Raw genomic sequence first — 72089 nt, 5'->3', positions numbered from 1 at the left:
TTTAAGGGGATATGAGTCATATAAAGAAAAAAGGGAGGGCTGGTGCCATACTTTGTTGCAGTGTGATGGGGTGGCAGGGGTCCTTGTCATTGCCTCCATGTTAAGTAATTATTGGTATGTGCGTGCATACTTTATTGTTTTCCTTTTCTTTGCAGATTGCTAAAGTGCAGAAGGCATCATGTGATGGCTTGAAAAGGGATTTGAAAGGTGATGTTTTGATAGGATGGATGTTATTGCCACTGAAATGGGGCACAAGGAGGGTCTGATTAATCACCTTAGTAAGGCATGTTAGAGCTCTGTGTTTAAATAGTGGGAGCTGATTATTGCGTTGGTATAGGGGCAAGTAAGGAAGGGGGAGGTAGGGGGGGCCAAAGGGAAAACTGTTGGGGATGGTTTATGGGGAGTGTGGGGATCCTATGGGATAAGTAGAGTCATGACACTCATAGGAGCACCGGAACTTATTTGGCTACAGCTCTATGGCTCTTGCAAGCCAGTGAAGTTTGATCCTTGCTTTCTTGGAACCTTGGGGTGGTTGTATTCACTCATCCAGTTGTTTGAACTGTATGTGGAGGAAGGGCCAATGAGGTGTTGGACAGGATGCTGGAGTCTGTTCATAACAGGTGGTATCTTTGGAGGTGATAAATTCTGTCCCTTGAGTAGGTAGTGTTAATCTTATATACCAGGTTAAGGTTTTACAGAATAACACAAGGATCATTTCACTTGGGGTTTGGGTGAATTTTGTAGATAGGGTTTTAGGAAGCAGGGCAGGTAGGTGGCTGTGTTGGGGTAGTTTTAGAAACTGGGTGCATTGTTACAGGGGAGTTAGAAGGTTTAAAAGAAGTTTGGTTGCAGGATAAGGCAGCTGTTAGGCAGGTCTTAATTACCTACTAGTGGTATAGGTAACATAAGAAAGAGAGCTTTCAAGGAGAAAGTCCAGGGACAAACAGAGGTTAAGATGGTTTGGTAATGAGTGAATTGGGGGTGTTTATGGCTGGGCAGGTAGAGTACTCATTGCTGAGTATAAGCGAGTTTTCAGGAAGTAGGTCAAGGGGTGCTGGTTTTCCCCTATCTAAAATTAAGTCATTAAAGTTTTGGAATTAGACTATTCCCTATGGTAATTGAGTTGTTGCACATCCAGAACTGGGTAGTTGGTGGGCTAAGGTGATATGCTACAGTTGACAGGGTCCTGGGTGTGAGACTTGATATTAGTTGTTTTGACTGGGTGTCGATTTGAGTTTCAAAGCGTTATAGTTTGTGTTTTGTTGTGGTTATAGGTTGTCAATTCGTTCAGGTTGAGCCATGTTTTCAGCTTTGAAGGAAGCAGGCTAAAAGGGTATGTATTCTTTTGGTGTGGATGTTCCAGTGGTACAGTGGGGTCACTGTATTTCTACTTTATTTAGTTTTATTAGGGTGTGTTTCAGTGATGGTATGGCAAGGTGGGTTTATGACAGGATTTTAAGGTGATCTACAGATGATGTGTACGCCAAATGATTTTTGGCTTGACCCTTCCCTTTATGGGAAGTAGTGGGTTGAACAATTCTTGAGTAGAAGGGAGGGGGAACAGCCTGGTCAGGCTGGTTGATGGAGAAGAGGGATAGGCTTGCCCTCTTCTGTTCTCCCTCTGGTGTCTGGATGTTTATTTCAAGGATTTGGGGAAAGGAAAATGAGTAGTTGGAGGAAGCTTGTTTAATAGATAAGCAAGCTGAGGTAAGGATGCTGCTTATTTGGTGGAAGGTAATTTAATGAATGATGTATGAAGTGAGATGGGACGCTGCTTCATAAGTAAACTAAGCGAGCAGAGGTATGGTCCCTGCTTGTTGTGCAGGATGAGTATGTATGCTGCCCTGATTAACTTACAAGGATGGTGCTTTATATATAAAGTAAGCGAACAGAGATATGGATGCTGTTTACTGGGGCAGGGTGAGTAGGTATGCTGCCCTGATTAACATTACAAGGATGTTATGCTGTATTTAGAATCAATTATATTATGAATAGTTGTAATTAATGAATTTGGTGAACAAAGTTATGTTATGAAATTTAATAAAGGTCACCAAATGTCATTTGGTATGATGTGTTTATTGAAGGGGACCAGGAAAAATATACGTTTTTTTAAAGAAAGTAACTATTAGATTAATTGACTAGACTGAATTTTCGATTATTTATAACTGCTGGGTTAAAATTAGTCCAAAATTTAGAGTAAAAAATGGACTTTTGCATTTGAGAGATGTAATTAATTTATATGTATTAGATATCAGTTTTTTTTCAGGTGAGTGCATTCTATAACATTTTACACAGATTTATGTTATATTAATTTACCTTAGGGTCCTCCAAGAGAGTTGAAATCATTTCATTAATTTGTCTCAATATTATAAAGTAGCTTTTAGAAAGATTCAAAGTAACTCTTAAGTCATTAATTGAAAGTTTTCTATGGGTGTGTGTATATATATATATATATATATATATATATATATATATATATATATATATATATATATATATATATATGTGTGTGTGTGTGTGTGTGTGTGTGTGTGTGTGTGTGTGTGTGTGTGTGCGTGCGTGTGTGGTGTGCGTGCATGTGTGTGTGTGTGTGTGTGTGTGTGTATATATATATATATATATATATATATATATATGTATATATAGAAACATCTCTTTAAGTAAAAGGTAATTGGAATGGTTTATCATTAATTTATTTAGTCTGAAATTTGAATTGAGATGAATTGATTGTTGAATCATAAATGAGTTGTTAGGTCTAGTAAATCTATTACTTTTTGAAGAATTATTATCTTATTTATTAGATATTTGTGTGTTTCAATATTTCTGATAGTCTCATTTTTATGAAAAGTTAAGGCTTTAGGATAATACTTGCATTTAGATATATAGTTGCACCACAGTTTAACCCAGGTAGGACTACAACTACTCTGATTTGGGCCAAATTCTGACATCACTTTGAGTCTACTAGAGTTATATCACAATGGCGTGTAAAATCAAGAAGTCCCAATCCTCCAGGCTTTTAGGATAGGTCAAATTCTGTTAACTATCTCTGATGGATTTAGGAGACCATAAAAATTTGCATAAATTTATATTGATATTTTTCAAAAAATGATTTTGCATTACCAAGTTAGATGCATTAAACTGGAATAATAATCCAGGTAAGACATTCATTTTAATGACAGCAACTTTCAATAATAACGGATGTTTAAGCTTATTCCATGTGAGAATATCAATAGCCGTCCATAATTTAATTCGATTCTCTTGGCAAAATAGGTTGTGATCATGATAGAAAGTTATACTTGGGTATTTTAATGAATTATTTATCTTAATTTCAATCTCTGGGAAGTAATTCATTAAGTTGTAGTTCGGATTTAAGGGAAAGATGAAGGATTTAGTCAGATTTAATTTGTAATTCGAATATTTTTAGAAGATGTCAATAGAGTGTATAATTTTTGGTAAGTCAATGTTAAGTAAGATGAAATAGAGGTGTAAATCATCAGCAAAAGCCATCCGTGTGATCCATGTACTATGTATTTCTGGTACACAATGAAAATTGTATTTGTAATAAAATAAGGAATAAGGGCTCTAGATATAAATTAAATAGATACAGAGATAATGTGCATCCTTGTCTTGTTCCATTGATAAGCTTTATTGAAGGGAAAATAGCATTATTAATATACAAAGGTGTGTGACCATTAGTGTATAGAATTCTAATCTAATTGATAAAAGGTTACAGTAGACCAAAGTGAGACATAACTGTGAAAACAAAATCCAGGCTGAGTCTATCAAAAGCTTTAAAATCATTGATTGCAAGTGTAAAAAATGAATTACTGGATAGTTTAGAAAGTGTAATCAAGGCGTCTACTGTTAATGTATGGTCACATGTTTGTTTCATATTTTGTATAAATCCAGATTGATTAGGAGAAAATTAGCTTGGCACTATAGACTTCAGCCTGTTAGCCAATAATGAAGTGAATATTTTAATATCTACATTAATAAGAGATATTGGTCTGTAGTTTAATGTATGTCTTGCATCAGAGTTTGCTTTAGGAATAAAAATTGTTTTAGAGTTATTATGGTACAAGGCCAACATACCATTGTTTTTTATGTAATTAAACAGGTGCAATAACATTTTTGAAATTTCTTGAGCAAATGTTTTATAAAATTCTGTGATGATACCATCTGGCCCAGGGGATTTGCCAGCTTTGAGACTACTAATTGTTTATAAGATTTCTTGCTGAGTAAACGGTTCTGTAAGAAGGTTCTGCTGACTTTGATTTATTTTTGGAAATTCCAGTTGATTTAAAAATTGGTCCTCACTTCTGTGAGGTAGATGAGAGGTTGTGTTTACCATATGCCCCTGAGAGTATATCTGCATAAAGGCTTGCATAATCTCTTCCCTTGTATTATAAGTTTTATCCAGGTATGATATTTCAGTTATGAAAGGAAATGATTTATTAACATTTATGAGTCTTGATAAGAGTTTTGAAGGGGCTCGTGCCCATTCTGAATATCGAGCTAAAGTTTTCATTGCATCAAATGATTGTTGTTTTGTATATAGTAAGAATAATTATTTTTGAAGATCATTTAATAGTTTTGCAGAATCTGATTTGTATTTTAAGTAAAGTTCTTCCTCTGTTTTATAAATCTTGTATTTTAATGCAGTGTCTTTTAACATGTAAGATTTTTTATAGAAGGATGCTTCATTTATAAAAATGCCCCTAATCTGGGTTTTCATGGCAGCCCATTGTACATCAAATGGAATCTGAGAATTGGAAGAATTGTTCAAAAGAGTATCCAGTATATAATTAATTTCTTGTTTAACATCTTCTTTTTGAAGTAGGTTAGAATTTAAGGTCCAGTTATAACCAGTATTTTTCAATTTAGGAGCATTGGACTAATTAATGCTAACAATAATTTTTGAGTGATCTGAAAGAAACCTAGGTTTATTATAATAAGTAATGTTAGTTCTTAAAATATTTGTGATATCAAAAAGAAATCTAATCAAGCCCAAGTTTTATAGAAGAGAGAATAGTAAATAAATTTTACTGGTAAAGTTCTATTACTTTGAAAGGTAAAGGGATCAAAATGACTAAAGTTTGACTTTAAATCTGAAATTGCAGCAGATGCATACATATTGCATGATGTTTTTCTACTTGTTCTGTCATAGGATTATTAACAATATTCCAGTCTCCTCCTATAACAGAGTAATAGAGAAGAGACTTAATAGTTTTCAAACTCTCATAATAAACTCATGTTGTTTGGTACAGTATATATTCAGAAATAATATAGGTTTGTCAAAAAATGCATTTTTAATTACCATATGGTGCCATCTTCCCTCAACATTTGAGTCTTGTTGTAAGATTTAAGATTTAAAATCTTTATAAGTTATTTTTTGATAATAATTGCAACCCCTGTACTGTTAGATTTAGTACCTGTACCCGATTCAGTAATTGTTTTAATCCACTTTTTCCCCATGACTTGAGACCAGTGCCCCTGACGTCATATGAGTCGCTTGTACAAATATTATTTCTGCTTTTGATTTAAAAGTTCAATGGGAAAACACGCTTCTTTTCTTTTTCATTTGGATTCCTTAACATGCCATGAATCAATTATCCACATTTAGCATTACATATACAGAAATATAGTGGTACTGTAATAATGAATTTTTCATAAAACATGCACCAATAGTTAGAAAATAAATGTACGTAAAAGGCGAATAGCACTTGAGTCTTTCTGCTAAAAACCTGTACCTAACCACACCACTACAACACCAGGAAGAGAATAGTGCAGCATTATAGAGAGGGTTGTAGGCATATATAAGACAGTAGTAATGCTGCACATTATACCCTCTATACATTAACTCAATGATAATGTTATTTAAAATAAAAAAAACCCTCTTAGATAGGATAAGCATAGAATAACTGCCCTACAGTACCTCAAGTCTTATCTCTTAGCTCCCCCAGTGTTCAATATATTCAAAATAAGCAAAAAGGAAAGACATTTTATAAGTATAGTAAATAAAACTTAGCCAATCTGCATACATTTATAAAATTATTAGTACAGCTATATGCTCTCCTTTGTCTATTTACAGGCTCATTAATGGACTGAAGAATTTGGAAAAGTAGTATAACCAAGCTAAAAGTCAACTTGAATCATAATAAAGTTATCATCATTCATTTCATTATGACTGTGGAGATGGTTTGTGAATGCACGGGAACATCCTCAAGAAGGAAACAGGAAGTGCTGCAACCAGTTGTCGCCAAGTGCAAACAGAGCCCAAGCAACAGCCCGAATTGTAAATCACTATCCAAGACAATTAAAGCTCCATCTATAAAGTAAATTATAATTATTATAAGTTAGTTCCATCAGGTTACAGATTACATAGCCAGTCTGCTAACCCTCTCCTTAATAGCGCCCAGTAATATGATGATAGCATTGTCATATCATAACATATCATATTTATACATCCTTCATTCAGAAGAAAATATGAAAACATTAGTGAAAGTTTGCTTTGCTTTCTTTAGTGACCCAATTGAATACTTAGTTCCCTTATGTTGAAATATCAAAATGGAAGGGTATCTCATTTGGAATTTAATTTTTTTGTTGATTAAAAATGTGCAAAATGGTGATAATGTCTGCTAATCTTGATTAATTTGCATAGGAAGTTTTTGAGAAAAAGTGATTTTATTGACATTCCAGTTCAGCACTTTCTTTTTTTTAGCTATTGCAAAAATTCTATAAACACCTTGGTAATTTAACAACTTGGCATAGATTTGTCTCAGTTTATCCTGAACTGGTCCTGATCTGTTTGCTCGGTCTGCTCTCTCAATCATGATCTTGATTAGCTTTCCCCTGATCTTCTTAGATGTAATAAAAGATCTGATGTACAGTTTCTAGCAACTTTGGTTGCTCACAATTTTCCGGTATCCCTCCCCCATTAATATGTTATTTCATGTACTTCTGGCTTCCAGATCCAAAATTTTAAGTTGGAGTTGGTCGATTTTTATTTCTTTTTCAATCACTTTTGCTTCTATTGCTTCCAGTCTAGCAGCAATTTTATTAATTGTATTTCCAAATGATTGAGGCTGGTTGGAAAATTGTTGGATCTCAGAATGTAATAGTTGCAGTACCATTTTTAAGTCTTCAAGAACGGGAAACTGGTGTGTTTTGATTTTATTTGCCATTTTTTGGCCTTCTTGTTGTCTCGTGGTTCACACTCATTTTGAAATAACTTCTTTCTCTGGCATAGTCATTGCCGATAGCTTAGCGTTAGTTGTTTGAGTGTCCATTTGTGTGACATCCGTACAGGTTACTTTGATCTGTTTTTTCCCTTTGCAGCACTGAAGTCCCAGTTCATACTCAGGTAATCTAAATCACCCTCTTCAGGTAACTTTGTGTAAGCTTTTCAAGGTGTTTAGTTGGAGGGTGAGTAAACTTTTAGTTTTTATATATTAAATTTTTAGATAGCTGTACATAATAGAGTGCTAGTTAAGATACTTGTTTCTTTTATTTTGTAGCCATGCTAACATAGTGTTTACAGGTTGACTGCCATCTTAAATCCTAGTCACTACTTCTCTGTTATATCTGCTTAGGTATTGTGTAGCTATGTAGTAAAGTTTTTTCCCCACCTGTACAAATAATGACAACTGTGCCCAGGCCTTTTGTTCATTTTCTAACATGGACTGCCTATGTTTGATGCACAGAGTGGCCACATACAGGTTTACAGTTGGTGTGGCAACCCTTCATATTTTTTTAAAGTTGTTCTTCCCTTGAATGTGAGCATATGGTTGTGTTCATTGCTAATGTGTGTGCAATATGGCTGCACTCCATTTAAATGTTTCTGTATTGTTCTGCTATGTTTTTTTTTACTTCATTAGCATATAACACAGCTCTTTATACAGTCAGTAGTATATATCTTAGCTGTGCCTTGTTTTCCAACTGGCCTCATTGTATAACTGTACTTTCTGAATTGCACATTTCCTATTAGTCCCCACACATTCACTTAGCAGAAGGTGCCAAGCATGTATGAATCCTGGCCTACATCTTCACTCATAAATTATCAACTTTTTCAGCCATCTTTCAAACAATATCCATCAACTATGTTATAACATTCACTGTTTGAATTTGTGGATATAAAATATTTAGCATTAGGCCTTCGCCAACTTGAATGATAAAACTATATTATTTTTTTGTTCTGATGCACTACACAATAACATGCTTTCCATAAATTTTATAAAATTGTAATCATGTAATGAATATGGGAGAAATGCTCATGATAACACATAATAAACTCCCTAAAAATAAGGCATGTAATATTGCAAGAATCATAGTGTCAGGTATTACTAATGATGTATCGTGTATCTGTAGCATGCAGTACAAAGGAGGACTCACTCCAGGATAGAACTGTAGATCACTTGAAACAAATGTACGTAACATTTACTATTTTCTAAGTACATATATTAAAGTGAGCTCATAATACTTATGCACCTCACATATGTAAGAACCTACAAAGGATGCATACTTGTGTTGCTCTGTTCTGTTTGCAAGCATTGGTTCTCAGCAAGCAGAAAGTAATGGAAGTTGCATGCGCAAAAAAAAAAACATTCCCCTATCCTACATGCAAATACATATACACATGGGTTACTCTATCTGGGCTTATGCCGTATTAGTCATCAGGTAACCTTGCTTGCTACCTGAAAGTAAGTTAAGATGATAAATATTCTGGTTTAACTACTGTACTGCAAGAGACTTCCTTCCCATTAATGAGTCAGATGCAATGCAAGACATCCACAAAAACAGCATCTATTTTCCTTCCTCTTATTAGCTAAAACTTTTTTCTAGATTCTTGAAATCCGTAACTGTATGACATATTCAGTCAAGAGGAGAAAAAAAGTAATGGATCTGTCTCAAGTCGGCCATGTACCAAAGTCTCGTCCCTTTTTTTCTAGGTTTTTGAAATCAGTAACTATATGAAATATTCAGCTATAGGGGGAAAATAAGTAATGCATTTCTTTTCAACTGGGCCATATAACAAAGTACCTCTTTCAAAGTATCTCTCCTGTATTTGCATTTCATGCAAAATACACATTGATTTCCTGACAAATAGTCTGAACATTAACCAAAATATACTTAGTGTGCTAAAAGGTACTATTCAGTGTTTACTCCTCTAAAACAGCCATGGATGGAAGGCATACAAGGCATCTCTTTTCTTACCACTTAAAATCAAATAGGTTTCTGTTTACTTATTCTAAGGAAGTCTTCAGAAGTAATTTTTCCTGCCACAACCACCTTGATTTGTGTACCTTTTTCTGCTTATCCCACTTTCACCTACCAATTTTACAAAGCAGCGAGGAGCTGTATTGCTTGCATACATTTCTAATGTTAGAGAACCTAATGAAATGTACTGGCTTGACATCTTACACTGACAGGGTTGAACACGAAAACTGCAGCTATTTATAAGGAATGTTGTGAGTAATGTTGAGGAGTGAAAGACAGTACAAATGTTTGTAGTCTGGCTTAAATTTGCTGATTACATTATTGCTATCTCTTATACACTACAGTAGTATTTTAAAAAGCACAACTCTGTCTTGTTTCATAATAGGTTTTAGACAAAATAAGATGTTTGAATGCTGTTATGCTATGTGTTTTTAACTGAATGTCAAAATTCTTAATAGCTTGTGTTGAGGATTTTTCACTTTGAATGGTTTTGTTGAGAAAAAGTTAATGAACTCTGTTGTGGTATGCATGCTAGTTAGGTAGAGGATATGTATTTTGTTTAGTAGTTTAGTTAGGGAAGGTTATAGTTGTTATATATTAATTGCTGGCTCATTTTATAAGTGCGTGCTGGCAAAGATTTAATTTGAGAGTTTTCTCCCATCTTTATGTTAGTGCAATTGTAGAGTTGGCATATGTATGTCTTAGGAGTGGGACCAGCTTGCTGCCCACAAAGAAAGGTGCAGGAGGGCTTATACCACTACAAAAATACAGTTTGCTCCCTTTTTAGTAAGGTTTGTCACATGTTTTATTTTAGCAACTACGTTTTGAAGTTTTTGTCATTCAGATGTTGTACTTCAAGGTCAGTGAGTTCGAAGGGCTTGCCATTCAATAGAGTGTGTTACAATTTTTATAACAATCTACAAAAATGACTCATAAGGTCTTGGAATCCTCTCATTAGGTAGAGAAGTGACATGTGGGCTTATTGCTTTGTGTCTCTTCATCTTCTGTTAGTCTTTAATGTCTGCATATTTCCTATAATCCTAATAAAAGTCTCATTGAATCTGATGGAAATATCCTTGAGAGACCTCATAAAGACTGTCTAATTAAAGGACTTTCAAGATGCTGCCAACAGTTGTATTTTGTGTCAGCAGATGATCGAGCTGAAGTAGAGATGGAATGTGTTACGCAGTAGACACCAGATGTGGAAAGGAACAGTGTTAAAATGAAAATGCAAGCGACTAGGTCATGCCTCTGTATCAGACATTAGCACTTTGCATTTGATGATCAACTGGAATATTCAAGCACACCTGTAGTATTTTCTTTATTGTGTATTTATAAACAAAATGACAGAGCTCAATCATAAGCAGTTATCTGACAGAATTTACTGCCAAGTCTTGCATTTGCAGGAAAACTAAAAAAAAAAATGAAACTATTGTATTACTCTTATTCATTCAGCCACTGCATGTATACTATAGGTTACATATATACTATGCATTACATGTATACTATGTCCTTGTTCCCTGGGTAACGTACAGATTCACCCTGCAAACACAGAGTTATTGTTGAATTATAATAAGCCAGAAGTATTGCAGGTAATCATCATGCAGCCAAATGTTTACTGTTGAACCTTGGAATGCTTAAGAACTGCTGATTAGAACAGCATTAAAATCTTTCTGTGGTACTGTACTGTCCAAATCCTTCAACCTATCTGCCACCCATGTTTCATTAGGCTCCCCAAAAAGATCTCAGATCAGATATTACTACTAGATGGGCTAGACTTCTCAAGCAATGAACAGCGTTATTTTTTGGAGTCAGTTTTCCCTGTGTACTTCTTTGTTCATACCTGAAACATCTCCAAATTTAATAGTTTCTTTTTTTCAGCAGAATATTTTTGAAGGAACCTGTCTTTGCATAAGGTTAACACTACTGCAGTTTTTTGCTTATCCTTTGAATCAGAGACATAAATCATCAGGGGTCATTTGTTCTATATAATTAGGACTAGTGGCAAGACACAATCAGCACACAACATCAGCAATACGTTGTTCGAGTATATCAACTCTGAATCTTTCAGATAATGTGTCCCCGAAGGTTGTATTAATGTAAAAGACTTTGCTGTTTTCTCATTTTAATAAGTCCTATGTCATGTTTAGTGCATAGAAAAATTCTGTCTTCTTCACTAGCAATCATTATAACTGTAGGATATACTATAAGATTTAAGTAGCCAGCTGAAAAGTATAGCATTTAAACTGAGATATACCTTTCATTAACTTAAATTGTTAAAATTGCCAGCAGTGAAAGTCAAACAATGCCTGCACCAAGATATCTCACTGCATTTATTTTATTTTTATTTTATTTTACATTTGTTGACCGGGAAAGTCCAACTAGGTTCCACAGATCCTGTTTTCAGTGGAGACCCAGGGGGAAATGCTCCAGATGCATGCATGCCCATTTCTTCAGCAAATCACAGGCCTCTTCTATGAAATCAGATGTGGTCTCAGTTTAACAGTTCATCTGAAGGATGACATACTCAGGCATGTAGCACCCACCCCCTATAATGCACTACAGTGTCAGCAATTGATCTACCTGGTGGGTGAATAGATCCCACACAGCCTTCTATACCAAAGGTGAGTGTGCTACCTTCTGCATCACTGACACTAAGTACAGGTACTGATTATTCAGTACTTCCTCCTCGGTATTCACTCACCTTAATACCTTAGGTGATCCACTGCCAAATTTCTCCCCAGAGAGAGGGAATGAATGAGCAGTGTTGTGACAGGGTCTTGATGTGGACAGGCATGGGGATCCAAAAAGTACAAAAATATCCTGTTTGCTGATACAAGAGGCATGATTCTACTTAATGGAGTGTGAAGAAGTTACAACTGGTTTAGCCTGACCTCTAATGATGTAGTGTCGGCCTCTTTGCTGATGCTTTGCAGGGTTTTGATTTAATTAGACAAATTAAATTGGGGCTGGGCTCTCAGACATTTCCTTCAGGTTTCACTGATTTTAGTAACTGGTGGGGAGAGTCTTCTTTTTTCCATTTCCACTTGGCAGGAAGGATCAATTTCAGATTCCTAATCAGCTGTTACCACATAGCGTGAGCTATTTGGCTAAGCTCATTCGTTTATCAGTTATTTCCCATTCTTCCTCCAGAAGTTTAACTTTTCATTTATTTATTTATTTGACATTTTCTTACAAAGACGTTGCAATAAATTATACCAATAAAAGAAAAAAAAAACAGGGACTTCTAAGATGGCTGCACTCTGTGTAACAGCATAGGTTCAGCTCTTTTAAGGGTGAAAACAGGTACTCAGAAAAGAGAGCCAGTGAATATGTCTTTTTTGGTAAATCTCATTTACTGGCTAGTAAATGCACTGCCTAGATGCCAGCAAAGAAGAAATTTAGAGAACTTGAAAGAAAATCAATTACAAAAGGTGAGGAGAAAACACTAACTGGGAAGAATCCTGCAGCTGTTCAACAAAAAGCAGTTGAAGCTTCAGCTTTGATGCAAGACACGACTTCCAGTAATCTACAGGAAAAATAAGTCAGATGTGCTCAGAGCTGATTAAAATAAATAAAACACTGAAAGAGTATATCGACTCAAATAACAAAAGGCTGGAAAAATGGAAGAATCTTTAAACAGATATTCAGATGAGCTGATAAAACTGCAAAAATCAGTGATCAAATTGAAAAAAAAGCTGGCTGAGTAAGAGGCTGCTCAAGAAGAGATGTTTCAAAAAATGGTAAAATTAGAGGACAGAGCATGTAGGGAAAACCTGAGATTTTCTGCTGTGCCAGAGAAACTGGAAGGACACATAGTATTAATTTTATGAATGCACAAATAAGGAACTGGAATGGTATTCCACAGCAGGCATTGTTAATTGAAAGGGCACAAAGTGTATATGCTGCAAACCTAACCATAAGAAAGCATCCAATACCTCTAGTAGTAAAGGTGCAATCCTACCAGCAGAAAGACTTGATTCTGAAAAAACTGTGGCAGAAGGACAAAGTACTACAAGCTGGAGACAATAGAGGGTTTGCAGAAAATGATTACTCACTGTCCACCAGGCAAGAGGAGTAAATTTATTCCAGCAATCAGGAAATATTGAGAAGCAGGTGTGAGATTCAAGCTGCTGTATTCAGCTATCTTCAGAATATTTTTCCTGGAGGTTGCTGCAGAAATATTAAGAAGGAAATACAAAAGTTTGGCCAACAAAAAGTAAACTATCAAACAGAAGGGGATTTTGCTTGTTATTCTTCTGATGATAAAGCTCATAGTGACATAGAGACTCTGCCAGTGAAACCTTTTCCAATGTTCCAAACAAAAATGATTGAGAGACAGAGAAAACCACAGGAGTTGACTTGAAGAACTAGGAGTGCATTGGAAATGAACCATACACTGGATCTGGGAGATGGAGATCAATAGGAATCAGCAAATTAGAAATTAATGAATAAATGTGGGATTACAAAGCATCAAATCACATTTGTGAAATGTGTAGGAATTATTTATTTTTATTTATTTATTGAACATTTGTTGACTGGGAAAATCTGACAAAGACAGAGCCTGTTTTCAGCTGAGGCCTGGGGAGAAATGCTCCAGATGCATTTCTTTGGAATGTGGGGAAAAACTGGAGTGCCCAGAGGAAACCGACATGAATGCAGGGAGGACACGCAGACTCCACACAGAAGGCACCCAAGCCAGGAATGGAACTGGAGAACCTTTTGCTGTGAGATGACAATGTTAACCACAGCACCATTGCGCCACCCAATAATAAGAATAATAATAAGAAAACAAGGAAATATTGGACTTTTTTGACTTTGTTAAACTTGTAAGGGACTCCTAAGCATATGGCCTGCTTCATGTCATTAATGTTTGGAAGAACATTAAGTTGAGGGAAGATAATGGAAGGAGATACGTGGAAGTAAAATGATTTTTGTTCCTAACATTATTTTTATAAATCATGACATATAATGCATGTTATAAAGTAAAGCTTTTTCAGTTCTTTTTGTGTATAATAAGAATACTAAAGTAAACAGGTGCCCTTTACTCCCTTCTTTCTTTCTTCTTGTTCAGTTTTAAGAATTGTAGGCACTTCAATGTAAAAAGAGAAGAAAGCCTGGACAAAGGAGAATGATAAGTAAAATCATTATGCTTTTTCTTACTTTCTCTAGGGAAATGACTGGATTAAGGCCCTTGGTTTGACCTAATAACAAGTTTTAAGGGGAAGCAAGTAAATAAAAGAACACTGAACATAATGAAAAGTTTTCTCCTAGCAAATAAATGTTCACATTGCAACATAAGAAGCTTGTATCTGAAAGCAACTGTGTATCTGGTTGTCATGTTTCTATGGAGGCAAACTGATAAGAGCAATAAAAACAGAATATTCTATTTTTCCAATGGATAAAAAGCTAATGCTTTCAGCAAATAAGTAATTTCTAACTTATGGGAGAGGAATGAAGTTAAAATAAAAACAGACAGCATTTAGTGTGAGTAGAAGCACAGGGCGTACTATGCATCTTAGTGTGGATAACCTTCATTGTAGGTTAATTCAAGCCTGTGAGTGTAGCTGTTAGTCTGGGACAATTGTTCCTATGAGGAGGGTTAAACTTCATTATTTGATGATTTATATAGTTTTGTTTGTTTGTATTAAGCTAATACAATATGGTGGTGTTCTGAGAGTGTGTTTATTGTTTGAGAGTTTTCAGCAAAACAAAAAAAGTTTTGTAAGATGTGACATAGGTTCAAATGGATATGAAAAGAAACAACTGTATAAAATATCAACCCTACAAACATTGGTGTATGTATGTAATGCAAAGCTGAAACTAGACATTTTTTACTAAGTTGTTATACATAACAGCTGGGAATAATAACTTATTATCATAATGAAAACAGTTCCCGCGTTATTTTTAAATGTGAGTGGTCTCACAGATATATTCAACAAAGAGTAGTGAACTATATTAAAAACATAGACTGCAAATAGCTTTGCTACAAGACACATTGGGAATGAACTGAGCATGTGAATTTGATAAAGAAATGATTTCAGGAGGATGACTATTTTGCAGAACATCTGGGACAAAGGAAAAGGGAAGTACATATATTAATTGCTAGAGGATCTCCAATAATGATAGGAGGAAAAAAGATAATGGTAGATTTGTAGTAGTAAGGGGCTACTGGCAAGGGAGGATGATTCTGATTATTGGTAGATTTGTAGTACTAGGCACAAGACAAGATGAACATACACTGCAAAGTCCAACAAGGTTTAATAGCTGAGTAAAACAAGCTTACAGCAATCAGTAGTCTGGTGCACACTCCGGTAACTGCCAAGCAATAAAAAGTTAAAAACGATCTGGCTGCACAGAATCCAAGTCACAAAGTGTAAAGTGCTTTTCATTAGGAAACACTTCTCCAAACTTCTTCAGACAAAGGAAAGTTTTACCGAATTGGGTGGTATTCCTGTGGAAATTTGGAAGCTAGAGAGAAGAGAATAATAAAGACCTGGAAAGTTTTGCTTAACAGTACTTTAAACGGAGGACAAGACCAACATCCTGGAAGAAAGCTGTGGTTGCTTTAATGCCTAAAGGTGGTAAAGAGCCAAGAGATCCAGCTTCATATAGTCTCATCTCTATTCTAAACCATGATTATAAAGTGTTTATGTCTATAATGGCTAAAATAATGCCAAATGTGATGCCAAAACTAATATATATAGATCAATGTGATTTTGTGGAGGGGAGACAAACATTTGACAGCATTAATAGAACAATGATGATCCAGAGAGAAGCAGATTATAAGAAAATATCACTGTTGTTGGTGGGCTTTGATGCAGAGTAAGCATTTGACAGAGTAAGCTTAGATTTTATGAGTAGGATAATGGAAGAATTTGCATTCCCTAATAAAATAATAAGGTTAATTAGGGGAATATATGAGCGATAGGTGGGAAAAATTAAAGTGTGTGTAGGGGAGGTCCTCTTTGATAAGTTCAGCTTGAGCAGAGAAACAAGGCAGGGGTTTGCTGTTTCCCCTTTGTTGTTTATGATACATTTAGAACTATTTGCAAAGAAAATAAGGGACTCAGAGACTCAAGTATATAATTGGTATGGTAATCAAGAAAAGTGGGCTTTATTTGCAGATGATATTGATGCATATGGAGGTGATACAAGCACTGAAAATGTTTTTAGTCCCTTTTGTTTTATACACAGGTCAGCTATATTTTTATCAATAAGAGGAGAATTGTGCATAGCAATTAATAAAGACCTGAAGGATTTTTATCTGGGAGGGGAATAGGGCAAGGGTCAAATGAGATAAGCTGATCCTTTTAACAGAACAAGATGTTTTGGAATTACCTGATTTGAAGGAGTATTTCAAAGCTACACAGTTAAGACTGCTATACATACAGTAGCTGTAATTTAAAGTGAATAGAGATGGTGGTAAAACAGAGGGGTAACTCAAGAAATAAAGAAAGACTGGCATTTTGAATGCAGATCTTTGGTTGACTTCTTTGAAACAGTCATCAAAGCCATGGATGAGGGGAAGACAGTGCACACCATCTACCTTGAGCTAGTCAATGCCTTTGACACTATTCCCCACTCAGGCATAATAGATAAACTCTCCCAGCTAGGCATCAACCCATATATTACCAGATGGGTGGCTAACTGGCTCACTGATAGAACCCACTCAGTCAAAATAGGGGAAGCACCTCTAGTAGTAGACCTATAATGAACGGTGTGCCCCAAGGATTGATCCTAGGGCCTCTACTGTTTGGGACATACTTTTCTGAGGTGCAAGCCAATACCAGTGGTCTGTGGATGACCAAGTTTTCAGATGACTTAAATTTCCTTGGGGATATGAACATTCTCTAAGAGGGCCTTATACAAACTAATGACTAGTGCCAGAAGCATGGCCTCAAACTGAATGCCAAGAAATGCATCATTATTCCCTTTGGGGAAAATGTCATCCCCACTAATTATTACATTAAGAACAATGTACTAAGCATGCAATCAGTTCTGAGGGACTTGGTCACCCAGCTTGATAGCAACCTGACTGTTGACCACCACGTTGCTTTCTTTGTACTGAAGGCTTTCTACATGGCCCACCTGATAAATAAGGATATTTCATCCAGGAACAAGGGGGTCATAACATCCCTGTACTCCTCCCTTATCAGACCCATTGTTGAGTACAGTGCCTCCTTTGGCATTTACCTTGCCAACAACATGCAGCAGTTGTTGAGACCACAGAGGTTCCTGACCAGGAAAATCCAAGATCTCAAACACACATCCTATACAGATAGGCTAAAAGTCCTGTCCCTCTACCCAGTCTCATGCAGACTGCTCAGAGGTGACCCTGTGTTTGGCATACAAGGCCATTTCAGACCCAGCCTTGATGGAGTTGCTGCATATCTGTAAGGCAAACTCCACTCACACAACCAGCTCACAAGGCATTAACCTGATCTGTGACATTAATAGAACTTCTTGGCAGGATAGATCTGTGTCCTAAATACTCACCTATCTGTGGAATAGACTCCCTCTCCATGTCAAGCAGAGTACCTCTCTTGCCCTCTTTAAGAGGAACCTGGATGACTGGATGGAAAACAGAAAATACACCCCTGTGATCCCACCTGGGTCCCTGTTGGACTGGGGAAACAGGTGCTAACTTTGAGGGAATATGGGCAAAATTCTTGGATAGGCTTATAAGGGCCTCTGGGCCAATAGCTTAATATCATCCTATGACCCTATGAGAATAACAATGACCATACACAGTATGTTATTCATAAAGTAGCAGAAAGTATTCTAAGAACTAAGACAACATGGGAATGAAGAAATCAGATTCTGCCAATAGGGATGAGTGCAATTAAGGCTGCAGAGAATAGGTAAGGGGATCTGGAATTTACTGGAGAAAACTGGAAAAGGAACCAAGGTGCTGGCTGGTAATAATTAAAGAAGGAAATGTAATAGAATGGAAAGAGGCCAAGAATTCATTTGGACTGTAGGCTAGAGATTGCCTTCCATATCAAGGACTGATATCAGACTGTAGGCATAGAGAAAGGAAAGGGGTATACTAAGTGAAAGACCAGCGCCAGTAGAGTTTTAGTAGAATTAGAACAGAAGCTGCTGTTAAAAAGGTATAATGTGTACAGCATATAAAATATTGCATGATAACTATAAGCATCAATCAGAGGAGGTTAGAAAGGATTGCAAAGAGAGATTGGTTAAACAATTCAAAAAGAAACAATAGGGGATTCATTTATGGCTCCCAAACATGCCAGAAAATCTAGAAGATTTAAGATCTTTGCAAGAAAGTATTTGCATAGGTATTTTATACCAAGGGAAGACTCCAACGAATTTGTCCTCAAGTAGATTGCAAATGTTGGAGATGTGATGGAAAAGAAAGAGGTAATTGGGAGCATATGTTTTTTGGGAGTGTAATTAGTTGGCATACTTTAAAAAATTCCATGCAGACTACTTTGTCCAAAATATTGGCTAAGCAAATTGATGTAACTAAAGAAATGAGTTTTTGAGCTGTCATAAAAAATTGGAATTGTCTAAACATAGTGAAACCTTGCTGAGTTTAATTATAGTGGCTGACAAAAAAGCAATGACTAGAAAATGGAAATCAAAGCATAAACTAACCATAGTAGAAGTAGTGAATATAGTAACAGAGATAACTAAAACTGGAAATTGGATCTCTAGAAAAGGATAGGGCCAAATTATAAAGAACAAACTGGGAATTGTAGGTACAACACATGCAGAATAATGTTTTGGAGTTGAAATAAGGTTTAAGGGAAGGCAAGAATCGAATGGGATATGGAATGGATGACTGGCAGTGGCTGTACAGAAGATTATAAGTGATATACAATGTTTACAACTGAAAGCATGTCAGTGTGGTTTGTTTTCATATCTACTGTATATAAATATTTAACTGCCTATGTCATAAGTGCTAATTCATTTAAGATGTTTCTTGTTTAAAAAATAGAAGATAAATGCATGATTACATACGATTCAGGCAAACTATATACTTAAGTATGTATAGTTATTTAAGCATATTTGAACATTATGGAAAAAGAAAGATGCAGAAGCACAAATGTGACAGTAAGAAGAATGTTATAGGCTAAGCAAGGACATAAGAAGGTAGACAAGAAGAAGTTACAAGAAGATTTAAAGATGATACTATACAGTAGAAGGAAATAAGAGAGAATAAGTGTATTTGCAGTAAGATAGATTGTGAGTGTGTAGTAGGTTGCAAGGAGGAATGACTATGGTAGAGAAATGGAAAGGATAGAGTGTAAGAGAAAGAATATATGAAGGGGAAAATAAATGGATTAGTCTAGGCTGGAAAAGTATAAGTACATAGACTGGTGTAGAAAAGGCATTCTTTTATGGTATGTTTAAAAATGGGACCTGTAGGTCTTGATCTAAAGTCCATAGGAATCTTGTTCCAGCTTTTGGCTACTGTCCAGGAGTATAAATTATGTCTTATGTTGGTTTATGGATTTCAAGAAGCTGTTTCAAAGAGAAGTTAGAAAGGTACTCTTTGAGAATGTTACTGACGGACGGGCAGTGGAAAGGATTATATATCATTTTGCAGAAGTTGAGTATGTTTGAAGTAATTGAGCAACTCAAACCAATGTAATAATTTCAGAGAAGAGCAGTGATGAATTTTGTATCACAGACTGGTTGCAAATCTATCTACTTTGTTATAACATAGTTCTAGTTTTATGGTGAGTGACATATGAATATTGGTAATAACTGGTGAGGTATACAGTAGAGAAGATATAAAGTATGTGTTTGTTAGGTGATGTTTTTTAATTGGTAAGGATGTTTCTGGATTTGTTACACCTAACAAGCTTTTTATGTGTTGTTTAATACAATTTTGTACATGAAGAGCGACTTTCATTTGATCACTGATTGTGAAACCTAGCAACTTGTCATAAGATATGACTTCTTATATATCTATGTGATCGAGAGAAGTTATTTTTGAAGCTGTTTTTCAGAAATGTTAATGATTTGGGGAAAATAGAAATAGTTTAGTTTTATTGGGATTTAGGAAGAGTTGGTTTTCTCAGAGCCAATGTTTAGTGGAGTTGAAGGCATTTTGCATAACGGAGTGTAAATGGAGAACAGTGTTTGATGACAGAGGAGGATGGAGTCATCGACATACTGGATGTGTGAAGCTGTTGAGAGGATATATCTAAGTCGTTAATCAAGGATAGAGCCTTGAGACACACCAGTATTAACTGGGACAAAAGAGGTCTATGTAGAGAGCCATTTTACAGATTGTTGTAGCTACTAAACCAGCTGAGTGCTGCATAAAACAGATCAAATGCAGACATTTTAGAGAGCAATTTGGCGTGAGAGACTGTCAAAGGCTGTGAAGAGATCTAAAAACAGTGAAAAGTCTAAGATATTATTATCTCTACCTTTGATGATGTTATCTAAGAAGACAACCAAGGCAGTTGTTGTGATGTGGTGAGTCTATTTCATATGATCGCAAGACCATATGATTGAAACTGAGAAGATTTGAAATGGGACTTAAATTTAGTAGCAGTTTATATAGGAGAGCTATCTGGGCAGGGGTGAGAGCAGTAGGAGTTCCAGGGTGCAAGATTTTGTTAACAGATTACCAAAATATCCTTTATTATGGTTTATTTTTGGATCTAAGTAATACTGATTTTATTAGCAGTGATCTGAGTTTTAGAAAGGAGATACTTGCAAGTTTGAAGGTGGGCAGGAGATTTGATTATTTGCCATTTTTGCTTGGCTTTGTTTCTCTTGTGCATTAGTGTGTCTTGTGTGGGATAGGCATACAGTTTGGGTGGATTTGACACATTTTATTCTGATGGGGCAAGTCTATTTAGGGTATTGAGAAATAGTGAATTCAATTTAAACAGAGCATCATCCGAGGTAAGATGTACAGATTTGTCCAATTAAGGGATTGGGGAACATTGTTGAAAACATCAGGTTTACAACTGCTGAGGTTATGGCATTGCTTAAGAAGTAAATCTTTTTTATTTTTTTTTATTAAATCTCTAGACATAGATGGGATAGTGGTCACTGAGTGAACTTGAGAGGGTTTGGGAGAGCAGTATTGTTTAGGATTTGAGACTAAAATCCAGTCTAGAATGTACCAGATTTCTTTTTTTGGGGGGGTGAGTATAAGGGGTTATAAGTTGTATAAATCCATATAGGATGATACTACCTGAGGGATAGTCTGTTGAAGGGTGCTGCCTATCAAGACTCACTGGCAAAACCAGTACAATGGCCTGACTACAGGCTGTTCTTCCTTGGGAAATGAAACTCTGTCACATCTTGACAAGATGCCGGTAGTCTTTCTGTTGGAGGGAGAATGAGTTTACTTGACTGCCTACTCTCATCTCCACTTCACCTTTTCCTCTAATGCCAACCTGAAGATAGTACCACATTTGGTCTACATGATCCCCTTGTTCCTCCTTTATGTCTCCAAACATTGTAAGTCTAAGGGACCAAAAATATAAAATAAATGCTTGGATTTTTTTAAAGTGTTATATTTCAGATGTAAAATGCTTCCTCCAACACCATTAACATATTTTACAGCAAGTAGGAAACATTAGGCAGAAGAACTATTTTACATCAAAATATATAAAAAAATAAGATAGTACTTAAAAAAATAAATAAGTAAAATACACCAATTTTACAGACACTCCATTCTCTAAGAGCAATAATGCTCTCCAGTGTGTGTGTTAATGTGTAATTAATGCCCGTCCAGGGGTGTAGAGGCCCTCCTCCTGCGGTGTCTGGGCTCATGACACCCCTGGGTGGGCATTAATTACACATTAATACACACCCTGCTGGGCATTATTGCTTGCTTAGTGTCTAGAAAAAGATGCAGCGCATTTCTGCAAGAAAAAGATTAACTTGGGTAAATCATAATTTTAATTGTTTTTACTCTTTCTAAGAAAGGAATTTTACAGTTTTCTATTTTCTAGCTGATGCCGTTGATTATCAGAAATAGGGCCAGTGTTTGTTTAATAGGGCAGACCTGACTCTAATTCAGCCAATCCCAAATTATAGAACTTCTTATGTGACTGAATGCCTCTATCTTGGCTAACTGTAGGATTTATACACTGACTATTAAGGATGAAACATTTGTTGCAGTAATCTTTAACTTTGAAATACCAGTAGATCCTTTTAATACTTGAACATCCTTCTGCACATGATCTATAGAGTGCCTTATCCACAACATACAGTCATCAGGAAATTCAAGGCAGTGTATCAGTGTATCAGTCAACTGTATGTGTTACCTGGATAGGTAGTGAAGAACTTCTGCTCAAATATAAAAAAGTAGTGTTATCAGAGGGTATTATTGCCAGCTTATCCAAACATCTGTATTGTTGCTAAATTTAGACCATTTATTTATCACTTGAGCCAGTTGCTGATTGTAAACAATGGTGCACATTGTTAGAAAGTCTCTCACAGTTCCAACATTCTCCTTTGCCTCCCAACAAAATAATTAATAAACACCTTACAGATATGAATGAATAATGCTGCAGAAAATGTCTTTAGGTTGCTGTAATTTGGTACAAATAAAAGTAGTGTGATTAGTTTTAGGTATCTCTTTGACTTCTTAAAACCATGGCTGTTTGTAGTGCATTCCAAACTTTGGAAATAAATGATTTTGGTCTGTAATTGTTTGGATTATACAGGGGTTTCAATTACTGGCCTAAAACGATTTATATTTGCTAATCCTGCAGATTAGAGGTGCATTTGCATTTTGCAGTCCACTTGTATAAGTAGAGTAAGGGCCAACAGTTGTGTTTTTTAGTATTCTGGTGTCAGTCCAGCTGAGCCGGGTTTCTTTCCTGTTGTTAGGGCATCTCTAGCCCTGAAAACTTTTTATAGTGTAATACCTTTGTGTAGGTTGTCAAAAGCATATCTAGAAAAAAGAAAAGGAGAGTTCTGCTTCAGCTAACAGGAACTGGGAAATTTACTTGGGAATGATACAGGTGGCATAAAGTTTCTGCAAATGATTATTTGACTTGTGTCAAAGAGGTCAGTTATACCCTTACTTACAAGATGATGGTCATTAATTTCTTTTGAGCTTAGCTGCTAACAATTTCAATGTGAAGATTCCCCTAACTCAGTAGAAAATCTGAAGCCTTCCCACTTCTCATGAAGATTTTTTATACTTATGAACGTTAAAACATAGCTTTTGGACACCCTTACTGTAAAAGGATGCATTCTTTTTACCTTCCATGCTCTGGATTTTTTTGAGCAGTTCACTTTTTGAGTCAGTTGTGAGTTACTTTTGCATGCTCAGGTGCCTAGACAGTAAGACATTTATCTGTGGTACATTTGGTTGGGGATAAATGGCTGAAGTGACATTTAGCTGCAGAAAAATATAGGTGTTGCAAATTCCCTGTTGACAATCAGAAGAATGTGGTGCCAAGCCTACAACTTCAACAACCAAATGCACACAGGGAAAGGAATGTCCATGGCTCCCAAGGAAACATGAAATAGCAGGCGGTACGGCAGACATCAGCAGCAGGCTAGTCAATGGTCATGTCAGTGGCAGTAAAAATGCAGTGAACAATGGTTACTGCCTTTATAATTGATGTGTGTGGACCACTACCCTCTTCACAGTGTCTAGGGAACATAACCTAAAATGCATATGAGGGACTAAATGTGACTACAGTAGCATGCAGGATTTCCTCCATGCAGCAACACACTTTTACATGTTATAGTTACATAAGCATGTACAGTACACTGTGAGCAATACTCATTATGTCTTCTGTCCCCATGCAACGTGGTTATTAAAGCTGTGGGCATGGCAGAGCATTCTTCTCTTTGCCCACAGCGAATCTGCAACAGTCATATTTCTCTACAGCTGAATGTCACTTCAGCCATGTATTTCCAACCAAATGTATTACAGGGAAATATGTCACTGCTTAGGCACCTGGAACACACTTTTTCTAAGCTGTATGTCATGCCCATTCATTGAGGTTTGCTCCCTGTAAGCTTAGCATTAAGTCCATTTCTTCCCAGTAGCTGATAATCCTGGCATTTAACAGCATTTTGTTTCGTCTCTAGGTATATAAAGTTGATTCATGGCCAAAACCTGACAGCTGTACAGAAAATAAACAATGTTCTCAAACTACTACCAATTATATTTCTGAATCAATAATTGTTGTTCTAAGTTTTGGGCTTATTAGTTGAAAATCCAACTGACACGCTATGCCTGCAATTTTGCCTAACAAAATTATTTGGGATGCCTTTGGTACTCCGTGCATCCATGAATTCAAGGAAGTATTGGTTTCGCCAGCTAATACTGCTACTTTGTCATCACTTATGCTTTTCAACATAACTGACAGTTGTTTCATAGTGAGATACCCATCACTGGGGATATCCAAACATGTTAGCAGTAAGTTTTCTATGATTGTTACTTCCAGAATTACCTCATCAGTCCTTGGCTATCTGGATATGTCACATCTGATATTCCAGCTTTTAGGAAGTGCAACTTCCATCTTAGCAGAGATGTCACAACTAAAGACAAGACTTCTCTCCCTTTCTAGAACTTTAGTAATGAATGTTACTATGGGTCTGCTTGGTTTCCTGAAGAAATGTTACTCGAGCACTCTTAATCTTGAAGTTGTCCAGTACCAAGCTACTTTTATAAGGGATTCTCAATCCTTTTACATTCCAAGTACCCAAATGATTCCTATATTATTGGTAATAGCGACAGTCGTTACAGTATGAACAAGTCTTGGGTGAGCGGTATCAGGTACCATAGAATATGGAGCAGAATAGGACCCATTTCTTGTTCTAAATAAAGTCCAAACATGTCACCATAAACTGTTATGCTAATTATCATGTTTATTTTACAACATCAAAGAGATTCCTACCTTTGGTTCTGTTATAAACTCCTGAACAGTATAATAAATGTGTTAAAATATACAATCTATAAAAAATATCATTCCAGAAACAAAATACTATGAACTTTTCTAAAAAGCAACTATACAAAACTGCTAAAAGTGCAAAGATTTATACCCACACTAAAATGACAAGTATTTTAGCACCTAGCCAGATGTGTATATAGACCCTTCAAAATGTATTGGAGGTGGGACAAATTTGAAGCTAAGCAGTTGTAAGTACATGAAAAACAAGTTGTATCCTCCTTTCCTGTCTTGAGAGACTCTAATAACAGTCCTGTTAAAATGAGAGCTGTCAAGTGTAGCAGAGGTTCAAAACCTTAAAATATACTTCTCAACCTCTTAATGCAGAAATTCTGGACAAAGACAAAATTACGGGGGGGGGGGGGTAAATGCCTAAAATCTGTGACAGATTTTAAATATTCCTCTTCTAAAGTTATACAGTAGCTAGAATAACTTTTTTTTAAGCATGCATTTTTTGGAAGGATATGGAGTCTGAAACTTAAATGCCCATCAATATTTAGTGACTTCAATTCTCAACAATTTTCCAGAGAACTATAACTTTGATGAGGAACCAACCAACAAAACTAGGCATTCTGTAAAACTCTGGACAGTTAAGCATATGCCTTAAAGCTGTATGAACATTTTCTATGCCAGTGTTAATTGGACCTCTTTTAGCTATAAATTGTGACCTTACACTGAGAAACTGGCAGAAAACTAAATGGTACAACTATATTATTGTGTTGTTCCCCAGACATGTCTGACTTTTGCTGAAAGAATGAAAGAAGTGATTCAAGCATCACATGGAGAATAGTTTACCTCATACCAAAGCATCTTGGCGTCATGCATAAACCACTGAAAACTTGTAACCAAGAAAAATATGCCATCAAACACCAGTTACGTCCTGGCACTATTAAGGCTGTCCTTTATCTCTCACTTTCTCCTGCTGAACCTCCGTGATAGTTTGCCAGCTGGCTGGCAAACTATCACGGAGGTTCAGCAGGAGAAAGTGAGAGATAAAGGACAGCCTTAATAGTGCCGGGACGTAACTGGTGTCATGCATAAACCACCTTATGTGAACTGCAGCTCTATTGTGCCCACCTTAGGGCCTCTTAGTATGCTTATATGGCATTAATGATTGACATAGGACTGAATAAGAGCATTTTTTTACACCTCTGCTTGTAAGAGTGCGTAATGTAAATGGATTCCATCAGTTTTGCTTATGCAGAGTTGAGCCATACAAGTACAGTGTGTATAACATAGTCATAGTGATGGGGATGTCGATATATTTAGCATTTATACATATAACAAGAGATGTATACAGTTGCAATGTCTTGTTGTATGTTGAATTCAAAGTTTCACTTCTTGAATAACTGCAAAGAAGAAGGGTGTAAATAATAATCCTCTGCATACCGCCTCAAGGCCTTATCCCTGTATTCTGTCTCCTACAAGCTTTTGAGGGGAGATCTATGCCTGGCATACAGTGCATTGTCAGACCTCACTCTGATGGACCTCCTGCATATCCACAAAACAAACAGTACCAGAATTAACCATTCTAAAGACTTAATCCTTGCCTGTTATATAAATAGGACCTGCTGGAGAGATAGGTATGTATCCCATAGACTACCCGTCTATGGAACAGGCTCCCCATTCATATGAAGCAGAGTTCCTCTCTAACCCAATTCAAGTGGATGGGAAACTGGAAATTCATCCCTGGTTTGGCACTTATGTCTCTAATGCAAACAGGTAACCTGTAAATGGTTCCTCTCCCAGGCCCATGCTTACATTTATCAAGGGTATCAGAACTTGTCAGAGATTTAGGATGCATGGCTAGGTTTAAAAAGGCCCTTGTGGTCATTAGCCTAGTAAACACCTATGAATCTATGAACCTATGACTTGAAGATAGTAGCTGAAATAAGAGAATACTCCCAGTTCTATTGCAGCAGTCCAAGATGCTAACAGCAATTCCTTAAAACTATGCTTTCTACATGTCTGAGGTGTAATCCCTCAGAGAGCTTTGCAACTTTAAGACAAATCTTTTATATCAAACCATTAAATGATGTGTAAAGAAGCTAATAACATATCATAACCATCACATAGGTATCACATCCTTTCTGTCTTTTCATGAGGTCCCATTAATACAGTGGCACATGGTGTGTCATGTTGATGATGTCAGTAAGTATAGATATTGTCTTCTTGTATTGTATCCCATCACAGTTTCCAGATACATCCATCCTTAACTACTTATCCTTATTGATGGGACAACTGTCTAAAAAGCAGATACATGGAAATGGACTATAAGAGGATCTGTTTAACTCATAACAAGGTGTCCATTAACTCCAGTAAAGCAATAGTGGTCCTAGACAGTCACCAAAGGCTTATATCCATCCAGACTATTTTAAGTAATATCCAATTAAGAAATACCCTGCCCTTATGAAAATAGTAAAAAAGGGTCTGTCTGGCTGTTTTTTGATCAGTGGTTTTCATTTCAACAATGTATACAAACTGTGTTAGAAAAAGTATTAAATCAGCTTAGATACTGCAACTCACATACTTAAAGAAAGAAACAAGACAAGCTGTCAGTATTATCATTCAAATTTCTAGGCTAGAGAATATAATGGTTATGCTCATTTTAAACTCTTCTCAAATTATTTCTCTTCTACAAAAAAAATAAAAACAATATACTCTGTTTAGTACCCTGTCACATATTAGAGAACAACATTACCTGGTGCTCAACAAAGTCAACTGTCTGTCTGCTAAAAGCAAGAGCCACTGACATCTAAACTCATTAATGTTCCAGCTAATCAATGAGTCATACTGCCCTTCTACAACTAATAAACTAAAATTAAAAGCACACCCTATTCACCATGCAACCAAGAAGGCGCTGTTCTAGTAAGACTTTCCTGTACCCTTCAATTAGGCGGAAAAGCAGAACTGTCAAAACATCAGAACAAAGTACTTCATGTTCTTTTTGATAATGCAGCTAAAAGAACATTTGTAAGAAGAATGTAAGCGTACTTAATTCAAGTTTTGTGCTGAACCACTGCCCGTGACTATGGAGTAGAGTGATAAAGCTCTATGATCCAGGCATTTCATATGAATAGCAGTTTGGTCACTTGATGGCACTGGCGTGGAGGATGGTGCACCCATTGTGGGGGTGTGTGAGGGTGTTTTTTATGATATAGCTTTGTGATTGATTCCTTGTAGAGGCTGGTGATGCGCATGGTTCTTATCCTCAGGGAGGAAGGGCTGTGGCTGAGTCGCACGCAGAAATGTGCCTACGAAATGCTCATCCCTGGGGCAGATCAGGTACATGCAAGGGGCAGGTTCTTAGGAGAATAATATTACCGGGCAGCAGTATGACACATTCATCTCCTCACTGGCCCAAACATGGGTCATTATTAGCCCAGGAGAGGTTAGACAGGTTTAATTTGTGCAGTGAATGAGGAGAGACCCTGACAGCAGCTGTCATTCAGATATGGATAGCCCTTCACGATGCTGAAAAAATAAAGGATTGTGGTGAACCACTGACACACAATATGAGTTTGTGTGGATTTATATGAAACTTCAGCAAACACAATACAGTGTCCTTGGTGTTACAAATTAGTTTCATCTTCCTACAGTGTAAATAATATAAATATGAGCAATAACTGTTACACATTTTACTTTTCTAAGTATGTCGGCAATAGATTTTCTACTTCATATATTGTTTTGTATATCCATTTTCTGATTTCAAGTATTTCATGTAATTGTCTTTGTTTAATGGTCTGGGTGATAACTAAAAATGCAATAAGTAAGTGGAAATTAATATAGTATTACTGATAATATCCCTATCAAATAACAGATGCAAACACCCATATGGTTGCATTGTTCATACAGTTTGTACATGTACTTCCATATTTCAGATAAAGCTACATCTAGGTGAAGCTGACGATTTGCATGTATAAAGAATTATTCTGAGTCTATTTTGCTAATCCTTAAAAGTCAGAAGAACAAAGTAAATACACAAATGAAGTCACTGCTGTGATTGTAGCTATCCCAAATAAAGTCACTTGCTGAGAAAAGTTGAAGGAAAGATAAGGAAAGGCCCAGATATGGTGCATGGTGAGGGAATGACACCCATCCTAAAACCATCACTGTCAAATGTCAAGTAGGCATGCAGAGGCACATGCTACAGAAAGGGTTAATTTCTAAAGAGTGCAGTTTTAAAGAGACTCTATTAAATAAGAATCTAATGTCGCTGAACTCTTACTGTTGTTGGTCACATAGTGTCAGCCTACGGTGTAGACTGTTTTGTCTGTTCCGTTTTTCTTATGGGTGATCCACTGTGCAGAGGAGTGATTCATGCAGGAAGGTGTCATTAACCCTCCACACAAACTCTAGAAAGGGACTGCAAATTTTGGAGGTAGGGATTTGTGGTTGAAAAATATGCATGTTACAGAGCTTAAATTAGCTACATTTTCCTTGAGTAAATGCAGTGTAGCAGGCCATAGCAATGAGAATACCCTACTTTCCTTTGGTTCTGGAGACATGGTAGGCATTGTGATAGTAGATCTTGTATGCCCGTATAAGTATGGGTCTGCAACTATAGGTTCCATGGGGCTATGTTTAGTTTCGCATTGTGTGACTCCATTTTTTGCTGGATACTTGAACATTGTTTGCCTACCCAGACTAGTTATAAGGAGGTGAGCTAGTTATTTTAGAGGAACAGGCAAGCGACATTTGCAGAGGTTTTAATGCCACAGATTGCAACATTAAAAAAAGTACATTACTGCAGCCAATTTTCAGTCTTAATCTTTCCAGATATTCTGTGTACCACACTCAACAATCCTGCTGATTCAAAATGATTTCCTGGTCATTATAGTCCATTAAACAGAAAATAAAGATGACCTCTGAGATCGTCTGTGTCATTTCTAGACATTAGGGGGTCTGTCAAAGGCATTGTTGAGTATTGGAGGACTTGAGATACTAAATAGTTTCATTTTTTTTATCTTTTTGTATATACTGCACAAGTTTCTGTCCTACAGGCTGCTTAATAACTGTTAAGTTCTCATAACTGTATGGGATTCTGAGGTCCTCCATCATGTCTTCAATTAGTTGCATAAAACCAGCCATTCATTCTGTTCAGTAGCTTGTTGCGTAGTGTTGACTCAGTGCTCCTACAGCTCATTGACATGTATCCCCTACTCATTGCAGAAATTGTTGTCTGCTTCCTGTTACTGTGCATAATGTTTTAGTATAGTTATATTGTCCAACATATTTTCAATCATTTTTGACAGCATGTTTTATCTTCATAGGACTAGCTGACAATGAATAAAGTAGTCATTGCTGTCCTGTGGGTCACACACTCCAATTATTCACTTTCCAAGCCGAAATGGATAAATCAGCCAACACTACAATGCTGCTTACAATGTAATATATGAGCTGTAGTCACTAAAAAATATGATCATGCCTTTAACGTTAACATTTTTTTTTCCTTGAATTAGTGGATTGTACTTATGTTTCTGGTACCACTGGAACATTTCCATGTGCCTCTTCTTTTTTTCCAGGATGTGTTGATGGAACATACAAGTCTACTGAGCTCTTCACTTTATACTACCTTTTCAAGCTCTCAGAAAGCCCATGGGGGGAATTTAATAAAGCCTACATATATTTTTTTTTTTGCCATGTAGGCATCGTGCCTGCTTACATGGGTGTAAACGTTTTTTAAGCACTACTGAGTGGCTCGAAAGCATGCTCAAACAAGGAAACTTTTGTGGCATACAAATCACCTCATAAGTAGGTGAATGTCATTCAAATGAGGCAGGTAGAGTGATCCATCAATCAGAAAGGCATCTGTTAGACCCCATGTCAGTGTCTGTAGTGTATGCAAAAAAATTCCATGTACAGGAGTGTAAATGGACAAAATGGGTTGTAAAATGGAGATATATGGATGGAAATGTCATACCACATTCACATATGAGTGAAACTATTATTCTGTCTGTCAGAAAAATTAAAGGAAATAAGCTGAATTAAATTTTTTTAATAATCTGGGCATGTTTGCATGGCATGCCGCTGTATGCAAACATGCTTTATAGAAAAATAAAAAATAAATAAATAAATAAAAACTGGAAAAAAATCAATATTATGTGACAGAAATCTATTACAGGACTGTACATGGAGTGCCTACAATGGATGTTGCTAATGTGGTTGGGCTATGAAGCATGTAGTTTGCAAGCTGTGAGCATGGATACCTGTGCAAATGAGATGAGTTACTCAACAACAGAAAGGAGTAATTGTGTCCACATATCACCTTCCTGTATACTTAGACCCATGTTGCTGTTTACACAGTATGTAGCTGACACCGGGGGGGTTCTACTAACTTCTAAGCTAATTTCAGCTTAGGTGCACGTGTTTGAGCGGCACACCACTTGGCTGAGTGTGTCCCTTCAGGGGGATGTGTAAACTAACTTCTAAGTTTTATTTTACTTTCCGTGCATGTGTTTGGCACTCTGGGTGTGTCTGAAAAAAATGTATGTAATTACATATGACCCTTGTTTAAGCTAAAATAGGGCCATTAAATGATGTTAATTATATTGTAGGCAGATGGAATGCATCATAGTTAGCCAATCACACATTCTGCACCTACAGCAGAGCTTGGTAAAGTATGTATGCTCCCTACATTCTGATATTCCCCCAATACTCTGGACCACTGGAGTGCAGAGTTTGGAATTTTAACTGACAGAATGCTAGGGACTGCTGCAAGTCTGCTACACCTGAATGTGCTATATGCTAATATCAATGTTGATCCTGGTGCTGACAATAGGCCTAGACAAAGAAGAAGAAGAGTGTTTAAGTCCAGGGTAATCTTTCAGGAGCTACATGAGCTGGAGATTGTAGAGTGCTACAGGGTGGATAGGGACATACTACAAGAACTCACTTAGTTCTACCGTCCTCAACTCAGAACTAGAGCCAACAGATGGGAGCCCATCCCAGTAGAAACAAAGGTATGTTTAGCCCTTAGGATACTAGCTACAGGTACATTCCAAAGACCAACTGAGGATATGATTGGGGTCTCACAGGCATCTGCATCCAGGGTACTCCATCAGTATCTGAAAGCCATGCTACCACATGCCAGTGAGCACATTTCTTTTCCCCTTACCGCTTAGGCGAGGGCCAGCAATATGCAACACTTCTACTATGTAGCACACTACCCTGAAATACTGGGTGCCATAGACTGCACTCATGTCCAAACCAAGGTACCACTCAGTGAGAAGGGTAGAATCTACATCAACCACAAGGAGTACCACTCTATCAACTGCTAAGTTGTGTGCAATACCCAGGGGATTATCATGAATGTGTGTGCTGGCAGCCCTGGTAGTTATTGCAACTCCCATGTGTTTATTAGGGGGAACATCCCACATGGCCATTTACTGAGGGATGCTGGCTTTGCCCTAGAACCTCGGATGTTGACACCCATCAGAAATGCACACACAGCCATGGATGAACGCCATAATGAGGCACACGCACAAACTAGGAACATCATAGAGCATGTGTTTGGGCTTCTGAAGTCACGGTCCAAGTGCCTCGATATATCTGCTGGAGCCTTGCAGTACTCTCCAGCCACATGCGCACATATGTTCACAGTATATGCTATGCTACACAGCATGATCCTGCAGAAACAGCTGCAGCAGGATCAGCAAGGGGAAGGGATACACAGCCCCTGACCAGTGCCTAGGTCACCACAGCCACAGGCACAGGAGGACTCGGAGGAGGAATCCCCTGATGATGTCCCTGTAGGTAGACATAGGCATGCCCAGTATGCCCTGGCTTTGGCTAAGAGACAACTCATAGCACATTCACTGACAACCTAGGGCACTAGGGACTAACACCTTACTCCTACTCACATACATATAGTAAAACTGATGACAGGTAACCCCCACAACATGTACCTATGCATGTATTGGTTGTGTACTGCTTGCATCAGACAGAGTCAGCCTGAACTGCAGTTCTGTCAACTGCTGCATTCACAAAGTAAGTCTCTAACCTACACACTACTTGTAAGGATTACTATAATATGGTTTGTATGTATGGAGTTGCTGCATTTATGCAAGAAAATATAGTGGGCTACTTGGACACAAGTAATATCCACATTGGACTACAGTTACCCAGTTCACTAGTATGTGTTCCTTAAGATTCACTAGGCCTCATGGTTGGAATATGACCTACATCAGTCAATAGAGATATTAAACATGATAGTTGGTCTACTGTGTATCCCAGCAGAACATGTGCTGTTGTTCCCCCACACCCAACACAGCAGCTTTCCCATATAACCACTTTAACAGTAGGTCAGTAATGGCATATCAGTAGTCCAGCCAAACTCAGAGCAGTAACAGAAACTGATCATACATTGTATGTCTCACTTAATGCGGGAATAACAAAGTACATATGTATACCGCTGATTGTGTGGTCAATGACTACTCTCTGGCTGGCAGCTTGTATGGCTCAGTGGACTAGGAAAATTGGCATGGGTGATGCTGTTGATGGTTCAGATCTGGAAGTACCACATCTTTTGCATGCAAGGTATTATTATGTTGGTGTTTTCACAGACTGTCAGTCTGTGTGTGGTGTAACATTATGAACCTCTCTCACATATTAGTTACATCAGACAGCTGGAGAATGCCATGGACATTTCGAGTGAAGTGCAGTACTGCAAGAACAGGAACAGATGTCAGTGTCTGTAACACACAAAATCCCGGACTGCAGTGCAGGTAGGCGTAGCCTGGAGTCATATTATAAGTACTGACAGTCCCACTGGGCATGCCCATACACTTAGTTAAAATGAGTACAATCCTGTTGCCCCTTGATCAAAATGACCTGTTATGTATAGATATGTCTGTATATACATGCATATATGTATACATATCCATCTGTCACTATCTCTATCTCACATTCTTACATACATAGATTATCTATCTCTATGTATTTTCAAAGAAATATATACCTATATATCTATACCTAATCTATATCTATATCTATCTATATATATATCTATCTATATATATATATATATATATATATATATATATATATATATATATGTATATATATATATATATATATATATATATATATATATATATATATATATATATATATATATATATATATATATATGTGTGTGTGTGTGTGTGTGTATGTGGCACCCTACCAAACAATTGTGAAACCCTGATTGGCAATCCAACTATAATGGTTATGCACTTTGTGGCCCTGTAAGTTGCTGCTGGCTTGCAAACTGTCCTCTTCTATAAGGCCTGATGATGCCATCTACCTTAATACTACCAGCTGCCATTGTAGAATGAGACTTAAGCCTTGGCGCATGCGATAAGTATTGCGATTTACAGTGTGTAAGACTAGATAAGTAGTGGTTCTGATCTCACTCTAGGCCACTTGGTGTGTGTATGTGTGTGTGTGTGTGTGTGTGTGTGTGTGTGTGTGTGTGTGTGTGTGTGTGTGTGTGTGTGTGTCCATATGGCATAAATATGATCACCTCACTAATGTAGAAAGAGGTAGGGCTTTGCAGAATTGTATTTGTAGCAGGTGATGTGGCCCTCCAGGTGCCTGAACACAACTAGGCCTGCTGATGACATCAAACATAATATGTCCTAAACTGATAGTACTATCAGACATGAGGTATGTTGCATGCATCAAGTACTGTGATCTGTTGTGTGTGTGTGTGTGTGTGTGTGTGTGTGTGTGTGTGTGTGTGTGTATACCATTACAGAGATAAGTGTTCTACTCTACATACATACAACTTGCACTATGTGTGTACCGTGCCATGTACTATAAGCAATAACTGAAAGTTGTGCTATCCTCAATGTAGCCATGTTTGTGAGTGTGGCTGTTAGAGCACTTTACATCAGCTCATGGAAGCACAGGACATTTGAACTTCAGTAGCATAATGACCATACAGCAATCAAAATTTTAGACAACTGTATACTCTTATTTACATGATCAGCACATATTGCCCCAGTCCAAGAGGAACACAGGCAGAAGCCCTGTGATGAAATGACAGTCGCCCAGCCAATCATACAGATGGCATGTGCTGAGGTGCACTGAGGTGCTCTGCTTGCTGTTATCCAGGGTTCAATTTCAAAGATGGATTAAAATCTGCTAGACAAATCTCTCCCACCTCCATGTATTACTACTGTCACATACTAAGTTAATGTCTATAGAGTGATTAATCCATGTACTATGCCACCTAGTGATATGCAGCAGTTACAGTCAAGCACGGTCACACATTGTCCTGTATGCAAGGCAGAGATCACCTCTGAGTAGTCTATATGCCACAGGCTAAAGTGACACTCATTTCAGACAATCTCCATTGAACACATGCTGAAGACATGAAGTTCCCTTGTGAGGGACCATACTGTTGTGTGCAAGTACCAGTACTGCTTAGTAAGGTCCATTGCCAAATGGCCACTGCACACAGATATTGGAAAGCTGAGGGAAGAGTACATGGAGGTTATGAGTATGTCAATAATGGGTGACTTTGCCCTCAGCTATGACATATGATTCCTTTCATACCACTGAGGAGACATGGTGCTCTCAGGCACATTAGGTGTAAACTTGAGTGGCTAGGTCTGTGTGTCCAGTTCTTTCACCCCTGAATATGTACATCACATGTTGTGACTGATGTACTATTTACCAGGTACATAGGTATTAGTGATAGAAATGATACTACATATATATTTGCATGGAGTTTATGGCCATTACTATGTCAACAGGCATGTGTTCATCAATACCCTCTTGTAAGATATTGACATAACTCACAGACCCCATGAGTGCTCACAGTTGAAAGGCATCAGTCAGCCACATTGTTAGCCACAGACATTCAGTATTAGCTTGTATCATGTTTAAAGGGATTCCAAGCAGTAGAGGACCCAGTACTGAGACCGTTGAACACTGCTGCTTACAAATCAGATATTGGAGGTGGATGTCCCTATGTCAAATATGTGTGCCATCAATGGGCCACTAAGTTTACCCTACAATAATAGAACCATAGATGCCTAAGTGGTTTGTAAATGATGCCTGAGTGGCAGATATAGTCAGATGGCTTGGCTCAGTCCAGGGGGTTGTATGCCCTGATGTCCCCTCACCCAGGTCCTTGGTTACTGCCTTGAAAATGTCCACCACATTTAACAGTCATGATCCGCTTGTCAGACATTCACACTGTATACAGTCAGCTGTGTGTAGATCACATGTATGTGTGCTGGTCAGGTCCATTATGATTGCCTCACAGCCATACAGATATGGATACCCAGGCAAAGAGGTCTATAATGGTGGTCAGTGCATGCACCACCTCTGTGCAAGGGTATAACATTTGCCATTGTCCAGTCAGCTGGGGTCAGCCAGTGGTTTCATAATGATTGCAAGATGTTCCCAATGGTGTTAGTAATCCATGACAGATCCCATGTAGCATGCATCCTGGGATGTTAGTATGTCCAATAGATGCTGTGCATCCTCCATAGAGAGGCCATTTACGACCTGCTCTGTTGATATGGAAGTTATGGGACAGGTTGTAGGAATGTCATGTGTCACATGTTGTGAGACAGGGGAGTAAAGTTAATGCAGAACATGTGGGACTACAGGTTAACTATGAGTACAGACCCATTCAATGTGGCATCATTATGTATGAGTTCACCAACAATCTGGGCCTGTCCTTTGAGGTTACACATGTAACTACACTGTGCATTGTGGTTCTGCTTTGTGTGGTTAGCTAATTTTGTCACTTACTGTATCTGCACAACATCACAACAACACTATGTGATTGTTTTAGCTGAGGAGATTGTGCTGCCTTTTTGGGGGAGGGACACCTTCACCGCAACTATCACACAGCAATGTCCACCTCTTATTGTACAGCCTGATAATGGCATTTGTCCACAAGACAGGCTTGCTATGTCATGAGGAGCCTGTGTTCCTCCTGTCAGGTACAGACGAGTTCATTCAGTTGCAATGTTGCTGGCATAATGCATGGGTATAGAGCTCTACATACTTGTCTGTCCCATCACTGGGGGGAGGTGTAGTCAAGTTATATAAACCATCCCACAGGAGATAATAAATGGCTTTGTTGATATATATGTCTGTATTGTCTGGAAAGGGGGGTTAGTGCTGGTAGTTTTAATGAGACTGATCTGTGGTCAGATCCCACCAGAGAGAACCTCACACTGAGGGGCTGCAGTGGTCACCCATATTGGTATACACATGATATCATACATGTTCCCCATGGGGGGGGTGTCATGGTACTTTTCCAGGACATTGTAGTTAAGGAAGTTGACTATCCTTTGGGCAAGTGAGCTGCAGCATGATTAAGCAACACTGCTGGTGATCCCTTAATGCCATCCCACAACTTGGTGTAATGATATATCTTGATAGACACATGTACATACAAATATACACAATGGATGTCAGATTCATGGAGTTGCTCCTGTAGCTTGCTATTGCTTGATTATGTGCACTTCGTACTGAATGGCACCTGCAGTGTCTCAGGGAAATCACGGTGTTTTACAAAATCTGGATGTGTATCTATCCTTAATGAGTATGTATACACCACCTGCATTACCTTGAACAGTGTCATTTTGAGGCATGAAGATTTGGATGGAGTTGTAGTCTGGTATGGCTGTGGTGCTGTCCACAGCCTTGAACCTTATGTCCCTGACTGCACACATGACTGCATAATCCAGGGTGGGGACACATTCCACAGAGTGGGGTTCAGTGTTGCCATACCCACCTTGTAGCAGCATAACCATGATGTTTTATAAAGATGCTGTTCTCATTGCCAGCTTTTCCCTGAACAGTGCATCTAAGATGCATTATGGGGGTGTCAGCAGTATTGGCCAGTACTCCAAACCTCAAGTGTGAGAGATGAACACCATCACTGGTGAAGCACTGATGTCTGTTGAGCAAGGCATCCCAGGCAGACATGTAGTAGATCCCCTGACAATGACACCACATGCTAAGGCAATTATTGAATTCCATAAATTTCCAAGTGTGTGGAGCCATCATCCTAGGTGAGGGCCAACTGCAGCTGAAAGCTATGCATATACCTGAGAGAGACACTGGCTAAGCACATTCCTGTGTCTACATACAGGCAGGTGACATATGTTCCTAGTTGTACATACCTGCAGGATCTATGATGTCAACATTATGTTAACTGATATTCCTTGATTTGCAACAATGTGATAAGGCCTATTGTGTCAACCCACATACAGCTATCTGTGATCTTTCCTATTTTAAGCCACTTGACACTGACATCAATGTGTCTCACAAGTAAATATTGTGGGTAGAAATAGCCAGGGAATTGTTATGGCTAGGCTTGTATAGGCCCTAGGGCCGATAGCCTCGTACCAACCTATGAACCTATGAACCTAAGAATAATGTAATCACCTGTGACTAAGAGGTGATATTTTGTGTTTTGCCTCAGGTTTTTGACCGGGGAGAGAGTGGTGCATGCATTATTATGTGTATTGTGCACTCCAGATGCAGGATTTTCTCTCAGTTTTTTTTTTTATTTTTCAAATACATTTGAATAACTTCCATAGTATTTGTATATAATATCTTAAATAACTATGTACACTATTTACATCAACCTGACACTATAACAGAGCTCAATATATACAATTACTTTATAGGTATAACAATCCAGTTATCAGAGTGTATCTGTTCAGTTATTGTAAAATGTCAGTCAACGATAAGACTTTTTTTCCATGGGTTGATAATAAATGGCTTTGGATGAATCCTTAATTCTTTAATTTTAATTTCCAACGATGCTGTGGTCTTCTGTAGGCTGTAGAAGTCTTCCAAAGTCGGTATTGTGTTTGTATTCCATCTTCTTGTTATACACTTCCTTGAGTTTGCAAGTATTGTCTATGTTGTTGTTTGTCTTTCGACTTTTTCCTGGTAAGGGGTTGCCACAGCGGAACTCCGGTCCGCTAATGATTGGCAGTAGATTTTTACGAAATGCCGATGTGCCAGCTCGACGCCCAACCTTTAACGAAGACATGCCCATTTACCCATGCATGTCTTTCGAACGCTACCCAACCGCGGGGAGGACATGCAGACTCCACACAGAAGGCACTCCCAAGCCAAGCTGAGAATGAAACGGGAGAACCTTTTGCTGTGAGGTAACAACACTACCGCTGTACCACCGTGGCATATTGCAAGTATTGTCTATACTAGATACATATTTGACTCATTCAAATGAGGACCTTCATACACATTTAATAATACTAGAGCTTTAGATACATTAAACAATTCATTAAATAAGGCTTGTAAAAAGTTTTTAATACCATTCCAAAATGGCTTAATTTTAAAACAGTTGAAAAAAATGTGATTCTAATCTGCATTGTGTATTTGCTCACAACTCCAGCATATTCCCTTTGTGTAAGAATTAATTTTAGTAATTCTATCTGGAGTTAAGAATGCTCTGTTCCAGCATTTCCAATTAAAAACTTTCCAGTATTGTGTAAAGGATGTATGTTTTATTGATAATAAAATATTCAATTTAATTTCTTCAGTTAGCTGTAATGACTGTCCTTTTGTTATATAACTCCAAATGAGGATTTGGGTGCTGTTTTATAATTTATCAATATTTTGTAAAATTTCAAAATACTATTTCCCATGTCATAATCATTATATATGATTTTATATAGTTATTTCTTAAGTTTACGTATTTCTTTAAATAAAGAATTACTAATTATTCTGCATAAATCTTGCAAAAACATCAGAATGCTTTGCATAATTAGCCAATCTTGTTGCGGAATTTTGTATGTTGTTTCTATTGTTTGCATATCCAGAACTTTTAGTTCTTTGATACATTGAAACCAACAAACAAATCATTTCTGTTCCCAGGAACTAATTATTTCTCTGTATGTATTATGTGGATAGCTCTTTGTAACTATGAATGGTGTTAAAAGATCAAACCAGATTTTTAAATCCATATTTGCATTAATAATTTTCCTAAATGACTCAATGTAATAATTAATCATATGAGTTTTAGTGGGCTTAGTTTTGTTATACTGCACACTAATACATAATATGTGCCATGGCAAATTGTTTTTATGTGTTATTTGAATTTTTTTTTGTAAATCAAATTCATTTATTGACATTACAGTTAGTAATTCTTTCCAATTTGCAGAATAATTAGGACTTATCCAATCTGAGATTGTTTTAGATATCGATGCTTTTATATATGTTTCTATATCAGGAAAGTTTAATCCTCCCTGTTTCCATGGTCTGATATGATGTATTGAAGCTATTCTGTTTCTTTTGTGAAACCATAAACATTTTATTAGGCATGCGTTTATTTCTTTGAGTATATTCCTTTCTGGTAACAGTTGTATTGCCAAAGCTATATATAGAATCTTGGGTAGTAAAACCATTTTTATTAACTGTAGTCTATCTTCAAATGTTAGTATTATTTTGTTCCACTTTTCTACAGAGATTTTTAATTGTATTGATGATTTTATTGTAGTTTTTTAGACTAATTCATTATTATCCTTGCATAACTCAATTCCTAGATATTTTAAGGTAGATTCTTGTTTCTCTATAATGTGATTCCCATTTGTCTGCAATTCTTTTTTTTATTTAAAAACAGATGCAGGATTTTCTAATGTGTCTGTCTGGCAATGTGTCTGGTAAGCAGCTGCACACATGTAGGTGTGTGTGATGTGGGTGTAGGTGGTGCAGGATGTGAGCTGTGCATTTTGGCATAATGCTCATTGCCATATGTAATGACTGCTGCTGGAGACACCATGGCAGCAATGTTTGAAATGCAGTCATATCTGTCACATGTCGTGTTTGTGTATCATAGGAGTAGAGGGGTGCGAACACTCCCAACATCTCAGCAGCAATTCCTGCAAAGTTAGAGTCATCCTGCCACACCCTTGGGGTTGACAACCCGATATATAGTGTTTATAGGCACACCTTGCAGCGAAGATGTGGATAACCCTGCATGCATAGAGGACTTGTTCAACTTTACTGACATTACATTGGCCTCACAAGCATACAATGCCTGTCAAGCAACTAAACAGCACATTGGTTGCTGTGTGACATGATGTGAGAACACAGACATGTGTTTCAAGTACTTAACTGTGCAGTATGACATGCCTAGGATATGTGGCAGGTGGACACACATTTGCCAGAGTTGGTCAGTCAGCTGCAGTAGGCCTCACAATCATGTCATGCACATATCCACTAGTAATGTGTTGAAGGCCAGGATGCATAGCTAGCTGTGAAACTGCCACCTATGATGGCTCACCACAAGTGTGCTGATTGTTTCAGCAAGACTTGAAATCTATGTCTCTGGACATTGTACATTATATTGTAGTGCTACAGCAGTGCTACACATCCCCCTCTTGTCAGTTCCCTAGTGACATACCACCAACCCTGAAACAGAAGGCATAGGACATGCAGAAGCCAAGTGAGTGACCAGGTTGCTAATCAAGGCATCTACCTGGAAAAGGGTATGTGAAGCCTACAAGGCCTTTCATGATGTGGGACAGCTATGTGAACAAACAGGCTGTGTCCTTCTTGTCATTATGGGCTTCATAGTAAGGTTTTGTGTGTGATAACAGAAAATGTATTGCAGCATGGTATCCTATGTGAGAGTGGCGTCAGGTTGCCAGGCACTGGCAATTCCGTGGACTCCCATGCTCAACACAGTCTTCACAAGGTAATTGTGTCCTTATGGTACACACTGCTTGGGTAGTGTCCATCTACAGAATACCTGTCTAAAACCCCCACCTTACCTTCACAGGAGATACATATTACAGTTCCATAATGTGTGTGTCTGCACTCTGTACAGACACCTTGGATGACTCTCGTCTTGGAATATGCTGAAAGTAACTGCAATACTTAGTTTCACAAAGGACAACTAGCATGTAGTGCCAAGTAGAGTCCTAAGATCTCGGAGTCATGTGACATGAAATGCCATGAAAGGAGTTAGCATGGATGCGAGCAGTAACACTATCATACACTTACTGACAGTGGACCAAACACTGTTTGTTATGCTCAAGGCCAAATCATGCCTACAGACTCTAACTGTTGGACCCCATTGAGTGTTACACTATGCAGTGGATGACTGGAATATTACTCACTCTACCTACAATGGCCTGACAAGGTGTTTGACAATATTAGGACAGCAAGCCTTCCTAGAAACTGTGTAGGTTATCTGCAGAGTGTTATGTCAGCTGGTGGATAGGCAAGTGTCTGATAGTCATAATCTGGGAAGATAGCATTGGGAGACCTACGCTGCAATGATGCCAGTCACCAGTGGATTTCCCCAGACATCATTAATGGTGTACCCCTTCTAGCCATTCCCTCTCTGCAGTCACAGCCACTGTCAGTGACCACTGACTGACTACATTAGCAGGGGATTGCATATCAGGAGCTCACACACAACCAACAGTTATCCAGGATGGGCTAAGACACACATTCAGTTGTTGTCCGAGTCACTGACAAATACTAAATGCCTGTGACTGCATATAGCAGTGTCTGCACACCACACACAGTTATGCCATTACTCATTGACTTATGGACATAAAGAGTAATGTTGCCTTTCACTTTCCTTGGTCAGTAAGATGTGGGGATGCATTCAGTGTCGTACAACCTAAACAGAAATGTATGTGATGCAAATCCCAGACTGTTATTGCTATACTGAGTTTGGCACTCCTCACACCTATCATTGTGTACAATGGCACCCTTGCTATGTCACTACACAGGCATATTTTACAACTGTAGCAGCCACACAGTTTCTTTGGTACACTAATACACATTTCGGATAACTTGTCCTATAGAGTCCACGTCAAGACCGTACATGTGTACTCTGTCTTCTAAATGATTTGGAGGGGATGTGTATGGCTGCCATACAGGGAGGTGTCAGATCCCACTGTGTACCTCCCATGTATCCATGACAGAACTAACACATGTCTTACCTGTTCTACACACCTACACCATCACTGTGGTATAAGCGGTGCATGCTGGAGAGACAGGTATGTAACACAGACAGTACACCCTATATGTAACAGGCCCTCCATGCATGTAAAGCACACATCTGCTGTGACACACCTCATGTTCAGGTTATACCACAGAATGCAGAACAAGACAATAATAGCTGTCTGTAATGGACACAGGAAATTTGTAGATGGGTCATCTCCGGCATCAGAGCTTGTAGATGTGTTTGCTCCCAAAACCCTGGTGACACTTTTAAAGGATATCAGACCTTTTCACATATTAGAGATGCATGAGTACACTGGATGACACCATTGCCCTTGTTAGCCTGTTATACACATATGGACCTATGGAGTCATGCAGCTATAGTGCTGTACCTTGCTGAAGTACATATTTCTTCTGTGCTAATGTTCTATCCTGTGCTGTGATGCCTATGTCTTTATTACCACTGTGTATCCATAGATGTCCCCAACAGGATCTTGAAAAAGAAACATAGTCAGGTCCATGACACACCTTTCATTGTGAAAGTATACAGCCATAACAACATCATACAACATAAGGTACACACAATTATGTGGCTTCATTACAAATGTCAGCATACAGTATCTGTCAGTAACCACTACAAGTGGCATGGCAAAGCAACACTGCATTACACAACTACATGTTAATTTATATAGTCACCCGGTGCATTAGACACATAGCTTCATTTCCCTGCATCAGTGATGAGGATGACAGGGATGTGCACAGATATCATCACTTGCAAAGGGTGTTGTGGGGGGGGGTGCAGGAGGCCTAGGCTGACCCAAATGTTTGACAGAAAGATGGACCATGGAAATGAGCTGAATGTGTCTGTAGGTGACCTGCATTTGATCGTGGTGTGTAAGTCTGTGCGTATACACAGTCAAGCTCAGTGCTAGCCCTACATGTGTTTGTTTGTTGGACAGCTTTGAACCATGCATGGAAGAAATGACAGTTCACCATTTCTGGCCCCAAACATGGGAACTGGCTGTGCCAGGAGTTGCACTGGCACCTCCATGCCCAAGGTCAGAAGTAGTGCTAGTACCTGAGGGTGACTGCTGTCTGCTGGGACTGTGTCCTCCTTGGAAACACTCAGGACCAGGAGCCCATTGCCTGGCAAGTCTTGGTGTGGACAGCACACTCCCCTCTGTAACACTGGATGTACTGCCACTATGGGAGCATGACTGTGCATGACCATGTGGACTTTCAGCATATGGGGTTGCTGACCTACATCCACGAGGCCGATGCTCAACTCCAACCATATATTCCAGCACAGAAATGTTGTGTTCCAAGACAGACACTGTCTCAGTCCACCTTGTATCCAATACATCAGTGAACCAATCCAGGGTGTCGCAAATGTGGTGGAGGCAGTCACGGATGTCAGAATGTGCTGCATCCATAACCCTGAGAATATGTCTGCAGTTCCTTTCAGAACATGCCTATGCCTCCATGATGGCCCAAAACATACACCGAATGAACCGTGATGTGACACCTGCAACAGGTGGTGGAAGGACAACATGCCTCCTATGAGTACTCCTATCAATCCGTCTGTGTGGAACCTCGCCAGGTCTCTGGCTATGACCACAGGCTACACTCACTGGAGCCATAGTTGCCACACTTTCATGTTCAATGTTCCCAGCCTCTGACTGTCCAATATCTGTGACCTCCAGGGACAGGGTATGTGTAGGCATACTGACTGTGTGCAGTGACAATGAGGGCAAAAGGATAATGTCAACCTCTGGCACAAATTCAGCCCCTTGAACCCCCACCTGTGCCTCACTGTAGCCACCATCCACCATCGTCATCAGAGTCTGAAGAGACATTGACATCAGGTTGTGTAGGAGACAGAGACCAAACCCCTGGTCACCTGCGATAAGAAAGGAAAACGCAGTGCATTAATACCTACACTATTATGCTCTGAAGTACTATTTTGCAATATATGTTAAGATATATACACTGTTGTCACTATTACAAACCTGTTGAAACACCAGCCTCATATAATAGGACATGAGGGCATTCTTTTCCCACAGACATCTGTAGTTATTTGAAAATAAAAGTTTTTTACACAACAATCTCATCAACAATGAGATACACTGTTGACATTTGTGAAGACTCTGCACAGTTGAAACATATGACAATCTGCAATGTCTTGACAATACTGTCACATCTATTAGTGTGGTCATACCTACAAGGCATAGGTATGACTCTAACATGTATACAGTCAGAAAATATCTCTGCAGTTGGCAATCATGCCAATGGTACACTAATCCAGGCAGCAGGCCTGGGATGACACTTTAGGGATTACATTGCTGTAAACCTACAGCTATAACAAAAAAGTGTTGTGCTTATCAGGAGCAGGACCACGGCATTGTCCAATACTTGACAGACCTGAAAAAGTTGAGGAAGAGGTAATGTCAGTACCAATGCATGTCACACCAAAACAAGGTAATACATTCATATATCTCACGTTTACAGTAGCTACTGTGTTAATTGTTATATCGGTCAACATCTGATCATGAGAGTCAAACTGCAGATAACCCCCTCAAAGAATACAGAGCAGACACCCATATAAGAGTATGTACAGCCTGACATACTGAATGCTACAGTATTGTAATGGTGATCAAACTAAGCCTACCTGTACGCTCCCTTGCCGTGAAAACTGTGGCACCCACATCCACGATGTATGGTGTGATGGATGCCTGGAAGCTGTCATGTGTGCCCAGGTTCATCAGGAATTCCTCAGTGGCTGAGAGTGGTTGTCCCACTTCAGGCCCTCCACCAGTGATGCCACAATCCCTGGCTACATCTGCTGCTCTTCTACATGCAGCATTGATCATGTCTGTTGCGTGGTGTCAAACCTGCTCATATGTCCTGCTCTAATGACCTGTGGCATTCATATCATGGACAAGGTCAGCTCACAATGCTGCCCGCTGTTCCCTGTTTTGCTTACACCTGGGAAGTAGGAGCTCATGGTGTTGCTGGAGGCCTTCAAGTATAATATCATTCTCCCCATCCATGAAAGGTGCACAGCATCTTGGGTACATGTTTCCTGAAAGACACCAGAATGGGAATACATGTCAGGATCACATACATGGATGTAAACTATGTGCAGATACAGCAAGAACAGAATGACTGGAAGTATTCACTGCTTGATCACACATGGCATATTCCACAATGTGCAAACATACTAAGTGTGTGGATACAGTGAAGATACTGCTATATGATTATACACCCAACACTGGAGTCTATTGTAGTGTGTCCTCTAGGGGCTACCCACCTGATAATATGTCAAAACAACAGTGACAAACAAATATCAGTATGCTATTACAACCACTATAAAGGGACAGTCCCACGAGACCACTGTGCCACATTGACAAAATGCATTCCACCCTTGATGTATTGAATGTCCTATGTAGATGTAACAAATCTGGAGATCAATGACATGTCATTATCACTGTTCTAAGAAAGGCTTAATGCTGTAATCTCTATTCCCCATAAGTATATTTACACATCTGCATCCTTTTGTAAATAAAAAGGTTACATACCTCCTAGCATGCAAAACTCCTCTGTTGATATGTGGTGATATTTAAGTTTTTCAAATGTGTTCTGTGTACAGAAAGTCCCATACAGAATGGTTTTCCATAGGCAGCATGTTTGCATTTTAACTCATTCACTCCAATGAAACCCAGCAAGTTTGCACTGTAACTTCCAATGGGCGGAGCCTATGCCTTTTGACAGAATCAAATTATGTCCTCACATTTCAAACAAACGTTCATATCTCTGGAACCATAATGGTTATGAAAGAAGTATAAATGGCAAACTCTTTAGCACAAACAATTTTTATAGTGTTAGTATTCTTTAGGTTCTAGGTCTTAAACTGAATTTCATAAGTCACAGTCAACACAGTCCCCAGATTTAATAAACTCCATGAAGGAATACTGTTATTGCTACATGGAGTGAATGGTGTCCATGTCTGCATCTCCTTCTCGGAAGTGCACCTTGCATATTAATGAAGAAGCACTATTAAGGGGGAGACATGTACATGGATACTGATTCAGTGCTGGGGCTGTGTTACAGTGCTCACAGATTTCTAGCATGCCCCCCTGCACTCTCAAAGTGCCGTACGGCACTTTACAATAAAGTGTCCTCAGACACTTAAATGAAAAGAATGTGAAGTAATGTCATGTAGGGGGTGTGCTACAGTATCCGTAACACACCCCCTGCACTCTCAAAGTGCTGTACAGCACTTAACAATAAAAAAGTGTCCTCAGACATGTATTTAATAATTTGGAAGTGTAATGTGTGTTTTAATTAAAGATTATTATTTTTTTTTATTTCTTTACCGGAAAATTTAAGTGTAGTATGAATATCTGATAGACAGGTATGCATAATGGTGTTTCCCCCCCACAGCTGCAGAGTAGAAGGCTTGTAATGTTAAGGTCCATACAGGATGACTGGTGAGGCTGTGCCGACAGTGAGGTGAGTACAGATATAACTTGCAATATCTATAGTCCAATAAATAAGAAAGTGTAATTGTTTACTGCCATTAAGTATAGTGTGTTCTGAGTCTACTGAATAAATGTGTTGTTAGACCAACATTGATATAAGTGACTAATGCCAGCTACTCTGTAATATGAATGAAGGCAGCAAACAAGCTACTGTTGATGAAAGGAAACCGATACTGTAGTAATATTGTGTAGGAATGAATCTGTTAATAAAGTATGCTGTGCTTGCTACTGTGAAAGTAATAACTGACATAAATTCATCATCTATAGGATATGCAGTACAACTGAATTTAGAATTTTGATGGTAATAAAACAGTGCGTCATGTCACCCAAACTAAAGCTTATTCCCACAAACTGTTGTGTTTAATCTCATCTGTTGTTGAAGAAATACAAGTGTACAGGTGCTACACAGCAAATATGATTATGAGAGCATGAATTCACTGAGGTTTGTCTGTTAAGCAGCTGATATGCCAAACTGTAAATATGGAGCTGTAAAGCAAGATACAATGAAAATTGATATATGATCTGCACTAAGATCTGAACCTTAAATAGTAATATGCAATGTATTTTAGTGTGTTCCCTGCAGCATTGTCTTGTGTTAACCTTTGCAATTCAGGTACATGTATTCCTGAACGTAGGTATGCTGATGCAGGCAAGTATGAGACTGTAATAGGTGGAGACACAAATATACTATGTGCAAATGTGTATGGGTCGGGTATGCAACCCAGCAGCCTGCTATGGTCAGTACAGATCACACATAATCACATCCACTAGGAGGTAAATGTGTATATCTGTATTCAAAGTATTAATACACAGTTCACTATCTATCTATCATGCATGACACTGACACTCCACTTATATTACAAAGTCAGACATTGTAACCAAGTGAGTTTTAGGTAAAAATCAGTCAAGCAGCAGACAACAGTGCCCCAGTAGCTCAGTGTGATAAGAAATAAATATATTGTTCATTTTTACACACACAAACCACAGTTTGAATCCAGGGACTGGTATGAAGATATGTTTATAGTGACACACAAGTAATCCTGAGTATTTGTAGAAACAATCAGGTAGTGTTAATAGATATTTTCTCCACAGGGCTCACAGGTAAAGAAATGCTTGTATTAGCTGTATGAAGGGTATACTAATAAACTGTGTGCAAATGTTCCAGTGTCCAGCCCCATGCCTACAAATGACAGCAGGAAAGCTATATACACCATGCACTCTTCCCGATACATGTCTTTCAAGTGTCACGCTGTCATGGCTAGTGACCACTGTTGCCAATAACCTTGCACACAGACATAAATCCAGTAGAAGTATGCCATTAGCACACTCACACAACATAAGTGTAGGGTACACCTTGTTAGGCATATATATATAACCCTGCCATGTACGAGTCCCCTATAATCATGCACCTAGAGTTGTCACGGCTTACCCTATAGCATTCCAGGTTGACAGATTAACAGGTAAGTATGTGTTATAGTAGCTATAGGCCTCAGGTAGATGTAAAGTGACAGCAGACCTGTAGAGTATTGAAGAGTACTGTTGTGAAAAATATAGCCTATACACTTGGTAATGGACTGATTTTCTCTCTCCCCACCCCTTATCTGCATCAATAATTATTATTTATATACTATGAGTATGTTGTTTTCAAAACCTAATGTTGAGACTTGTGTTCTATTATTGTTCATATATTTAAATGGTTATATACAAACATACCTTGTTCAAATTCCATTTTTGGTGGCCTGTTGCCATAACTGTTACTGGCATGCTGTTACAATAATGACTGTTATTCCATTTATGCATGTGTTTTGTTTGCCATGCAATTTTTCCAATTCTATTGTTCTGGGTTAATTGGAACATCCATGCATGCTGTTATAACTAATGTTCAAATGTTTTGTTCATGACTAACCAATACACTTTGAAAAACCTCAACACCATAGCACGCTTGGGTAGGCAGATCCCAGTGGATCCACCTGTCCTACCTAATCTGACCATGGCACTGGGTCCTAGCACATCTGGGACCCAACCTCGAACTGCCTCCTCCACTGGTCCTGCTACCACCCTCAGGTGGAACCGCTTCAGGGAATGTGGCCCTTCCCCCCTGTTTGCGGGCATGGAGAGGACCCTGTCACCTGACACCAGTTCAGAGGTGTAGTGTGCAGGGTCATACAGTGGGACTTGGATAACCGCCTGCCCCAGATCGAGGGAAGACTGGCACACCTCAAGGGGCAGGCTGGCCACGTCATCCAGCCCCCAGCACAACCACCTTCGGGGCCATGAAGGGACAGTGGTGACTGCCCATGGGTGGGGACCTCACTCCCACTGTTTCCATCTGGGAGCACATGGTCCTTTGATTCCAAACCACCCACCCTGTGCAAGGTATTTACCCCCCTTGTGTGTCATACACCACCCCTGTCTGGTGTCTTGTCTGTCTGCAAAAGCAACCTCTCTTACCCAACTTACCTACCAAAACTTACCTACAGGCCTTCCCTAACATCCCACTCTCACCTTAAAAAAATAAAGGGACACCCCCCCAAAAAAAAATCTTGTCCCATACATAGCTCTCCATTTTGCCCCCACATACACTGATGTTAATCAATTTACCCATGAATCACTCAACAAATGTATGTCACCCACACTCCTCCCTGTGGGGTGTGAGTCTCTAAATTCCAAATTGTCCACATCATTCACAGCTGTTGCTGCAACAAGAAATGGAGAGCTATGGTCTTTTCCTACAACCATCCTGCACATCCCTAGCTGCCTTTCATAATGTTTTCCCCCTGCTTGCCCCTATTTCACCACTTTCCTATTTTCTTCTTTTCTTTATTTGGAATTAACATGGGTTTAAGCAGAGTAAGTGCCACTAATCAAAGCTAAGGGAACCTAACGTCTTTTGGCATCACTTAGCATCGCACAAAACAGTGCAAACCAGCTTAAAACTGCCTTAATCCCTCTAGCTTAATCAGCCACTGTTCTGCCCAGCAACAAAATAACCAGTCCTGGCAAGTCTCAAACCCAGAACCCCGTCCACTAGAGTCAGAGCAATACACCACTACACCAAATCAGCTGTGACAGTTAGCAACACTTTTGTAAATATATCATGCATTACAGTCATTTAACATTTGAGAAAAAAGACATCCCTGCCAAGTCTCAAACGCAGGATGCTGTGCAATAGAGTTAGAGAAACACACCAGTAAGCTAAACCAGCTCTGAGAAATTAGTACTGCTGTTGTAAATATATCATGAAGTGCAGTCATGTAACATTAGGAAAAAAAGACAAACCTGCCAAGCATTGAACCCAAGACCTTCCAAACTACAATCAGAGCAACACAACACTACACCAAATCAGCTCTTGTGCATTGCTGATGGTTTTGTAAATATATCATGCACTACAGTGATGTAACTTTATTGAAAAAAGACACCACTGCCAAATTTTGGACCTCGAACCATCTTAACTACAGTTAGAGGAACATGCTAGTAAGCCAATTAACTTCTAGAGTACAGCAACTGGTTTTGCAAACATATACTGATTGCCAGTCACACACTACTCCTATATATAGTGACCCAAATCACAGTGTACTTGGGCCTCTGATGCAAACACAGAACCAGTACACAGACAAATAAATGCTGCTGGCTGTACAGGAGGCCTACAATATCAGGTAGAGATAACTGCACAGACTGCTGTGGAATATCCACAGTTATGCCCCCTATTTATGGCAGAGTCATCATAAAACCTACTCTGTGTGCCAACATACTGGCAAGGCAGTACAGATTGGGATTACAAAATCATGACAGACAGCTTAGTGTCACACGTCATACCCATCAAAACACACATGTCCATACTAATCCTGTGTTACACACTGTATGCATACACATATGTCTTACAAATACACCTGCCATAATAATGACTCAGAACCTCTATCTGTTACATGTCTAGCATATATCACATCTAGATACCCATATTCCTGGCCCACAGCCCAGTTTGTGGCACTACAACTACATGCATGTCAATACAACATAGGAATAATTGAGCCCTGCAATGTCCAGCAATACTGGTTGCTCCTACCACAGTCACTGCCACCCACAGTAGCACGTTAAAGGTCTGCAGGGTGGGACACATTTTACAGTTATGAATATATGTACTAAATGTTGCCTACCACTCTCTTCATGGCACTATTACATAACATGTGCACCACAGGCACATGCCTCACCTGGACTGTTGTGAGTACCCTCAACCAGGCCATGCTGTGACACAACAGCTGACACCTCGCCCTCACTGACAGTAACAGCTTGCTCTCCCCAAGACTGCTGGCCAGAATGCAGCAGCTGTGGCCTGCTACACTTGCAGCAGTATGTCCAGCTAACTGCTATAGACCTAACATTGCTCCCAAACACCTAGAGCAGGGCATCCACACAACAGCCAAACATAAAAGGTTGGGGGGGTGTTGAGGTTTTAAGGGATATGTCTCACAGTCTGCCCTACACATACACAGTTGATAAACCAGCATCAACTGTAGCAGCATGCACAGTCAGATAGAAAAGGATGTATGACCCTTACATCTGTCTGCCTCCTTACTCACCCCAACACACATTTACACAGTACACTGCTACAGAATCTGAAAGTCTGTTAAAAATGGCCAGGCATAGCATGCAAAACTGTGGACATAACACATAAATCCAAACAGTGGACAGTATTTCCACCTAATTTCTATGATGCTGTAACTCCCACACCTAGATAATGTCCTCCTCATAGGCCAGGAAAAGGGGCAAGGCCCACATAAAGGTCTTAATTATAGCTGTTCTGTATGCAATTAGCAAGTGGGAGCCACAGACTGGTGCACAGGCCATCACCTGTTTGTGAGCATTACCTACAAATGGCAAGCTGCTGCCTATGCTAAACAGGTCTGACACTTTCTTCATGATGACAGACTGCAATTCTTTACAACACTACAAGTGGATTTCTTCTGACAAAGGAGCACAGCGCTATACCAGGTATGTCATACAATTAAGCATGTAATGGAATGCAGATGGGGAAATACAGTCATGGGAAATAGGAATTTAAACAGTAGGTCTCAACAACACTTCCTGGACTGACATGTTCCTGTTAGTCTGCTGTCCAGCACCTACGGCTATCACTGATGGCTCTGTTTGCAGTGACATGGATCACAGTCCTGGCCCCTGAGTCACCCCAGCAATAGTCAGCTCACATGACTACTGCTGGATTGTCTATTGTACAATATTGACTGTGACACTGCCAGCCCGGCTAACTGGGATGCTGTAAATAATCATATGTCATTTGTGAATATTAATATGATACATATGCTTGTCTTACAAATGTAAGAGAACTATATATGTAATGTGGATATTAAACAACTGGTGCAGAAGAGTGTGTTGAACTGTATGTTATGTACTGAGGTCATATCTCTCAACTGTCCAGATTTTTGCAGAATGTCCACATGTTTTCCTCATATTTTTAGTCATTTTCTCATACATTTGGGTTGTTTTTCGGGCAAATCACTGGCAAATCATTAAAGACTGAAGTCATAAAATAATAGCACACATTTGAATGTCAGACATCATATCCTTCATAAAATTCAAGTGAATGCAAAACCTGTTATTCTATCAACTGTATAAGCTTGTAAGAGCAATATTTAAAAAGTGCCACTATTTTTGGGCCTTTGTCCCCCCTATGTTTGTACCTTTGCCCAGATGTCTTGCTGTAAGAGGTTGAGAGGTATGACTGAGCTTCAAGAGCGTAACCGCAGTATACCATACTGGAAAAGAACAGAAATGTATATAAAGTATTACCTGTACAAATGTATGTATTTAATAATAGAAGCTGGAAGCCTCGAACATACAGAGATAACTTGCAAAATGTCAAGAAAATAAGCTGAACTTGTTTTACAAATGTGTTATTTCAGTATCAGTGCAGCAAGCAGACACAAATGTCTATAGCTAGACGTTTTTGTATTATCTTAAAACATAAATAATTACTAGGTTGAAAATTTAAAAATGTTTAACTGTGTTATGACTTCCAGTTCTACAAAAACATCTGAAAGAGATGTACTTCTGATGCAGAGATGTTAAAATGTATGTTAGTTGCTGTTAGCCTGGGAACTGAAGGCAGGTGACAAAGAGTGATGTAATCTGAGGTAACCCAGCAGTAATGTTGATTATTACTTTCAGACCTGTCTCAGAGAAAGACCTTTGCATTTTGTATGTGTCTTTGCATCTGACAACATCCACTCGTCTGTATTTGCCTTGCTAATAGTAAGGAACTAGGGAAAAGTAAATTAATTTACATATAAATGGAAATATAGTAAAGATTACTTTAAATGTTTGCTGTATTTATTTCTGACTGTCCTGCAATGTTGTCGTAAAATATTCCCTGTGAGTCTGAACTCTGTAGTTACTGTATTGATTGAGTATTGTCTTGTTCCTTTTTTAGTTATTATTAAATATAGTTAAACCTTGTAATTGTGGCTGGTCTGTATAGAACTAAGTAAGCTCTTAGAGTAATTGCATATGTATTTGGTGACACTGTATAGCCCACTCCAATAGCCTAGGTCTTGGTCACACTTACCATTTGTGTAATAGGCATGTCACACAATAGGATTCATCACCCTTTGCTAAGGGCCTTAGAGTAGCTGATAATGAGCTGGATTGTGGCAGCCAGAACTACCTTTCAGTCTGGGCAAAAGCAGCCATAGGTAGTAAACCTGTGCCAGCTTTTCCCAGGAGTGTGTGTGTGTGTGTGTGTGTGTGTGTGTGTGTGTGTGTGTGTGTGTGTGTGTGTGTGTGTGTGTGTGTGTGTGTGTGTGTGTGTGATTTATAAATCAAATCTCAAAGTGTCCATTGTAAACCAAAAAGGAGCAAAACTGAGAAAATTCAAAGTGAACTGGATGACCAGGAAAAGTAAAATTTTATTTGAGCACTTTCAGCAAATTTTAACTATGACTTCTTCAGAATAAAATCAAGTTACACTCAGAGTCTTATGTAACCAGTGCAATAAATCAATCCACTTTTAAAGGTACAGGCTCCCTTAATGCATTTTACTAGCAAGTCATGTAAATTTTTACCATGGATGTTATATCTCTTTATATACATTTTCAAAACCAAGAATAAATAAAATCAATAACAGTCTTATCATGGTTGTAAGACACATTAAATATTTAAATGCAGAAGTCTGCTTTTAATTTAAAAAAAACTGCTATGTGAGACCATATCATTAAGCCCTGGGCTAGTGGTGGCATTGACCCTCAATTGCCATAATAGTTCTTTATACTCCAGCATATGGTCAATAGGGCCACCCCTTTCATCTATGATGATCTGTTCAAGAACTATAAACTTGAAATAGTGACCTGGGTGAAGTTTAATATCTTTGGCTAATGCATTTGTGATGTTACATTTGTCTGTATCATAAACATGTTGGTAAATGCGAGTCCTAAAAGCATTTTTGGTTTTTCCGATATAGAAGCACGAACACGTCTGACAAATGCTGGCATAAATGACTTTTTTACTTCCACAATTGTGTTTCTGAAATAATCTAACCCATCCATAACCTTTGAGTAAAACCCTGTCTCCCTCTAATATGTGCTTACACTGCATGCACTGCCCACATTTTGTCATTTTTCCCAGTCTACCAGTGGTACTACTAGATTTCTTTCAAGAATATTCTTGATGCTGGTGTCCTTTCTGTAAACCACTATGGGGGCTTCAGCAACCTTCTGACCTATGCTTTCATCACTGCTAAGGATGAACCAGTTTTTGAAAACAATGTCCCGAATCAGTGGGAACTGTGGATTATATGTGAGGATGAGCCCATTGTGAAAAAGACCAGTAGGGTTGTTACTGTTCTCCAATGGTGCACACAATCTGGTAATATCAATTCCTAATAAAGGATAGAAATGTCCCTCTAATCTCTTTTTAGTAACTTCTTCAGATACCTACACACATACTGTGCTGATAGATGGCAGGGGGTATGATGTGGGTGTTAGTGGTGGATAGTGCTGGCAAAAGTGGAAGTGTTGAGTCTGTACATAAATGTGGACAATGTATGTGGTCCTGTAATGTGTTCCCCTGTTCATGTCTTTCAGATGAGATGTACAGAAGATGGAACCCGCCATTCTGAGAAGCAGAGACCGCTCTCTGACTCCATCACCAGGTACTGTTGGGAAGGAGCTGGCAAAACCTGCAACAATACACTGCCCTGTTGGCAGAACTGTTAGCAACAGTCAATAATGTGGGCCACTGGGACAGGAACAACAAACACATCTGACACCGTGCCACAGACCTCATACACAATGCATGGCAAAGAGCTGCAGCTATGGACAGGGACTGTGCTGGCACAGGTGGAGGACCTGCTACTCAAGCACCACTCTCAGCCACTGAGGAGTTCCTTGCAAACCTTGGTTCAGCCACCGCCTCCCAGGAAACCATGACTACACATGTTGTGGAGGTGGGTGGCACAGCTTCCACAGCCAAGGAGCATCCAGGTAAAGCCCTAGTGGGCATCGTGTTAATACTGTAGCATTCATAATGGCAGCATTTGCATACCTCTACACATATGTCAGGTCAATCTGCATTTGTGAGTGGGGATTTGTAATGCACACATGTGCACACATATTGTGAATGTCAGCAATTCGGGTAGTATCACAGCTTGTAGTGTACATGTTCATAAATGCACATATTATCCTGTACCAATGCCACATTTGTGTGTGCTGACAATAACTCTCTCCACAACTCCTTAGGTCCCTCAGGTGTGGCTGGGGAACATCAACCTGAAGCCGATGAGTGTGGACCTGTCATATTGTGGAACACCTATACCCTAGGCATGTCAAGGGAAGTCAGTTTTCCATGCACACAACTGTTAAGCTTAGCCATATTGCAATATGGGCATGTTCACTTGTGGTGGGGTTCACTGCAGTGCATCACATTGTTCATCAGAGGAGCCTATTTGCAAGAACTGTATCATACTGGCACTTACTTTTGTGTAGGTGTAGCCACTATGCTATACAGAGGTACATTAGTAGTGTGTTCTTGGGTGCACTGAGTGTTAGGTGAAGGTCCATCACATACTCCCACTTCATGTATTTCACAGGTGTATAGTAGTAGCAACATTAACTAGACGTAGCTGCACTGCATGTTGTTGAGGGCCTGTCCAGAGTATGTCTGTTGTGGTCTGATTGTGTGTCGTGCATTGCATCAGTCAGAAGGTGTGGTCTGTATAATGCCTTTGTGGAACCCCACCTGCATGTGTGTGTGTGTGTGTGTGTGTGTGTGTGTGTGTGTGTGTGTGTGTGTGTGTGTGTGTGTGTGTGTGTGTGTGTGTGTGTGTGTGTGTGTGTGTGTGTGTGTGTGTGTGTGTGTGTGTGTGTGTGTGTGTGTGTGTGTGTGTGTGTGTGTGTGTGTGTGTGTGTGTGTGTGTGTGGATCACCAAACATTATAGTGGAGGAATTCATTTAAGTATGTTGTCTTCCTCTCACAGGTGAACATGGGGATTGGGGTCTCTCCCCCTCACAACCTGATACCAGTGTCTCATCAGACTCTGATGATGATGGTTGCCATAGTGAGGCACAGGTGGGGTTGTTGGGGGCTAAATCTATACTATTGGTTGACATCCCACTTCCACTCCCAATGTCCCTGCATATGGTCAGTATGCCCACACACACCCTTTCCCCAGCAGCCACAGATATTGGACAGTCGGAGGGTGGTGGCATGGCGACTATGGCATCTGTGACTGTAGACACTAGCCATAGTCAGAGAGCTGGTGAGGTCCCACACAGACAGATTGATAGGGTGCTCAAAGGAGGACTGCTGGCCATCCAGACTCTGTCAGAGGTGTCACAACACGTGTCACCCGACTAATGTTTTGGTCCATCATGGAGGCACAGGCACATTGTGAAAGGTACACCAGATGGACGCTCAGGGTCATGGATGCAACACTTCCTGGCATGCATGACACCCTCCATGGCATTGGTGATGCTGTATGTCATTTCGCTGATGTTGCGGATAGACGGTGGGGTGAGACATTGTCGGTCCTTAACCGTGCAATGTCTTTCCTTGAACATGTGGTGGGAGTAGGGCTTTAGACACGTGGATGTTGGTCAGCAACAACATCAGCTGAGAGCCCATGTGGCTGTGCACATTTTCACTCCTGTAGTGGCAGTACCACCAGCACTACCAAAGGAAGGGTGCCCTCCACACCACAAGATAGCAGGCCATGGTCATGTGGTCCTGGCCAGTCCAGTGAGGAACATGGACCCAGGAGACAGAGGTAACTGTCGGGAAGTAGTACTGCATCTGGCCTTGGGCATGGTATTGCCAGTGACACTCCTGTCAGGACTAGTTCCTGTGTCCATGGCCATCCTGCCATGTATGGTCCACTGCTGTCCAACATACCCTCATGTAGGGCTAGCACATGGCATGACTGTATGCATACATGCACTCAAACATCACTTTCACATGCAGGTCACCACCAGACACACACAGCTACTCTCCATGGCCTAGCTGAATACCACCCCTCCACACACACCTACACATGATGTCAACTTTATGGCCCAGCCTCAGCCTTTGGCAACCTCACACCACATCCTGTGCATGTGATGATACCTGTGCCACATCCCTGTTATCCATACCATCAATGCAAGAACATGCTAACATGTTTGTGATGCACAGGGTGAATATAGTATAGGTAATGCCATTGTGTAGTGTACTACTGTTATGCCATGTAAGATGTTGTCTGCTAGCAATTATCATGGGTACACATAGAAGTGTATGTACCTTTGTGCCATGATGATTTATTGCTGTTAGTACTGCTGACTGACTGTTGTCTCACAGACCTTATTCTGTTTCTGTTCCAGGTGTCTGTGTGTATATGTCCTGGGTAGCTGCTGCCATTACCAAACCCAAGTATGGTGGAGTGGAAACACAGAGACCTTTTCACCGCCAAGGTATGGCTGTATATGTACATGTTTACCTAGGTGCATATGCGTGCAACAGTGTGTGAGGTACAGTGGGGGCAGACAGCGTAACCTTGCATGCATACCCCTTGACACAGCCAGCTAGCCTTCATACATGTCAACTGGGTATTCCGTAGGATCACAGGTTCATAGATACAGAGGAGGTTACTAGAGTACTGGCCCTGGGTCCTTTACAAGCCTAGCCATTACTTTATCCTCAATAGAATCATCAATCAGCACCTGTTGCCCCTGGCATTGCTGGACACAGGTCGAACCTTAGGGACAGATGTTGCTTTTCCCATCCACTCAACCTTGATGCAGTTAATGAGGGTATGCATGGTAATGTGTTTGACATGTTTGAGGAGTGTAGTCCTGACACAGGGCAGCATCTGGGAGACTAACCTGACTCTCCAGCATGTGTTTTTGCTATCTCATATGCGATACAGGCCTCTCATGCTGATAATGTGCACAGAGTTATACTCTCATATATGGGGCAGCTGTTGAAGGGCTGAGCACAACATTGCCATCTAGGTATGCCACAGACACCTATGGACAGCCTGACTGATAACCAGTTGGGCAGTTCTGATTACAGGCTGTCTGCATGGAACAGGTGTTGAGGGCTATGGCTGACCTTTGTGGGTGTTAACATAGCCTTTACAGTTTCTGCAGATGTCTGCATAGGTGCATAGAAGACCGGTCATGCTGCAAATGTATTGCTGTACTGACTGAGGACTATTTAGAGGTAATGTCCACCATTTGTCTGGATCTGGTCCTTTTATCTATGTGGTAAACCACATACAAGCATTTTCTGACCACTGCCACTACTTGTTGCCTGAATGCAAATTGTTGGCATCCTAAGTACCCAGGTCTGTCATCTCAGTCTGTGTGTTTATGCGATTGGTGCTGATCTGGGGAATACTGGGGCAATGTCCTTGCTGAATGGTATGCTGACACTGTTGTCTGCATTCAGTATGAGGCCAGGATCTTGGCACCATTCCATACCCACTGTATGGCCCATTGCAGTGTGTAAACAGCAGTCTGTGGCTCAATGTCAGACTGCACAATACTTACAGTTGACACAGCTTTAGGCAGTACCTACATATGTAGGTGGTGGCAGTTAGCATTCGTGCCTTTATACATGTGGGTCATTGGAGGCAGCAAGTAGTCACAGGGCCTTCACATGTCTACATATTGCACACACATAGGTGACACAGATTGTGGTTGCCACCCTATCAAATGTGGACTGTGGGACACGTCTTGTAGTGACGTGACAGTTGGCAGGACATACCATACCCATGGCAAGTGCAACACACAGGACTTCCTTTGCTGTGCTACTATGACACCTTCTTTGTGTGACATTACATTAGCTTATGCTATTTGTCATAATATTAAGATGCTTCTGATGTGCAATAACTGCTCTATGCAATTAGTAGATAACTTTATGAAATGTTTGTTGTTCTACACTCTCGGGACTTCTGTATTGTTTCAGTTGTTGTCACAGGTCACACCTTGCCAAACATGGACTGCAACCTGCAGGGTGGTACAGATGGTGGCCATACGTCTGTCCTCTAAATATGTCTGCAGAATGTCCTGATGTTTGTCACATATTTTTTTTCCATTTGTCATAACATTGTGGTTTTCTGGCAAATGTTTGGAAAATTATGACAGACTAACATTACAGATTAATGACGGATATCATCATGTCACAACAAATACCCTTTGGAAAGTACATTCAAATGCACAACCAGTTCTGGTATCTTCTTTCCATGCGAGTCACAGCAATATGAGAAGGTTGTGCTCAATGTTTGGCCTTTGCCTCACTTTTCTGTATGGCTTTAACCAGATGTCTTTCTGTGATGGTTTGAGAGGTATGCTGGTGGCTGTAACACAGTTAGACTGCTGCAAGGACACACACACACACACACACACACACACACACACACACACACACACACACACACACACACACACTCATGACCTGCCCTTGTTGGCAGTAGAACCTCTACCTGCCTAGTTTTGCATACGATACTGCTATATACATAACATAAGCACCACAGAGCTAGTATAGTGTTGCAGTGTCTGCCACTACTATTCATGTGGGTGATAATTGCAGGGTCTGTTAGGATTGCCAATGGGGGGTTCACAGGCCCTTAACATGGTAAAGCCATCACAAACACACACACACAGATGCATGGTGTATGCATTGAAACACACATGCACACAGAGTTAACACTTTTCTGATTAGAACATTTACCTATCTTGTTATTTGCAATACAGACTGACATGACTTTTTCACGTGCCACAGTGCCTTTGTGTCAGAAAATGTGTAACTCTTCTTCTAAGGTGGATGACATCTGTGGAGGCCCTGACTAGGCTGGCAATGGGGGGTTAACAGGGTGGAGCAGGCACACAAAATGGTATAACCATCACATACACACAGGCAAGACAGCCACAGGGGATATGCATACAGAAACACATACACTCACAGAGTTGTCAATAGTCAGATTAGAACACCTACCTATCTATTTGTATGCACCATCGTGCTATGTACATGTTGCATGTGCCATGGATATTATATGCAAAGGATATAACTCACAACCTCTTACACCAATTAACCTTGGGAATGCCTTCATGAATGGTGTGATAAACCACCCAAAATAGGCACTGTTTTCACATATTGCTCTTACAAACCTAAACAAGTGATAGGGTAACAGATTTTGCATCAGCATGACGTTTCAGATGGGTATAATGTGTGAAGCTGACATATCTGTCACTATGACAACTGTTACACATTTGCCAATGATTTCTCATAATACCCCATTGTAATGAGACATGGACCACATATATGTTGCAAACATCTGGACATTCTGCATACATCTCTACAGATGACTGGTATGGCCTGTAGAGTTTGACATGGTGCTTCTAAGGTGGATGACATCAACAGGCTCTTTAAAGTAATGCCATGGGGAGGGGGTCAACAGGCCTTAAAATGGTATAAACAATGCACACAACAGCCACAGGTGATATGCACAAAACAGCCACAGGGGATATGCTTCACACATGAACACACACACACACACACACACACACACACACACACACACACACACACACACACACACACATTCAGTAGTATAGTTGGCTGTATGGAGATGCAAACCCCTACCTACTTAGTTGTATGTACTATAGTGCTGCCTACTTATCACATGCACCATGGAGCTTATATGCCTAGACAGTGTCCAACAGTAGATCTAAGGTGGATGACATGAGCAGTCCTGTAAAGTAATGTAATGAGGAGTCACCATGGTGAAACAGGCTTCAAAATAGCATGACCAACACTCACACACACAGTTTCAAATATTGAGATTAGAACCCCTACAAATCTAGTTATATGTACTATAGTGCTATGTACTTATCGCATGTGCCACAGAGCTTATACGACTGAAGAGTGTCCAAAGATACTTCTAAGGTGAAGGACATAAGCAGGCCTTGGAAAGTAGGACAATGAGAAGTCTACTTTAACCTTCAAACACACACACACACACACACACACACACACACACACACACACACACAGTTGCCAGTGGTGATATTAAACCCCTATCTATCTAGTTATATGTACTATATACTTATCGCATGCACCACGGAGGTTATATGGTTGAAGAGTGTCCAAATGCACTTCTAAGGTGAATGAAATCAGCTGACCTTGTAAAGTAGGGCAATGGGGAGGTTTACTGAGTGGAAATGCCTCAAAATGCTTTAACCTAGACACACACACCCCCACACCCACCAGGTTATGTGAGATTACAACCCCTCCCTCACTACCATTACACAATGGAGCTCACCTTCATACTGGCACGTGGCAGTGGCAACTGATGAAGTCCCCAGTTTAGGGGATAAAAGCACTCAATCTGCGTCTTTGTATGTTGGAAGAATAAAAACAGCTTGGACTGAAGAATTTGGCTGACTAAAACTTCAGTACTGTACTGAGACCACTAAGCCACAATAGCCACCAGTAAGTTCAGTATACTTGTTGACACTATTAATGAAAAACATACATAGTACATTGACCCCTACATATTGTAGAAATGGAGCAAGTTATCATGTTGATTGTGACAGCCCTGGGAATGTGTGGCCTACTGCTATCACCTTACAGACGTAAATGCTACTGCAGTTCTATATTAACACAGGTATGTTGAGGGTAGGGGGCATACCTCTCAACTGTACACATCTTTACAGACTGTGCAGATGTTTAGCTCAAATTTTGAGTCCTTTTTTCATAAAATTGTGGTTGTGTGGCAAATAATAGTGAAATCATTAAAGTCTGAAGTTAGAAAGTAATAGACATTTGAGTTTCAGACTTCTTGACCTTCATAAAATTCATGCTACTGCTGTTGTTGTGTCTTTCGGCTTTTCCCGGTTAGGGGTCGCCACAGCGGAACTCCGGTCTGCTAATGATTGGCAGTAGATTTTTACGTGCCGAGTTGCCGGCCCTGACGCACAACCTTCAACGAAGGTACGCCCATTTACGCATGTCTCCACACAGAAGACACTCTACTTGAGAATCGAACAGGACAACATCTTACTGTGAGGTGACAACGCTGCCGCAGCACCACCACCACAAAAATAAAATTCATGCTACTGCAACAGCTGTTATTCTATCAACTTTCGATTTTTGTAAGAGCAATATTTATGGCTTGTCCCTGTTTTTGGGCCTTTGCGCCACATTTCTTTATGGGTTTGTACAGATTTCTTGTTGTAAGAGGTTTAGAGCTATGTTTGGGACTCCAACATTGACATCCATGCATTTGTCCTTTGACCCCACTGTTTGTAAGTCTCTCACATACTGCAGTGGATTTTGCTGGCTTAGGGCCTACTGCATATTCTGGGTCAGCCAGCATTTGGGAGACAGTTCCTGTTGTCACAAATAGCTGTCCATTGTCTGCTGTTACCCTGGCAACCCACTCCATTCCCAAGTATGAATGCAGCAATACCATACATATGCTACCACAGTCTACTCCCCCATTCATTTATTGTTAGCAAGAGTGACTTACCTTGTGTCAGCAGCAGTTGAGATGATGGTGCTTCAGGGCTGACTCTGTCAGATGCAGGCAGTACACAGCCAATACATGGTAAGGTATAGGTAGTGTGATGTGGCTGTCATCCATTTTACTGTGTATATGTGAGTCAGAGTGAGGTGCCAGTCTCTGGGCCCCTAGGGTGTCAGTGTATGTGCTTTGCTTTGCATTGCCTCTGTGCCAAGGCCAGGGTTTACTGGGCATGCCTACATCTGCCTACAGGAACAGGCTGAAGGGGTCCCTCCCCCGGGGTCCCTCTGTGCCTGTGGGGAGCTTGGAATGGTGATGAGCTCTGTCCCCCCTTCCCTATGATGTTCCTGCTGCAACTGATTCTGCAGGATCATATTGTGTAGCATGTCAGATACTATGAACATGTGTGCACATGTGGCTGGATAGTACTGCAGGGCTCCACCAGATATGTCAAGGCAGCAGAACCATGACTTGAGCAGCCAAAACACATGCGCTAAGATGTTCCTAGTTTGTGTGTGTTCCTCATTATGGTGTTCTTCAGTGGCTGTGTGTGCATTTCTGATGGGTGTCATCATCCATAGCTCCAGTGCATAACCAGCATCTCCCACTAGAAGGTCGTACGGGATGTCCCCTCTGGCAAATGCCTGGTACAGCTGCGAGCCATGCCAGATGTGGAAGTCATGATAACTGCCAGGACTGCCAGCAGACACATTGATGATAATGCCCTGGGCATTGCACATGACCTAGCAGTTGATGGAGTGATACCCCTTGTGGTTGACGTCGACTCTACCCTCCTCACCAGGTGGTGCTTTGATGTGCACATGAGTGCAGTTTAGGGTACCCAGTACCTCTGAGTAGTGTGCTACATGGTGGAAGAGATGCATATTGGTAGTCCTCTCCTCAGGGGTGTTGGGAAAATAAATGTGCGCACTGGCATGTGTTAGCATGACATCCAGGAACTGGTGGAGTACCCTGGATGCGGATGCCTGTGAGATCCCCAAGATGTCCCCAGTAGGTCTTTGGAAAGTACCTTTAGCTAGTATTCTTAAGGCTACACATACCTTTGTTTCCACTGGGATGGGTTCTGCTCTGTTGGCTCTGGGTCTGAGGTGAGGGTGACAGAGCTCTGTGAGTTGCTGTAGTATGTCCCTGTCCACCCTGTAGCACTCTACTATCTCCAGCTCATGTAGTCCCTGAAAGGTTACCCTGGGTCTGAACACTCTTCTCATCTTCAGTTTGGGACAGTTGCCAGCATTATCCTCATCACTGCCCTCAGTCAGTAGCACATAGAGATGTAGCAAAGCAGCAGCAATCCCTATCATTTTGTCAGTTAAAATTCCCAAGTGTGTACTCCAGTGGTGCAGAGTATATGGGAAAAATCAGATTGAAGTGTGTCTGCATAGCTTATATTGGTGTGCTGCAGATGCGGCCTGTGTGATTAGCTGACTACGATACATTCCACTTGCCAGCTACGTTATTGAGGAGTTTGAATGGGCCACTGTGAGAGGCAGAGGGCTTATTAGTCATTTATAGCTGACTGCCTTTTTTCAGTTATTTCTTTTTATTTTTGTTTTTTTTTTCAATTTCCTCCACTTCTAAGCCCCACACTGCTACACACAAACCTGTGCAGCTAGGGTAAAAATTGTTGAATAGAAAGGGCCCTCCCCTGTACATGAGCACACTCAGCCTTTCTTTAACTAGCTAAGCACAGCTCAGCAGCCTCTGACACCCCCCCTGCTTAGCTGTGCTTATAGGTTCATAGGTTCATAGGTAGGTACTAGGCTATTGGCCCGAGGGCCTATGTAAGCCTAGCCAACAATGTTCCCCGGCTTATGCCACCCAAGAAAGTTATTTTCCTGTGCCACTGTCGAGCAGAGACACAGAAGTGATCCCCGGGGTGTATTTCCTATATCCCATCCACTCATCAAGATTTTTCCTTGAAGAGTGCTAATGAAGAACTTTGCTTGACATAGATGGGTAGCCTGTTCCAGAGTCTGAGAAGTCTCTGGGACAGGAATCTATCCTGCCAGCATGTTCTGTTTATTGTGGTGACAAGGTTTAGGTCCCTAGAGCGTGTAGCTTGGAGGGATTGGGATTTCTTTAGGTGTAGCATGTCCAGCAGCTCTGGGTTTGACATAGCTTTATATGTTAGGCAGAGATCACCTCAGAGTAGGCGATGTGCTACCTAGTAAAGCTGGTGTTTTTTGAGATGGTCAGTGTAGGGCATCTGTTTGAGGCCAGTAATCCTCTTGGTGAGGTACTTCTGTGACCTTTCCAGCTGCTGCAGATGTCTTGTGAGGTACATTCCAAAGGGACGTTGTACTCTATAATGGGTCTAATGAGTGTTGAGTAGAGGGGGACAATGACCTCTTTTTTCCTGGATGAGAACCCTTTTATGATGAGGTGTGCCACGTAGAAGGACTTCCTGACTACTGTGGTGATGTGACTATCAAAGGACAGACTACTGTCCACCTGGGTCCCAAGGCCTCTTATCACACATTCGGTGTTAATTAAACTGCTGTCTGTGTAGCAGTTCATGGGTACAGAGTTTTTACCAAAGGAGATGACAATGCACATTTTGGCATTGAGTTTGAGGCCATGGCTTTGACACCAGGAATCTGTCTCAGTGAGGCCCTTCTGTAGGATTTCCACATCATTTGGGGACTCGACTATGGCTTCTAGTTTGCAAGTCATCGTCGAACTTCATTAGCCAGAGGCCTTCTGTGTTAGCCTGTACTTCAGAGAAGTATATACAAAACAGGAGAGGACCCAGGACTGAACCCTGTGGTAATCCACTTGTCACTGGTTTGAGGTCAGATTTGGAGTGTGCAACTTTTACAGTGTGGGTTCTGTCAGTGAGCCAGTTGGCAACCCATCTTGTGACGTAGGGATTTATACCTAGTTTAGTGAGTTTAGCTATAATTCCAGAATGGGGGATGGTGTTGAAAGCCTTGGCGAGGTCAAGATAGGCTGTGTGAACCACCTTACCCTCATCTATGGCTTTGGTGACTGCCTCAAAGAAGTTGATCAGATTCAGGAGGCATGATCTGCCTTTTACAAACCCGAACTGGGTGGGATCCAGAGATTGGAGGTTACCAATGTCTTTGTTTATGAGTTCCATGATGATACGTTCCATGGCCTTGCAGACCAGGCTCGTCAGGCTAATAGGGCAATAGTTCCCGGGATCAGTGGTGGCTCCCCCTTTGTGGAGTGGGATAACTGCTGCTGTACGCCATTCAGTGGGCACAAAGCCTGACGTGAGGCTATGATTGGACATGGTGCTTAGGTGGGGAGCCAGTTCATTCTGAAGTTCATGTAAAATGCTGCCTGGGATGTTGTTCGGTCCCACGGATGCTGTGTTTTTGTCTTTAGAGAGTGCAGCTTTTACCTGCATAGTTGTGATTACAGGGACTCTGCATTCTTCCTGTATAGATATGGGCCCTTTAGGGTGTGAGTGGGGTAAAGTTAGCACTGAACCTATCTGCCAGGATGTTGGCAATATCAGTTGGTTCTGTAATTTTCGTGCCATTGTGCTGTAACTCAGAGAAGATCTGGGTGTTGCCATTGAGATTCTTGACATAGCTATAGAATGCTTTGTGTTTGTCCTTAGAATCAGTGGTGATTTTGTTTTCATAGCTTGCTTTGGAGGATCTTGTCTGAGGTTGACCAGGGAGCTCCTCCACTCATGGGATTTTATTCTCTTTTGCAACAATTTCTTCCTTCTGTTGTACAGTTTGTTTATGGCAGGGGACCACCAGATTGGCTTCCTTTTTCTTGGAGGATAGCGTCTTGGTTCTGTTTGGGATAGTACAATCCATGCACTCGTGTAAGTGCTTATAGAGTGCATTTGTGTAGGATTCAGCAGTTGTAACTGCATTGTCCATCTGCATGGGTGTCATGAAGTTCACCACTTCTGTTTTAAGAAGCATGAAGTTGGCTTTGGAGAAATTTTTTACCGTGGTTTCCTTAATGGGGGGTGGGGGCGGGATGTAGATATCAAGGGTGATTAGCTTATGGTTGGAACGGTCCAACAAGGAGTTGACTTCAGGTGTGGAACACCAGTCACTCATGTTGGTAATGACTAGGTCTAGGATATTGTTGACCCTGGTAGGGGTGTGGATAAGTTGATTCAGGGCACTGGAGTTAATGAATTCCAGAAAGCATTGTGTGAAGGAGTTGGTACATGAATAGTTTTCCCAGTTAATGATGGAGTAGTTGAAATCGCCCATTATTAGGATGTTTGGTTGAACCCTAATATTTTCCAGTACATCAAGAAAAGAGGAGTGGGAATGCTGGGGCATGGTGGGGGATCTGTAGCAAGCTACAATTTGGATTGCAGTTTTGCCCAGAGTTAGTTGCACTTGGATAACCTTGGATGCATGAGCAACTAGCCTGGAGGTGTGGATATCCTTAATGAATATGGACACATCTCTGCCTTTGGAGTTCCGGCCCAGGTTACATGGCCGAAAAGTGTGGTATGAGTTATAACCTGGTAGTGCAGGAGTGCTCTGTGGAGCCTTGAACCAGGTCCCAGTCACTGCTGAGCTCTAATATACTTACACAAACCATGACACACCCCCTTTTCATGTCAGCTGCCTCTTCTGCCTACATTACCACTTTGTAGCCCTTACACAGTTAGGTACCTACGGACATGGTGGCCCATTTTGCTATTCAATAAACTTAGCTCATTTACACAATCACGTATACTCAAGTTACTGCACTACACCAGAACCTACATCCTTAGAAACCACTATAACCTGCCATTGTATGAATCTGCCTACTAGCCAGTATAATGGAAAACTTCATTATACCTTTATATCTCATATTTTACTAATTTCATTTTTATTTTATGATTTATTATGTTTGTGCATCGCTGAGCACAGCTTAAACATGTCATATGTGTTAAAAAAAATATTACATTTTTCTTTAAATGCATTACTTTTAAATAGCAATGGCCAAGGCCATTGGCATGCCTACTGCACCTAATACATACTTTTATTTGCATTGTCACAGCCCATTTTTATTTTTACTTTCCGATACACGGTTAGTAACCGCATACATTTTTCCTGCAGTCATGCATCCTACAGGGACGTCTGTTTGCTTCCTGGATCACAAATTTACCTCATTTGGATGGTTTTCACCAGCAAATTAGGTGATTTCATTATGTGATTGGCCCCATGGCTGAACAGTGTTGTGAGGCTCATGAATGCCTCCAGCCTTGTCTCCTGGATAGCTCAGCCTCCTGATTTCGTGTTTGGGCCACTGCACTATTCCTACACAAAGAATCGTTCCATGTAGGGCTGATTGAATTACCCCCAGTAACTATTACATTTGTAATATGTAGTAAACAACTTGCAATATCTTAGCAACCACTCAAGTTACACACATACTGTAAGCATCATTTTATTCATTTAGCTGAGAACATTCATGTAAGGCCAAGGAGTTCTGTCTGTGTTACTTGGTTGCTGAGATATTTTAAAAAAGGTGAAAATTATATCTACATAAATTAATATTATAAAAACAACAATTAATATCTATTTACCTGCAGTAGACAGAGGTCAAATATTAATGCAGCTGAGTTTGCCATTGGGTAAAGTTTAAGATGGAATCTTTGAAAACCTTGTTCATAGCATAGTTTTAGAATTATTGATGCAAATATGAAAAAGCAATATTTGATGCCTAGAGGCATCAGTAGGAGTTAACTTCAGATGCACCTGGAGGCGCCACTCAGATGTAATGAGTTAACAAGCTTCTCATTAGCAGGTGATTGCCTCTTAACCAATCTGTGGTTCTGAAATGCTAATTGCAACCAATACAGCTGATTTGTACTGTCATCAGCCAATGACAAGCAACTACGGTACACAATTTAAGGTCTTCATGTACATTAGAAGCCCTTTCTGATATATTGTGCTGGACATTACTGGGGTGAGGAGACTATGTCATCTCAGAAGGTAAGTCTGTAGCAACTCCTGTTACATAGAGATGTGTGTGCTACAGGCTGCAGCTGCTGCTGCAGGTAATAAGCCTAGGCAGAGACTTTAAACACTTTGGAGGACAACGAGCTGTAGGATTAACTTTGAGATCTGTGTCAGTCTTGTAGCAGAGGCAGAGCCAGAGTGAGGGTACCCATTCCACTCAAATTAAGGCATGTGTTTAAGGTAAGTATGTTTGGCAACAGTATCACTGACAGAGTACTAGGAAACATGTTTGTTGTGATCTTGAGCAACATAGGGGATAAATATAATATTATGTCCACCATTTGGACAACTGTCAGGCCATGTGCTACAGTCTGTACTCATTCTGAATGTGTATGCTGGCAGTCCTTGTTACAAGCAGGGGCTCCATATGTGGATGTTAGTTGTGCAGCTTTGCTCATCTGCACTGTGAGTTTGAAAGAATTGTGTACTGCACTCTGATAGTAGTGTGCCTCATTTGCATTGCCTGAGTTAAAATCCACTGTGCATACATATTAATGTGTGACATGACACTTTATGCACTTATTGTTTTTCTACAGGGATATGTGAAGTGTGTTCCTATCTGCAGGCCTGTGACTTCCATCAGTGACAAGCAGACATTTCACTGAAATGCATTGTCTGGATAAAGAGTGCATGACTCAGTCATTAATTGCTGGCTTCACAATAATGTAATTTAAATGCTAACACACCACTGGATTTGAACCCAGGTCTGTGTGTGGCAAAATGTACTGTTTGCAAGATATTTAACAGACTGAGCTACTGAGTCACTGATACAGCAGGTGTGTTTGCAAGATATAAGTACACACATGCAGGCTGTGACATACATTTTTACAGCCATCATTATGTGCATGGCTTTATATGGATGTATTTCTGCACCAGGGTCCCAGTTCAGCATGCATTTTGCCATTGATGCCTTAGCAGGTTTATTTCTAAATATTGCTGATAAAAGGGCACATCTACCTGCTATTAGTGACCTCACTTACATCCATTATTCTGTGTTTGGGTTTCTAGTGGTGTACTCTTGCACCAGACTCCAGGGTACACTGTCATTTTTTCTATTACTCTTTAAGAAAGTTTGAGTGATGTGGCACGATGCACAGCCACACTTAAACACGCTTAATGATTTAACTGGCAATTACTATGTTTTGCTTAAATCACCTGTTTTAATTAACAGCTGTGTGGTGTGGCAGATTAATGCAGTAGTCTACCAGTGTGGTGGTCTTGAGTTCAAAATAGGGGACAGGTGTTTATGTTTTACATGTTTATTATCATTTAAAACACATATATCAATATAGCTGCATTTAGCTGTTGTTGGTGAAGCCGCATCGCTCAGCATCTCGCTAAAAAGAAAAATGGGGAAGTAGGAAAGTGGTGAAATGGGGTGCAAGCAGGGGGCAAACATAATGAAAGGCAGGTAGAGATGTGCAGGAAAGAACCATAGCTGCTCATTTCTTGTACAGCAACAGCTGTGCACTTTGACAGAATTATTTATTTCTTTTTTATTTAACATTTGTTTACTGGGAAAGTCTGACTTGGAACAAAGCCAATTTTCAGAAGAGGCCCAGGGAGAAACACTCCAGATGCATGTCTTTGTGATGTGAGAGGAAACTGGAGCACCCGGAGGAAACCCTTATGAATGGAGGACATGCAGACTCCGCATAGAAGGCAACCCTGCCGAGAATCGAACTGGATAGCTCTTGCTGTGAGGTGACAATGCTACAACTTCGCTGTCCATTTGTAGATGACTTTGGACTCTAACCCCCAGAGAGGGGGGTGAAGACAACATAATTGCCTTGTTAAGCCAATTGGACCAAATTATGTGTGTCCAGTGGACACGTACAAAATGGAGAGCTATGTATGCCACAATATTTCTTTTGGGGGGGACAGGTGCCCATTTTTTTAAGATGAGAGTGAAATATTGGGGAAGGTACATAGGTACTAATGGGGGAGTTAGATTGGGTAGGTAAGGAAGCTTTTGCAGACAGAGAAGACAGCAGAAGAGTGGTGTGTGACACAAGAGGAGGGTAAACACCTTGGATGGGGGAGGGTGTTGTGGAATCTCTGTCCAATGTGCCTCCACAAGGTAGTAGTGTGACTCACATCCCAACCCATGGGACTGTCAGCACTGCTCCATCACTGCCCTGAGGGTGGCAGTGGAGGAGGCTGGGCTCTGGGGCAAGCCTGCCCCACCAGGGTGGCCAGCATGCTCTCCAACTGATGCAGGCATCATCCAAACCCACTGTAGATGATCTTGTGCATCAAACCCGGTAGTTCATCATGGCTGACAACTCCACCTACACCACTGCTCTCAGAGGGGGGCCCATCCCTGTCCTGTGGGGCAGTACTACCCGACACTGCAGGTGGGGCAGGGGCAGCAGAGGGGACACCACCAGGCTGGGTTCCAGATGTAGAAGAACAACTAGCAAGACACCAAACTATCACAAACTTTAAAGCAAACAACGAACCAGTGAAAATCAGATGT

The sequence above is a fragment of the Protopterus annectens genome, chromosome 15.part0 (genome assembly GCF_019279795.1).
Source record: "Protopterus annectens isolate FY-2018-M chromosome 15.part0, PAN1.0, whole genome shotgun sequence".
Classification (NCBI taxonomy): Eukaryota; Metazoa; Chordata; order Ceratodontiformes; family Protopteridae; genus Protopterus; species Protopterus annectens.
Note: the sequence above shows the minus strand (reverse complement) of the source record.